Source organism: Lagenorhynchus albirostris, chromosome 14, assembly GCF_949774975.1.
Source record: "Lagenorhynchus albirostris chromosome 14, mLagAlb1.1, whole genome shotgun sequence".
Lineage (NCBI taxonomy): Eukaryota > Metazoa > Chordata > Mammalia > Artiodactyla > Delphinidae > Lagenorhynchus > Lagenorhynchus albirostris.
The window spans coordinates 21,949,014-22,021,102 of NC_083108.1; the positions used below are offsets into that span (position 1 = coordinate 21,949,014).

At 39.5% G+C, this 72,089-nt stretch overlaps 1 pseudogene; it reads left to right on the forward strand.

The window, feature by feature from the left end:
- Nucleotides 1-5,586: 5,586 nt before the first annotated feature.
- On the forward strand, nucleotides 5,587-51,287 carry LOC132504404 (phosphatidylinositide phosphatase SAC2-like; annotated as a pseudogene).
- The last annotated feature ends 20,802 nt before the right edge of the window (nucleotides 51,288-72,089 follow it).

Sequence of the window (72,089 nt, forward strand, 5' to 3'; positions counted from 1 at the left end):
GAAAAGGGAAATGTCCATAATAAGATTGGGGGCATAAAAAGTTGCAATGCAGTATCATTTCAATTTTGTTTAAACTAGTTGTGTGTGTGTTTTATACATGACTTGAGGGAATATACCAAAAACTGGACAATCTGGGAGGTAGAATTAGGGTAATTTTTATTTTATCATTTTTTTCCTTGGATTTCCTCTAATAGCATGTTACTTTTTCTGCTTAAAATATTTTAATTTAATTTTTATCTCAAAGTAATAATTAAACATAATAACGAATAAATGAAAATGACTGTCTCCTGAATTAACCCATGCTCACTCAGTCCTGCTCCCCAGAGGCAAACACTATGCCTTGTTCAGGTTTTTTCCTTCCCACAGTTACCTCTGTAATGCCAAATAATACTCATGTCATACTATTTATTGCTTACTAAATTGCAAATATTCTCTTCGTCTTATTAAAATAGATGTCTAATTTACATCTCTTATGCAATATACCTCATCTTGCCCCATCCTCGTAACGGAGATATGTCATTTTCAGTTGACATCATAAAAGGGTTTTTATTAGCATAACTATGTCATTTTTATTTACTGCAGAGTGAAATAAGATGACCATGAATATATTACCTTTCCTTTCTTATTTGATGTTTTCTTTTGTAACAGCAAGTTCCTTGTTGTCTTTTTATCTTTCTCCAATGTTTTTGAAATAATAATGTTTTGAGCTCCCTGACAGATATTGTATCAAGGTATTCTATCAGTGTCCCCATTTGTCAGTCTAATTAGACTGATTCATTATCATCCCCAGAAACCTCCACTTGCATTCTGGTCTCTGTCTCTTTAGCTCCTATTGCTGTCCGCCATTTAGAATATCCACCTCCTTCTAATCCAGTTATCATATATAAATCTCATGTAGCTTTTAAGATGCCACTAAGCACATAACCTCTGAGCTGCAGGAGGTAGGGTACACTTGGTCAGGGCATGAGGCCGAGTAGCCAGGGAGCAAAAGGTCCCAACTGGTGTGGAGGTTTTTAGCATTCTCACGGTGCTTGGGAGATAAAAAGTAGAGTTCAGAACCCATCATAAATGGAAACTCTAGGAAACCATCAGGATTCCCATATGAGTATGTGCTTGAAATAGGGACAATCCAGAAGTAGGCTGAGCTTTGAAGGGTGCAGACTGGCCTTGAGTTAAGTCAATACAGATTCAACTGAGGCCGTTGTCCTTCTACTCCAATCTGGGTGGTTCATCTCTAGGCCTGTTCACTGCTGTTATCATTGGATGCTTTTTTCTAAATCTGAGGCCATCTGTTTGTTTGGATAAGTTCCTCGTTTGTTTAGTACATACTATCTTTCAAGGCAAGGGTCTATAAGAGATAAATGTTCTGAATTCTTATGGATTAAAATGTTTTTATTATACCTTGACAATTGACAGTGTGGTTCAATTTTATTTTTTTGCTTTATGTCTTTGAGTTATTAGGAGCACACAAATTCAGGACTGTTAAGTTTTCCTGTTGGATTAAGCATTTTATTATGAAATGTCACTCTTTATATCTAATAATGCTCAAAATTTACTTTTCCCCATATAAACATAGCTATACTCAGCTTTCACTCAGATGATGTTTACATGGTATATCTTTTTTATCATCTTTTAACTATTATTTTTGGGTTCTTTTATTCAACATGTGTCTCTTTTAAGCAGCTTAGAGGGGGGGTTGCTTTTATTTTTAATCTAGTCTGTTTTTTCTTTAATAGTCTATTTACATTTAATGAAATTACTGATATATTTGGGTTTAAATCTATATATCTATTTTTAAAACTTTGTCTCATCTGTTCTTTGTTAGGTTTTCCTTTTTTGTTTTCTTTAACAAGTATTTTCATTATTAGAATTTTTCCTCTATTTTCTTCTTAGTCAAACATTTCTTAACTATTCTTTTGGTGGCTACACTGAAGATGACAACATATCTCCTTGACTTATTAGAGCCTACTATCTTGTAGGAAATTCTACTAAGAAGTTATAATAATGGTACCTAGGCCACATTGTCTGAGTTGTCACTAAACAGACAATGCAAAATCCTTTAAAAACAATTTAACCCCATTAACCACATTCTAGCCTTGTGTTTTTATTGTCCTGTATTTTAATTCTACATACACTGTAATCCTTAAGAATAATAATTATTATTGGTCATTTTCCTTCAACACTTTAAAAATTCTTTTAGGGAGTTCTCTGGCAGTCCAGTGGTTAGGACTCGGTGCTTTCACTGCCATGACCTGGGTTCAATGTCTGGTTGGGGAACTAAGATCCTGCAAGCCGTGCAGTGCCCCCCAAAACAAAAATTACTTTAAATGTGTCATTATATAGTCTTCATTTCTATTGAGAATTTAGCTGTCAAACTTGTTACTTTTCATTTAAAATTTAGGTTCTTTTTCCCCTTCTGGCTGTTTTTAGGATTTTATATTTTATTTTGGTTATTAGCAACTAGAGAGCAATGTATCTATGTGTCCTTTTAAAATTTATCTTGCTTGGTGTTCACTGAGATTCTGGAATATGTGGCTTGGTATTTTTCCTTAGATGTGGATTTTCTCAAATAGTATTCCCTCAAAGATTACTTTTTCCCATTGTTCTTCCCTCTGAAAACCTAATTCTCTGTATATTTTCAACAGATCCCTATGTCTTTTACTTCTTTGTCTATATTCCGCATTCTTTTTTTTCTCTCTGGGCATATTTTACTGACCTATCTTCCTAGTTACTAATCTCTTAACTGTACCCAACCTGCTGTCAAACCAAGCTATTGGAATCCTAATGTCCATTATTAAGCTTTTCTCTTCTAGCATTTCAGTTTTGATTCTTTTTTTATAAAGTTGGGTAAAATCAAGATCTTTCCATCTATTTTACTGAATACATTACTTATAGTAATTTTAAAGACTGTGTCTGATAACTCCAACAGCTAGGTCACTTGTCGGTCTGATTGTCTATGTCTTCTCTTGCAGTCATTTTTTTTTATGCCTCGTAATTATTGATTGAATCCTGTTTATGTACGAAAATTTATAGAAGCTCTGAATAAGTTTGTTTTCCTTCAGATAGGACTCATTCTCTCTTCTGGCAGTATTACCTCAGTTGAATCTATATTGACTTAACTCAAGGCCAATCTGCACCCTGCAAAGCTCAGCCTACTTCTGGATTGTCCCTACTTCAAGCACATACTCATATGAGAATCTTGATGGTTTCCTAGAGTTTCCATTTATGATGGGTTCCGAACTCTACTTTTTATCTCCCAAGCACCATGAGAATGCTAAAAACCGCCACATCAGTTGGGGCCTTTTGCTCCCTGGCTACTCGGCCTCATGCCCTGACCAAGTGTACCCTACCTCCTGCAGCTCAGAGGTTATGTGCTTAGTGGCATCTTAAAAGCTACATGAGATTTATATATGATAACTGGATTAGAAGGAGGTGGATATTCTAAATGGTGGACAGCAATAGGAGCTAAAGAGACAGAGACCAGAATGCAAGTGGAGGTTTCTGGGGATGATAATGAAGCAGTCTAATTAGAATGATGTGTGTGTCCTCAGAGATACTGGCAACAAAATTCTAGGAAGATGAATTGGCATCAGTCTGGAAAAGATTTTGGAATCCAGAAAGGCATATCTGGATTCTATTTGGGAGGCAACAGAAAATCCTGAGAATCTTTATAATGGGTAGATGACATTGTAGAAGCAATATTTTAGAAAGATTATTTCAATAAAACTGCAAAAGTTAATATACATTGAGCAGATTTTTTTTAAAGCAGGGAGAAAATTTATAATGTTTAGATGGGCCAAAAAAAGTGCCAAATGGAGGGGATGAATTAGGAGATTGGGATTGACATATATACACTAATATGTATAAAATAGATAACTAATAAGAACCTGCTGTATGAAAAAATAAATAAAATTCAAAAAAGTGTTAAATGGATAGTTTAGAAAATGTAACATCAACCAGAGTTAGGTAACATTTATATAGAATAAGGAAGTCATAGAACACAAATAAAGAAGTTTATGCCTAAAGTTGAGGATAGTAATTATTTCCTAGAGGTTCTCTAGAAAGGTCCATCAAAGAGGAGTCTTTGCCTAATAAGGATCTTCAGAAGTCTAGCTCTCTTTCCCCCATATGCTCTGGCACCGTATGAGCATAAAGGAATTTATTCCTGTGCTATCAAGAGGGTGCTAATGATGGTTTTTTATTCCTCCCCTGTTTAGGGAAAACTAGCCGACTATTTATAATACTCAGGTATTTTATATGAATAAATCTATAGTGAAAGAAGATATTACCATGTTATTCAATCATTTGAAAATTATCTTTTTGAAACTTATCAAAGTCCAGAGTGCTCTGAATTATATATTTCAACGCTAACACTTAGGAGCGTCTGTCCAGAATGGGGATGTATACTAATTGCCTTTGTTAACAGTTCTGTGTTTATGTGCTTCAGCAGGATGGAAGGAGGCATGAGACAGGGCCTACTGAAGAATACGGGGACCGGAAGAGCTATTCCAATCACAGCATGGGAGTGCTGACAATCATAGGGTGACTTGCAACCAAGATGTCTGATTAGGCTTCCTTGTGAGGTGAAAGACGTTTTAGTATGAAAATGAAGACCCTCTCTCTCTGATCCTCGCTGTCTCCTCCTTCCTATCCAGCCCCCCAAATCCATAAATATTCCATTTTAAATACAGAGGCACAGAAATTGAGTCTGGTATTAGCTTCAACTCCATTATCTTGCTATAATTAAAGTTATATCTAATCTATCTAGTGATGTCAATTGCTTTCTGTGATCAACAAATGGAACAGGGGGTTTCCTTTCTTGGTAGCCATCAAGCAGCCACGTATGGAGCCAGTTATGGCTTCCAGCTCATTCTCCATTGGTGAATTCTTCCCTTGCATCTGGTGATGCCATTCCCTTTCTGCCACCTGGAAATAGTGAAGAGAATGGCTCCAGCTCTCACTAGTGGATCATTAGTGCTCTCATTTTGTTGGTATAGTACTTTGGGATGCAAGATGCCTCGTTACGTACATTCAAGTTATTACTACTAATTGTCCAATTGATTTGCTATATTGTACATGGATAAAAATAATAGGTTCGCCTTGTTTGTCAAAATACCCCCGTAAGCACAGTTACACTGCAATGTCTGCACAAAGGTGGTCCACATGCATCCTCAGGTAACTGTCACCAGAGAACGCTCCATATGCTAATGAGTTCTTTCTATCACTGAGAGACAAACATCCCTGCAAGACTTCTCTAAGGCACATTTATATATCAAGCTAACAATAGGCCCAGCCTCATCACAAGATGAGCTGGAATGCTCCAAGTGCTACATCATCATTTGCAGCTCATTTGCGGCATTAACATTTTGCTGTTATCATTTGTTTCCCTGTTTCGCATGCTCCAGGGTAATAGATGTGCTGTGCCCTCAGGGTGCCTCCCACCCGCACACTCAGAGTATGTATGCCTCCAACACTGAGCCACAGATTACATGAAGGAAGGTACAGATTACAGCTGTAACTTCATTACAAGTATCTGGTGAGGTAGATGCAGTAAAGAGGTGTGAGCAGAGAGGACAGAGTGACCCCATGATGATGTGCTCTCACCTCTTTGGCTCTGGGTCCACAGCAGCGGCTAAGGTGCAGGTAAGAGGCATCTGATTCATTACATTTCAGTGGGGAACTTCTCACTGTCTGGTCACACAGGATATAGAATTTTATGTTAAACTGATAACAGTGTATTAGTCTCTCTGTATACCAGCTTATAGCACAATGACGCCAATTGAGTATGCCATTTGTGGTGGCCAGAGAAAACTAATTAGCTAAAAAGTAAAATATAAATGATGATAGTATCAGTGACAACCCCGTCTGTGTTTTGATAAAGCATTTGAACTGTGCACATCACTTGTATGAGCTGACGTCATCGGGTCTTCTGGCAATGCTGGATGACTGACCAGGCTGGCTTTGCAAATGATTGTTTACATCTGTACTGAGCTCCCTCTCTGTGTCAGACACTCCCCTAGGCACTCTGAGTATTAAAAATTCCTACCAAGAAGACTAAGCCTGGTAACTCTTCTGCTATGCCATGCTGCAGCAAAAGTTAAAGACCCCCAATCAACTTTGACTGTGATATCTAGGAAATGAATTGGTCACCTCCAGTTTAATGGTCTGTTCCTCTCTCCCTGCCCTGAAACAGACTCAGTAGCACCCAATATAGCCCCAGTAACGTATTGCTTAAGACCGTTGCTGATCACCCGATATGTCTGGATCATGTTCATTTCACCAGATTGTGGGCTTCTAGACAAAAACTAGCCTACAAGTCTTTTCAGCACTTTCAGTGCATGGCATAGTGTTGCATATGCATCTTGTGTGCGTATTTTGACCAATATTTTCCAAACATGGCTGTGAAACCAAATCACTAGGTGAACTGGTTAAAAGATACAGTTTTCCAGGACACATTCCATATACTCTGAATCAGACTCCGGGATGAGAGCCTGGAATCTCTATTGTTTGTAAACATCACAAGTGATTATTGAGACACTGGGCTATGGCTAGAGAACCACTGATACCTGGATAAACATTTCCCATCTCTCGCATTCCGTCATAAAATTCCTGACCCGTGTTCTATTTGTAGCTACTAATTTATTCATCAAAGCTTTGATAAAGTGAAAATGGATCATTATATTAGTCATAATCATAACCACCATCTTTTTACATATGGGTACAGATTTGTATTCATTGGGTTTATCCTGTTCCCTGGTCCTGGGCCCAGATGACAAGGGCTTGGCAAACTGATCTAATTAATTTCTTACAGTCCTTTTGGACTCTGCTCCAGTTGTACAAACACAGCTTTTGCAGGCAGGAACAAACACCAGTTAGTTACACCAAAATCTTGTGCGGTGCTAGTCTGCTCAGAAACTGGGGCAGCAGTTGGCATCTTAATTAACTTGCTTCATTGCTTTGGGAACACTCCTCACAAGAAATGTTGAGGCAGAAGAAATTGCATTGGCAGAGTCTTCTCAATACTTGGTTTTACTTGGCATCACTGGTGAGTAGTACTGGGTGAAAGCCCATGTCAGGTCCTCCGTGAAGCCTGGCCACTTGAGTCCCCAGTATCTGCCTCCCTCTGTATAATTCTGTAAAGCAGACTCTCAGTACCACCCATTATGGACCCAATAATGCATTGCTTCTTACTGTTGCTGTTTGTTCTATGCGTTTGGAACATGTTCCTTTGATTAGTTTGTGGATTTCTAGACACAAGGACTAGCCTACAAGTCTTTTAAATTCTCTCAGTGTACAGGCAAATTATCATGATTTAAGCATGATTTCATTGCTTATATTTACTACAGCTCATTTATTTTATTAAAAGTGAACTCTTCTTTACCAATAACTGGAAATGTCCAGAAGGCCTCATTTGAAATGTACTCTATCTTTATGTTCAATCAACAGGAATTTCTGGTTATTAAGCAAGAGTTTGGGGGTATAATTGTTAATTTTGCTACCTGATATTCAAGATTTGGGGTTTGAATATTACATATTCCATACCCCTTAGTCTATATGTAAATGTAACCCCAGTTCAAATTTCCTGCCTGAAAAATGTTGATATAATTTATATCTGTTTGATAATGTTAAGCTCAACTAAAATATAGCTTTTTCTTTTTTTTCTTTTTCTTGTTTTAAAGATCAGTGCTGCTCACAGCGTGATCTCTGAACGAGCAGCACCTGGGAACCTGTTAGAAATGCAAATTCTCCAGCCCTACCCATACCTACTGAGTCAGACGTCCAGGTGAGTCTGCTGCACTCAAAGTTTAAGGACCATTGGCTCTAGAGAATAACTATTGTATCTTTGTCCATACTGAACACTATACTAAACATTTTGAGGTCAATTCCGTTTTTAAATTGTCATATTAGTTGATGCTAAATGGTAATTTCTTTTTGGCCTGAAAATTGAATTCATCATCTAATTCCTGAGAATGGATCGGACCACCAACCTGCCAAGGGCCAATATGTCTGAACCTAGAGCCTTCATTCATAAATCATTTAAATCATGAAACAGGAAACTCAACCGGAAGTAAAATTGTTCTCTCTCACATAATGCATAGGATGGATTTTAAAAGATAATTCCAGCTGGATAATGTACCCACTGAAAAAAAGTTCAATTTACCAATATTCACACATACTTTCTCAAGAGTTCCAGAGATTTTCCAGAGCTTTGCAGTGATTCACTCATTCACTCTAAATTCACACCTTTTTTCATTTGTTCTTCTCAGAGATGTATCAACTCAATGAAAAGGTAAAATGAGGTAAGCTCAAAATTGTCAGAAAGATGAGTTTATCTGGGAATAGCAATGGAATTGCAATTCAGGACATGCCAACTGTAGCAAGCTACAGGCAGGTCCGTTGAGGGTTTGGAGTAGGCTGTATTTATGGGCAGGGCAGGTAGAGAGTAGAGAGTTTAGTCTGTTAACATCAAAACAAATAGAGACCAGCTTTGAAAATTCCCTGAGCAGACAAAAACAGTCTGCTACATACGAAGTTCAATTCAGCTTATTTTGTGGGACCAACCCAACCTGGGTCATTCCTTGTGCATGGCTCTGGAAACCATAAGCGAAATTTCCCAAGGTTGAAATGAGGCAGCCCCTGACCAGCTTCCTATTGTCTAAGAAAATTCCAATATTATCAGTTTTCTGTAAGTCAGTCTCTCAGTCCTTGAGTTTTGTTCTCCTGAGGGCACGTGCATGAAATTTTCTATTTCATATCCTCTGGTTCTATTTTAGACTAAAATTCTTTCACAGATACAATGTAAGGCATAACGATAGCATGAATGACCTCCTAACAAACATTCTAGAAATTGCACATCCAAAGGAGTGTCCGCACCTTCACCCTTTCAAATGGCTGCTTTGGAAGTCTGTTCCCACGTCCCCAGTGTTAAAATTCCAGCTGTCTGAGACCTAGTTTAGAAGAGGCCCTTCACCACCCCAAACACATTAGCTTAAATGTGTTTAAACGAATGGACCAGTGGACCAGTTCTTATATTTGAGGGGCAATTTACTTTTTAAAAAAATGACCATTTGGTTATAATAGTCCAAGCGTGTTGAATAAGGTTAATGATGAAAGCCAGGTGACAGCACTCCAGCATTAGAGATTTTCTTGTTCTAAATGTGACTAGTTCTGTCTTATATTTTGAAATCTGGATCTGAAGGTCATTCTGACATCAGTTGGGCCAGGCCTAACTGTTAATGGTGACCCTTGGGTTTCTAAGTTTGGGTACGCTGGTGAAAATACACATGTATATATTCTTTTAACAAATCTTTGCTGAGCTTCTACACTGAACTTGATGCTGAGCTACAAGAGCAATCAGGATAGACACAGTACCTCTCCTGATAGAGCTTCTGTTATTTTAAGTAACACCTTTATCATTCTAATCTTCAGGTAGCCTGAGACTGCTGACATATTTTAGTGATTAATGGTGAAACTGTAATTGTGCAATTGTTGTCATCCCTCTTTAGGTTTCAAAAAAATGGTTATACCTCAGCCCCTTTTGCATCCAGTCATTACATACAGGTAGATTCAAGCAAATTGTCATTCTCAGCCTAGATGTCAAAGTAGTGAACAAGGATAGCAAGATCCTTGCACACCCAGGTATCGTGCTAAACAATATTATGCTTAGCTTCCTAAATTGAAACATAATCAAAAGGGATAAATATAAACACCACCAATATTATCTAAATGCAGTGGATATTTTAATTAATTTAATCCTCACGATAACCCAAGGAGGTGTGTGCTATTATGATCCTACTTTACAGATGGGGAAAGGGAGACATAGAGATGGGGAAGCTTGAGCTGAGGTCACATAACTAGATGGGGCAGAGCCAGGCTTCAAAACCAAGAAGTCTGACTCCAAAGTCAGTGCTCCTACTGATTACTCTCTATTTCCTTAATGAAATGACAATTAATGTAGTATGAACATAAATAAAACATTCATAACTAAAAGAGCTTGTATTACTGTATGTGCAATTAAACTAGGAAAAATCCCTCCTCACTCAGGGGACTGGCATCAGCGCTTGATCTTCTATGGGCCAAGGAGACCTAGGTCTGTCTACACCTTTGTTTTTTTTTTTTTTTGCAGTACGCAGGCCTCTCACTGTTGTGGCCTCTCCCGTTGCGGAGCACAGGCTCCGGACGCGCAGGCTCAGCGGCCATGGCTCACGGGCCCAGCTGCTCCGCGGCACGTGGGATCTTCCCAGACCGGGGCACAAACCCGTGTCCCCTGTATCGGCAGGCGGACTCTCAACCACTGCGCCACCAGGGAAGCGCTACACCTTTGATTGTATTACCCCCTTCCCACTGATGGGTTCTCTTCAACGGCTTTACAATGTAACTCCCATGTCCCTGAATCCTTGTTTTCCTGGTAAATTAGCTGTCACACCTTGGAGCCCACTGTCTCTGTTTGAATTTGTTTTCTTGTTTGGGATCTTTAAAGCAAGTCTTCTGCTTACTCTGCTTTCCACTTGATACTACCCACCTCATACACTATCCGGGACTGTGCCGTTTTCTTTCACTCTACTACTTTTTCCATTTGAATTCAGTGTATCAGGAGCTATATTTTCACCTCTCAGATAATCTCAACCTTCTGAAAGAAAAGGCTTGCTCACTGGGAGTCGTATTAGTAAGATCAGCCTCCTAAGAAACAAATTCTCAATGTCTATTGTCTCTGAATCCTGGAAACAGGAAAAGCGGGTTTCTTCACAAATTATCTCAAATTCCTAATCAAGAGCAAACAGAGATAGCACAATAACCTCAACCTTTTCTAGCCTATTAATATTCATGAATTCAATCCAATGCAATATTTTATCATATTATATGTGCAATTGTACAATATTACCATGGGAACTATCTTGCAGAGATCTTCATGGCTCGCTCCTTTATTTTCATCAGCTCTCTGTTCAAATGTTACTTATTCAGAGAAGACTTCCTTGTATAAAAATAAGGCACACCCCTCTCCAGTGACTGTCTAGACTCCCTCATCCTGTTTCTTTTTTTTTTTTTCATAGAATCTCTCACCATTTGAATGTTTTTGTTTATTTATCACATGTCTTCAGCTCCTTGCAGACAGGGAATTTGTCCGTTTCATTTAGTTCTCCAGTGTCTAGAAAAATGCTTGGAACAATCGTTGGTCAACAGACATTTATTTTAAAATAAAGAAGATACTGCTCTAATTGTCAAGAAGGTTAAAAATCTCAACAAAATTAAGCTTTAAAACATATTTGCTGAGTGTTTATGTTCCTAACATTCATTTGCTGAGCATTTAAGAGGTAGAAATATGAAAAATTTATTTATACCTTAAGTCAATTTATACTAATTTATCAATTAAACCACTTGAGTAATATATAAGTATTACAGGTGTTCCAAAATGGGATTAACATTGGTCAAGAATCCTTTCTTGTACTTTCTATGTAGCTAGTGAGATGCCCTCTCTTATTCAGAACCATTGGATTAAAAAAAAAAGGCGACTATACTTCTAAGGTCTGTATTCTACGAAATGTGATTCCAAACTTTGTGCTGAATTTCCTGCCCTCCAGTAAAGATAGCTTTAGAGAACATGTACTCTAACATTTAAAAAGTTCTTGAGCCAAAGGGGACGCACTCTTTAAAGCAACTCTGTGATGGGAGTAGCAACTCCTACATAGGGAACATGACCCAGTAACATACACTGATGTTAAAGGTGAGAGACCTCAGATCTTATTTCAACTCTTTAGATACTCAGCCATACCAAATCCACAGCTCTTTAATAGCCCGTACCTGTGTGTGTGTGTGTCTCTGTCTGTCTGCTTCTCCCTCTCTCTTCCTCTCCCCTTTCTCATACACATACACACGATGATTATTAAAATAATTTGAGTTATATACTCAATAGCATGTGACTTACCCAGCCTATTAAAGAGTGGCTAAATTAGGCCCTCTGCAAGAGACAGAGACAATGCAATTTTGGATTAGAATTCTACATGCTGAAAATATACCATCTATTCCTTGTTTTGGTCTACCATCACTCTCTTTCAAGAACAAATTCAAGCTCCACAATTCAGTACTTTGCTATACTCAGAATTCAGCACCAAAGTATATAACATTGGCTTCTTCTTGAATTGTTTCTTTGTTAAATCAGAATACCTGTACAACAATTATGTGGATAAAGGGAGATTAAAATAGCATCATTGACCTTAGAGTAGACTGTGGACCACAGAAATCACTAGCTCAGCATCCTCATTTTACAGAGAAGTTGAGGAACAAAGAGGTCCAGTTACTTGCTCACAGATCACTAAGCTAGAAAATGACAGACAGGATCATGATCTAAGTCATTAGATATCTAAGGAAGAGGTTTTGGTTTTAACCACATAAGAATACTCAATCAAATGTGCTTAGAAATAATTTGACAAAGTAATTTCATATAAATTCACAGCATAATCATGACTCAGTTTGTTATAAACTAGATACTGTGGTCAAGCCTTAGAAGATGATTCTATGAGAATGATTCTATGAGATTCTCATTCTCAACCAATATTGTCCAAAGTGTGCAAAGCAGAACACAACCATCGTAGAAAGTAGACGTCATTCCAAAACAGATTTCTGACTAAGATATAGAAAGTCAGGAAGAACATTATTCCCACCACAACAAATAGAAAAAGCCATTTAATCTGTAAAGTTACAAAAATTTTTTGAGTACGTCAGGGAGCTTGGGTTGTAGTGCAGGCAGTTAGCCAAAATATTATAAAGTCAAGCACTGGTTTATCTGTGGCAGAGCATAAGAGGAAGATGGGGCCACCATACAAATGGACACAAAGAATTTGGCGAAAACTTTTCATGAATTGCTAGATGCTGAATGTGAAATAGCATGAGGGTACAGAAACCCCGGTTGCAGGGAGCCACAAACACAACATGAACTGTCCATCTCAGGCTTTTCTTCCCAGGCCTCCATGAAGGCTCATGCAAAAGACTGAAGGCAATTTGGAAAATCTTAGCCTCACTGTGAGCCTCAGGGAGGGGAAAGTCAGAAAAGCCCTGCTTGTATACTTTTCCCTTCAGAAAAAAAAGCTTTAAGCTGCTGGGGAAAGGGCCAAAGACTATGGCCCCAGGACACAGTTGAAGATCCCTTGCAGCTGCCTGTGAAGAATAGGAGAATGTATTGGAGGCAAGTGAGACACCATCCTGGGTTCAGATAATGGGTGGCCTACTTCTTGGGGAGAGGCAGGATCACTGAGACGAACATACTCCTAAGACTCGCACACTGGGCCTGATTGAGTCTGAGGCTGGACCAAGATTACCAGGAGGATTCTTTGCCCTAACTACCAGGCTATCAAGTACAAAGTAACAACCAACAGCACTCTACTGGCAGAGGAAGGTCAGGAGCACAGACAGAGATTTTTTTGAGGGAAAAAAGAGTATAGGGGAGGCCAAATTTGATGATCATGAGGAATGCTGAGGAAAAACCTCCAGCAAACCAAACTCTATCCTAAGTAAAAAGTATTAAGAAACTTGAAGTCAATGTGCATGGAGGGTAAGAATAACAACAACAAAAGCCAAATCCAGCTCAACTACTGACTAAATTGAGTCAATATCCTACAATAGTAGCGTAGCAGAAAAAGAGATATGCCCAATAGAGGGCATATAAAGAGATATGCCCAATAGAGGGCATGTATATTCTTACCTCCATCTCTATTCTTATACACAATATCTAACATTTGCTCAAAAAAAACAAGACATACAAAAAACAAGTGCAAACAGCCCACTATCAAAAGGAAATAAAATAAAAAGAATCAGAATCACAGATGATCATATGTTGAACTATTAAACATGGAAGTAAAAAATAATTATTACCATAGTTAAATATAATAAATACGTTAGGGGAAAAAGTGGATATCATGCATGAGGAAATGGGAAACTTTAGCGGAAACAGAAACTATAATAAAGAGTAAAATGAGGATTTTGGCGGAAGAGTAACACGCGGAGATCACCTTCCTCCCCACAGATACACCAGAAATACATCTATACGTGGAACAACTCCTACAGAACACCTACAGAACGCTGGCAGAAGACCTCAGACCTCCCAAAAAGCAAGAAAGTCCCCACGTACCTGGGTAGGGCAAAAGAAAAAAGAATAAACAGAGACAAAAGAATAGGGACGGGACCTGCAGCAGTGGGAGGGAGCCGTGAAGGAGGAAATGTTTCCACACACTAGGAAGCCCCTTCGCGGGCAGAGACTGCGGGTGGCGGAGGAGGGAAGCTTCGAAGCCGCGGAGGAGAGCGCAGCAACAGGGGTGCGGAGGGCAAAGCGGAGAGATTCCCGCACAGAGGATTGGCGCCGACGGGCACTCACCATCCCGAGAGGCTCATCTGCTCACCCGCCAGGGCGGGCGGGGCTGGGAGCTGAGGCTCGGCTTCAGTCAGAGCGCAGGGAGAGGACTGGGGTTGGCGGCGTGAACACGGCCTGAAGGGGTTAGTGCACCACAGCTAGCCGGGAGGGAGTCTGGGGGAAAGTCTGAAGCTGCCGAAGAGGCAGGAGACTTTTTCTTCCCTCTTTGTTTCCTGGTGCGCGAGGAGAGGGGGTTAAGCGCGCTGCTTAAAGGAGCTCCAGAGACGGGCACCAGCCGCGGCTAAAAGCGCGGACCCCAGAGACGGGCATGAGACGCTAAGTCCGCTGATGCCGCCACCAAGAAGCCTGTGTGCAAGCACAGGTCACCATCCACACCTCCCTTCCAGGGAGCCTGTGCAGCCAGCCACTGCCAGGGTCCCGGGATCCAGGGACAACTCCCCCGGGAGAACGCACAGCGCGCATCACGCTGGTGCAACTTCACGCTGGCCTCTGCCGCCGCAGGCCCGCCCCGCACTACGTGCCCCTCCCTTCCCGTGGCCTGAGTGAGCCAGAGTCCCCGAATCAGCGGCTCCTTTAACCCCGTCCTGTCTGAGCGAAGAACAGACGCCCTCCAGCGACCTACACGCAGAGGCGGGGCCAAATCCAAAGCTGAGGCCTTGGGAGCTGTGAGAACAAAGAAGAGAAAGGGAAATCTCCCCCAGCAGGCTCAGGAGCAGCGGCTTAAAGCTCCACAATCAACGATGTACCTGCACCTGTGGAATACCTGAATAGACAACGAATCATCCCAAATTGAGGAGCCGTGTGGATGAAAGGCTCTTGGTGCTGCAGCCAGGAGTCAGTGCTGTGCCTCTGAGGTGGGGGAGCCAACTTCAGGACACTGGTCCACAAGAGGCCTCCCAGCTCCACATAATATCAAATGGCGAAAATATCCCAGATATCTCCATCTCAACGCCAGCACCCAGCTTCACTCAACGACCAGCAAGCTACAGTGCTGGACACCCTATACCAAACAACTAGCAAGACAGGAACACAACCCCACCTATTAGCAGAGAGGCTGCCTAAAATCATAATAAGGCCACAGAAACCCCAAAACACACCACCAGACATGGACTTGCCCACCAGAAAGACAAGATCCAGCCTCATCCACCAGAACACAGGCACTAGTCCCCTCCACCAGGAAGCCTACACAACCCACTGAACCAACTTTAGCCACTGGGAACAGACACCAAAAACAACGGGAACTATGAACGTGCAGCCTGCAAAAAGAAGACCCCAAATACGGTAAGATAAGCAAAATGAGAAGACAGAAAAACACACAGCAGATAAAGGAACAAGATAAAAGCCCACCAGACCTAACAAACAAAGAGGAAATAGGCAGTCTACCTGAAAAAGTATTCAGAATAATGATAGTAAAGATGATCCAAAATCTTGGAAATAGAAGAGACAAAATGCAAGAATCAGTTAACAAGGACCTAGAAGAACTAAAGATGAAACAAGCAAAGATGAACAACACAATAAATGAAATTTAAAATACTCTAGATGGGATCAATAGCAGAATAACTGAGGCAGAAGAACGGATAAGTGACCTGGAAGATAAAATAGTGGAAATAACTACTGCAGAGCAGAATAAAGAAAAAAGAATGAAAAGAACTGAGGACAGTCTCAGAGACCGCTGGGACAACATTAAACACACAAACATTCTAATTATAGGGGTTCCAGAAGAAGAAGAGAAAAAGAAAGGGACTGAGAAAATATTTGAAGAGATTATAGTTGAAAACTTCCCTAATATGGGAAAGGATACAGCTAATGAAGTCCAGGAAGCAAAGAGAGTCCCATACAATAAATCCAAGGAGAAATATGCCAAGACACATATTAATCAAACTGTCAAAAATTAAATACAAAGAAAATATATTAAAACCAGCAAGGGAAAAACAACAAATAACATACAAGGGAATCCCCATAAGGTTAAGAGCTCATCTTTCAGCAGAAACTCTGCAACCCAGAAGGGACTGGCAGGACATATTTAAAGTGATGAAGGAGAAAACCCTGCAACCAAGATTACTCTACCCAGCAAGGATCTCATTCAGATTTGATGGAGAAATTAAAACCTTTAGAGACAAGCAAAAGCTGAGAGAGTTCAGCACCACCAAACCAGCTCTACAACAACTGCTAAAGGAACTTCTCTAGGCAAGAAACACAAGAGAAGGAAAAGACCTACAATAACGAACCCAAAACAATTAAGAAAATGGGAATAGCAATATACATATCGATAATTACCTTAAATGTAAATGGACTAAATGCTCCCACCAAAAGACACAGATTGGCTGAATGGATACAAAAACAAGACCCATATATATGCTGTCTACAAGGGACCCACTGCAGACCTAGAGACACATAGAGACTGAAAGTAAGGGGATGGAAAAAGATATTCCATGCAAATGGAAACCAAAAGAAAGCTGGAGTAGCAATTCTCATAGCAGACAAAATAGACTTTAAAATAAAGACTATTAGAAGAGACAAAGAAGGCCACTACATAATGATCAAGGGATCGACCCAAGAAGAAGATATAACAATTGTAAATATTTATGCACCCAACATAGGAGCACCTCAATACATAAGGCAAATACTAACAGCCATAAAAGGGGAAATCAACAGTAACACGTTCATAGTAGGGGACTTTAACACCCCACTTTCACCAACGGACAGATCATCCAAAATGAAAATAAATAAGGAAACACAAGCTTTAAATGATACATTAAACAAGATGGGCTTAATTGATATTTATAGGACATTCCATTCATAAACAACAGAATACACATTTTTCTCAAGTGCTCATGGAACATTCTTCAGGATAGATCATATCTTGGGTCACAAATCAAGCCTTGGTAAATTTAAGAAAATTGAAATTGTATCAAGTATCTTTTCCGACCACAATGCTATGAGACTAGATACCAATTACAGGAAAATATCTGTAAAAAATACAAACACATGGAGGCTAAACAATTCACTACTTAATAACGAAGTGATCACTGAAGAAATCAAAGAGGAAACAAAAAAATGCCTGGAAACAAATGACAATGGAGACACGATGACCCAAAACCTATGAGGTGCAGCAAAAGCACTTCTAAGAGGGAAGTTTATAGCAATACAATCCTACCTTAAGAAACAGGAAACATCTCGAATAAACAACCTAACCTTGCACCTAAAGCAATTAGAGAAAGAAGAACAAAAAACCCCCAAAGCTAGCAGAAGGAAAGAAATCATAAAAATCAGATCAGAAATAAATGAAAAAGAAATGAAGGAAACGATAGCAAAGATCAATAAAACTAAAGGCTGGTTCTTTGAGAAGATAAACAAAACTGATAAACCATTAGCCAGACTCATCAAGAAAAAAAGGCATAAGACTCAAATCAATAGAATTAGAAATGACAAAGGAGAAGTAACAAGTGACACTGCAGAAATACAAAAGATCATGAGAGATTACTACAAGCAACTCTATGCCAATAAAATGGACAACCTGGAACAAATGGAAAAATTCTTAGAAATGCACAACCTTCCCAGACTGAAGCAGGAAGAAATGGAAAATATGAACAGACCAATCACAAGCACTGAAATTGAAACTGTGATTTAAAATCTTCCAACAAACAAAAGCCCAGGACCAGATGGCTTCACAGGCGAATTCTATCAAACATTTAGAGAAGAGCTAACACCTATCCTTCTCAAACTCTTCCAAAATATAGCAGAGGGAGGAGCACTCCCAAACTCATTCTACGAGGCCACCATCACCTTGATACCAAAACCAGACAAGGATGTCACAAAGAAAGAAAGCTACCGGCCAATATCACTGATGAACATAGATGCAAAAATCCTCAACAAAATACTAGCAAACAGAATCCAACAGAACATTAAATGGGTCATACACCAAGACCTAGTGGGGTTTATCCCAGGACTGCAAGGATTCTTCAATATATGCAAATCAATCAACGTGATACACCATATTAACAAATTGAAGGAGAAATACCATATGATCCTCTCAATAGATGCAGAGAAAGCTCTCAACAAAATTCAACACCCATTTATGATAAAAAGCCCTGCAGAAAGTAGGCATAGAGGGAACTTTCCTCAACATAATAAAGGCCATATATGACAAACCCACAGCCAACATTGTCCTCAATGGTGAAAAACTGAAAGCATTTCCACTAAGATCAGGAACAAGACAAGGTTGCACACTCTCACCACTCTTATTCAACATAGTTTTGGAAGTTTTAGCCATAGCAATCAGAGAAGAAAAGGAAATAAAAGGAATCTAAATTGGAAAAGAAGAAGTAAAGCTGTCACTGTTTGTAGATGACATGATACTATACATAGAGAATCCTAAAGATGCTACCAGAAAACTCCTAGAGCTAATCAATGAATTTGGTAAAGTAGCAGGATACAAAAATAATGCATAGAAATCTCTGGCATTCCTATACACTAATGATGAAAAATCTGAAAGTGAAATCAAGAAAACACTCCCATTTACCATTGCAACAAAAAGAATAAAATATCTAGGAATAAACCTACCTAAGGAGACAAAAGACCTGTATGCAGAAAATTATAAGACACTGATGAAAGAAATTAAAGAGGATACAAATAGATGGAGAGATATACCATGTTCTTGGATTGGAAGAATCAACATTGTGAAAATGACTCTACTACCCAAAGCAATCTACAGATTCAATGCAACCCCTATCAAACTACCACTGGCATTTTTCACAGATCTAGAACAAAAATTTTCATAATTTGTATGGAAACGCAAAAGACCCCGAATAGCCAAAGCAATCTTGAGAACGAAAAACGGAGCTGTAGGAATCAGGCTCCCTGACTTCAGACTATACTACAAAGCTACAGTAATCAAGACAGTATGGTACTGGCACAAAAACAGAAAGATAGATCAATGGAACAGGATAGAAAGCCCAGAGATAAACCCACGCACATATGGTCATCTTGTCTTGATAAAGGAGGCAGGGATGTACAGTGGAGAAAGGACAGCCTCTTCAATAAGTGGTGCTGGGAAAACTGGACAGGTACATGTAAAAGTATGAGATTAGATCACTCCCTAACACCATACACAAAAATAAGCTCAAAATGGATTAAACACCTAAATGTAAGGCCAGAAACTATCAAACTCTTAGAGGAAAACATAGGCAGAACACTCTACACATAAATCACAGCAAGATCCTTTTTGACCCACTTCCTAGAGAAATGGAAATAAAAACAAAAATAAACAAATGGGACCTAATGAAACTTCAAAGCTTTTGCACAGCAAAGGAAACCATAAACAAGACCAAAAGACAACCCTCAGAATGGGAGAAAATATTTGCAAATGAAGCAACTGACAAAGGATTAATCTCCAAAATTTATAAGCAGTTCATTCAGCTCAATAAGAAAAAAACAAACAACGCAATCCAAAAATGGGCAGAAGACCTAAATAGACATTTCTCCAAAGAAAATATACAGACTGCCAAGAAATATATGAAAGAACGCTCAACATCATTAATCATTAGAGAAATGCAAATCAAAACTACAATGAGATATCATCTCACACCAGTCAGAATGGCCATCTTCAAAAAATCTGGAAACAATAAATGCTGGAGAGGGTGTGGAGAAAAGGGAACACTCTTGCACTGCTGGTGGAATGTGAATTGGTACAGCCACTATGGAGAACAGTATGGAGATTCCTTAAAAAACTATAAATAGAGCTACCATATGACCCAGCAATCCCACCACAGGGCATATACCCTGAGAAAACCATAATTCAAAAAGAGTCATGTACCAAAATGTTCATTGCAGCTCTATTTACAATAGCCCGGAGATGGAAACAACCTAAGTGTCCATCATCGGATGAATGGATAAAGAGGATGTGGCACGTATATACAATGGAATATTACTCAGCCATGAAAGGAAACAAAATTGAGCTATTTGTAATGAGGTGGATAGACCTCGAGTCTGTCATACAGAGTGAAGTAAGTCAGAAAGAGAAAGACAAATACCGTATGCTAACACATATATATGGAATTTAAGAAAAAAAAATGTCATGAAGAACCTAGGGGTAAGACAGGAATAAAGACACAGACCTACTAGAGAATGGACTTGAGGATATGGGGAGCGGGAAGGGTAAGCTCTGACAAAGCGAGAGAGAGGCATGGACATATATACACTACCAAGCGTAAGGTAGATAGCTAGTGGGAAGCAGCCGCATAGCACAGGGAGATCAGCTTGGTGCTTTGTGACCGCCTGGAGGGGTGGGACAGTGAGGGTGAGAGGGAGGGAGACGCAAGAGGGAAGAGATATGGGAACATATGTATATGTATAACTGATTCACTTTGTTATGAAGCAGAAACTAACACACCGTTGTATTGCAATTATACTCCAATAAAGATGTAAAAAAAAAAAAGAAAGAAAAGAGTAAAATGAGAATGCTAGGCATAAAAAAAATGGTAATAAATATTAAGAAGATTGCCACAGGCTCATCAGTGAACCCAAAACCAAGGAGAGTATCAGTGAACTTGATGATAGGTGAATACAAACTACAAAAGAGAAAACAGAGTAGGGGAAAAATCCAGAACACAGTATCTAAGTGCTGAGGGGCAATACCAAACACAAGTGTAATTCCAAGAGAAGAGAAAGAAAATGAAGAAATACTTGAAGGAATCATAGCTGAACATTTTCTAGAATCTCAGAGAACCACAAATGAGATAAATATCAAACAGGAAAAAGCTTAAAATGCTTCCTATTCCAAGTACTAACATTTTTGGAGGCAGCCAGAATTTCAAGCATAAAAGAAATATAAAAATTATAGCAGACTTGTCAAAAATTACACACTTTACAAGACAATGGCATAACTTCTTTATGGTGAGGAAAGAATTCCAAACTCAGTGAAAATATCTTTAAAAAATGAATAAACTCATTTTAGACAAATTTTTTTTAGAGAGTTTATTACCTGGAGATCTGCATTACAGAGACAGGGATCTGTTAAAAAATAATAAAATTATTGTAAATATCTCAAAAGCAGGTAAATATAAAGGACCCGTTTTTCTCATTTTTAATCATTCTAAAGATAATTAACTATGGCAAAAAATAATAGCAATGTATTTTGGGTATATGGAGTACATAAAAATGAAATGTATGACAAAAAAAGCAAAAATTAAGAAAGTGAGCAATTGGAAGTAAAATAACTTATAATATTATTTGAAGATAGGCTGTAAATAATAAAAACATATGCGGTATAGTTCCTTAGAAAACTAAAAATACAATTACCATATGACCCAGCAATCCCACTACTGGAAATATACCCAGAGAAAACCATAATTCAAAAAGACATATGCACCCCAGTGTTCATTGCAGCACTACTTACAATAGCCAGGTCATGGAAGCAACATAAATGCCCATTGACAGACGAATGGGTAAAGAAGATGTGGTACATATATACGATGGAATATTACTCAGCCATAAAAAGGAACGAAATTGGGTCATTTGTAGAGACATGGATGGATCTAGAGACTGTCATACAGAGAGAAGTAAGTCAGAAAGAGAAAAACAAATATCATATATTAGCACATATATGTGGAACCTAGAAAAATGGTACAGATGAACCAGTTTGCAGGGCATAAATAGAGACACTGATGTAGAGAACAAACATATGGACACCAACGGGGAAAAGTGGCGGGGGGGGGCGTGGTGGTGGGATGAGTTGGGAGATTGGGATTGACATATATACACTAATATGTATAAAATGGATAACTAATAAGAACCTGCTCTATAAAAAAATAAATTAAATTTAATTTAAAAAAACATATGCAGTATACTCCAGGAAAATCACTAAAAGTTTTCCAACAGTTTTAATTAATGGGATAGTATCAAAGATAAGAGAATTATAAAAAATAATCAGTTAATCCATAAGCAGGCAGAAAAAGAGAAAAAGGAACAGCAAAGTCAGGTGGAACAAATAGAAAAACTGCAAGATGATCTATCATCTATATCAATAAATGCTGAAATATAGTTAAAAGACAGATTTTTTTCAGAATGAATAAAAACGCTGGCCCCAACTATAGACTGTCTACAAATAACATAAAGATATAAGATATAAATACATGTATAGATTGTAAATAAAAACATAGAAATACATACACATATGTATGCACATACATCAGAGTGTACACCATATTAACTCTATGTGAAACACATACAACAAGTAAATTCTATTGTCTGTATTAATTTCAAAGTGGATTTGTGAAACATACCTATGCTTGGAAGCCCAGAACAAATGTAACTTTTGTGACTCCTTCCCTATACTCACTAATTAGATTTTCTCTCTCCCTTGTCTGTCCTCTCACAATACCCAATTTGAAACTTTGTTATAGCTCTCACGACTGCTTTGTGGGAGGATGAGGGTCCAGAACTAAGTCTAGCCAATGAACTGTGAGCTGAAATAAGGCATGTGCCCCTTCTGGCTCTGAGCACTCAATTGCTAAGGCAAGTGAAAAGCCCTTTCCTTTCCCCTGGCACAGCAATAACCAATATTCAAGATGATCACAGCTCCATCCACCTGGATTTCAGAAAGCAATGTGCGGAAGAAACCAGTGACCCAAAATGGGTAAGTGGCATGAAAAAGAAATGTTTTGTTGTTTAAACCAAAAATCAGCAAACTATAACCCATGGGCCCAGTCAGGTCAGTTGCATGCTTTTGTAAATAAAATTTTGTTGGAACACGGCCATGTCCATTTATATGTTGTGTACGAGTGCTTTCATGCTACATGGGCAGAGTTGAATAGTTTTGACGGGATTGTATGGCCTGCAAAACAGGCAATATATACTAGCTTTACAGCAGAGCAAGGATTAGGGTGAGGCACGTAGGGTGCAAAATTTAAGGAGGCGCTCACTATCAGGGTCATGCAAGTACTAACTCTGCTCTTGTACTTGGTAAATGGAATTGTCAATTTCAAAGCAATATTTAGATTCAGAAATGAATAATGAATTGTACATACCATGTTTAAATTTTGTATACATAAGAACAAATCATATGGCAAAAATATTATATTTTAATTTCAATAGACAATTCACTATGACTTATACCAGGATTTTCACTATGAATTAATGCAATAGCTAAGCCCACAGAGTAATGTAAAAATCAGCATTACGCTTCATGCACATTATATCTAAACTACCTTCAAACAACTTTAAAATAGAAATTATCCAAAACTGTAAAGTGTTCCTTTTCCCATCATGTTTAACTGTCAAGGATATTGTGTTAATCCTTGACTACTTCTAAAACTACAGATTAGAACATGAAGAGAAGTAAGAAAATGGACACTTGGGACTCCTGGAAAATGATGGTTCATTATTCAAGAATTTATTGCATTCATGCTGAAAGATTTGACAAACTAATGTCTTTTACTTACCACCTCTGCTCAAAATCCTTCCTGCATGCCAAAACAGAATCTATGACACCAGCCACATCACAACCAATAAACCTTCAACTATTCCTTCGTAGTAACCTTTTGTTTTGAAGATACTGTGCAAGAGACGAGGAGAAAATTTTCCGCTGGGCTTGAACAGTGATGGTCAATGAATAGCTGTTTAGAATTATGGGTGTTGCTAGATCTTGAATGATAGCAGTAACAAAGTATTTTTAAAATTTTTTATTTCGTGGTTATTTGTGGAGCTCTCTTAAGTACAGGGGCCTGGGCATGTGCCCCTTTTGCCTGAGTTTAAGGATGTACTGGAAGAAGGGTGTGGTGTGAGCCCAGAACACTGAGGCTCACCAGTAGGAAAGGCTGGGCACCCACCAAGTAGCCAGAAGGAGCTGGACCCCTAGACAAGGACCCAAAGTCAGACAAAAGGCCTATTTCACTGTTCAATAGACCTTGTCTCAGAAGGGTCTGGAAGTAGCCCTCGTGTAACCACATGGACAGCCTCACTCACCATTCCAGACCTAGCTCTCTCCTGGGTTCATGTGCTCACGTGCAGTGGTGTCCTTCAAGACTCCACAGTGGAATGTAAATTGGTGCAGCCACTATAGAGAACAGTATGCAGGTTCTTTAAGAAACTAAAAATAGAGCTACCATATGATCCAGCAATCCCACTCCTAGGCATATATCTGGTAAAGATGAAAACTAATTCACAAAGATACATGCACCCCAGTGTTCATAGTAGCACTATTTATAACAGCGAAGACATGGAAACAACATAAGTATCCACTGAAAGATGAATGGATAAAGATGATGTGGTATGTATACACACACACACACACACACACACACACACACACTGGGATATTACTCAGTCATTAAAAAAATGAAATGAAATAATGCCATTTGCAGCAACATGGATAGACCTAGAGATCATCATACGAAGTGACATAAGTCAAAGACAAATATCATGACATTACTTATATGTGGAATATAAAAAAATGATAAAAATTAACTTAGTTACAAAACAGAAACTGACTCATAGACATAAAAAACAAACCGAAGGGGAAAGGGGAAGAGGAATAAATTAGAAGTTTGGGATTAACAGATACACACTACTATATATAAAATAGATAAACAACAAGGTCCTGCTGTATAGCACAGGGAACTATATTTGACATCTTGTCATAACCTATAATGGCAAAGAATCTGAAAAAGTATATAATATATATATATGAATCATTTTGCTGTGTTAGTTTCAAGTGTACAGCATTGTAAATCAACTGTATTTCCATTATAAAAAAGACTGCACAATGGAAAGCCCTCTGGCTCTGCCTTCTGCCCTTGTTCCTAAGTCTGACTATGCTCCTCCTTTCGCCCTGCTTCTGAAAAGGGGAGACATAGTTTCATTCATTCATTCGTTCATTCACTCATTCAATTTACTTGTTTTAGACCACAAGGACTTTTTTACTCTGTGCCTTTCATGTGGAAGGCTTAGATGAAGGTACTGAAAGGGAAAGGACATGGACAAATGTCATTTCTCTCTCTAGGGAGGACGAAGAGGAAGGAATGGGGAACAGACATTTCCTGAGCATATATTTTGCTGCTGCGTTGTGCTGTTTTAGTTGAAGCCTCAGAGCAGCCCTGTCACCTCTACGTAAGGGAAATGAGAATCAGAGAGGTCAACACGGCTAATAAATACTAAGTCTTATGGCTGGACTTGAGATTTCTGACTCAAAGGTTATTTTTATTACATCATGTTTATCGTTTATTAAAAGATAAAAAAAGGACACATATGCAAATACTGTAATAAAAATCTACCTGTGAGTGTTGCGGGGTTTAGGAAAGAAAAAGGCATGTCTGCCTCACGGCAAATAACGGGAACAATCTGGGACCAAGCACTGGGTCTTAGTTCATCTTCTTAAGTGGGGAGCAAATCGTTATTTCACGTGTGATGTAGAAATGAATGCAATGCCAAAGGGCCAAAAGAAAAAGTAAATGGGCAGGAAGAAACACTGGAGACAGAAAGAGCTCTGGGGCTTGACATCTTGGGGCTCAGCAAACAGAATGGACGAACATACAGAAGAAAATACCCCAGCTGGGCCCCAGGAGACAGACTATGTAGGTTAATGTCTCTCTCCACTCTCGTTCTGTGGTTTCAGTGGTGGAAAATCTGCAAAAGGCCCTTATACCCCTCCTTGCTTTTGGATGGAAGAAATCTCTTCAGGGACACGTCAGTTTATAAATAAGACCTCCCGTACTGAAAGAGCATAGAGCAGGGGGGGTTATCCTGCTGAGCAACTGTTGATGACGCTGATTGCCAGGAGGGTGACCTGGGGAGCCATGGGCAGGGTTAATTACAGAACAGTCAACTGTGTGCTTCTGTCAATCACCTGAGCAAGTTTGGAGAGCAGTTGTCTGGAGGTACAGGCAGGCAATCCCACTGTGAGCCGCACTCCCAGGCCAGGCAGAATGCAGCCTTTGATCTAGAATTCTAGACAACAGAACCGGCTTCCTTGTCCAGCCACCCTTTGGGTCAGCTGGCTAGGGAAGCCACACTGCAGCTGGCTACGGCCTCAGATTTGGAATCCTGTGCTCAGTGTCATCTTTCTGCCCCTCCTTCCATTTTTCTGTCCTGTATTTTAGTTAAGTGTACACAGTTCAGGAGCCCCTACTATCTATTGAATCTGCGGGGGAGAAGAAGTACAAATTCTGTGTCCTCTTCTCTGTTTCCCTGTGTGAAGCCTAGCACGTGGCACATGGTAGACACTGAAGAATCGATTACTGAATGAATGAATGAACTGCAATGTAGCCATCCTATTTTTCATAAAACTCAAGTCTTGTGGTACTTTCAAGGGTTACATTGTGGGGACTGTTGATACCTCATTATTTCAATATGAAAAAAACAGTGGATAAAAACCCTGCTATCAATGCTGTACTCGAACATAAAGACGAATTTCCCCAAAACTCAATAGCTTCCTCCCCCCTCTTCCTTTCAGAACAGGCTCCTTTGTCTAGTCCTCTATTATATGGGACTGCATGTGCATCTCATTATCCTCCAGGCCTTATCTGCCCAGGTCCCACTCCTGAGTCCAGGGGTAGCCAGGTAAAGACAGTACCCAGTGTGGTACTCACAGTAAATGGGTTCAAGACTCCAGGTATCCATGACTGGAACAAATTAGAGGGAGACAAAGTTCCAGCTGGGAACAAAATGTTGAGTCTAATTCAAAGGCAACATGTAGACCTAGAAAAAAGAGGAGAGAGTTGGCATCTGACAGAGTCAAGTGCAGATCGAGCTGTACGCTAAGAACAAGCAGTTCTAGAATTTTGTCATGGTCAGCGAGGATGAACCAGGCTAGCCTCTGTTCAGAGCACACCTAGCAGATTTGAGGATGCTGATTAGGAATTTAGACCCAGATGGGTAGCATCTTTAAATCTGCCTGTGGTAGAGGCCTAGCTGACACTCACTCACTCTGCTCTTTTCTGCCCTGCTCCCAGACTATGCTGGAACCTCCGAATTGCCCCTTCAACTCCTGTGCTTAAAATGTTCACTGAGCACTTGCTAAATTCTGATACTCTCTTGCACTGGGAACACAGCAATGACCATGGCAGATGCAGTCTCTGATCTCTCAGATTCCATGGGATCCATGAACACTTTGTGCTCTTCTCACAGGCCTAAAGCATTGACCCAGCATGACATCACTCCATAAAGCTGTCTGTACACATTTTATTCCCAGAGTTTCCCATCCAACATTGGAGCCGGAATCTGACTCCCCGGTTCCCCCTCCATGAACTCAGCCCCTTCACTCTTTAAGATTTTCCTGCCAACCAATCCTGTAAAATGCAACAGTTATTATTCTTGGCTTATCAGTTTCAAACACCCTTCTTTAGATGATATTTTATTGGAGTTTTACCTCTATATTAGATGCCTGTTTGGGACTTTATCATATGCCCTTCACTCCTTCAGACAGCTCCATCTTCTCCATTGGAAGTATTGGAAGGTCAAATTTTGTTTTCCTTCAAGGAGTCCAAGTACAAAGCCTGGTGTCTCAGGGGGTAGTGTGTCCTCCCCTTCCCACCCTGTCCATTACTCCCTCCCCTCTCTTCTCTCTGTTGGGTAGACCAGCTGAGCTCCTTTCTTCCAGACTCCACCCAGCTCGAGTAAATGAACAAAAATCAAAGTAGGTCATCTCTCAATGGTTTATAAGCCAAGTTACTGAGAGCTTCCAAAAGACTCCACTATTTTCTACTCCTCTGGGAAACATGTAAGGTCCTTTATTTCTTGAAACACATCTGGTGTTTGCACCTTCCCTGTCACTTTCTCTGTGGGGCCTGAAGGAGGCAGCTACTCAACAAACCCATTGCTCCAGCGTAACCTCTACCCAGAATCTCCTCCTTGCTGTTCTCAGTCTCTAACCTACTGATGAATCTTTACATCAATGATAATTATTTAAATGCCCATCTCTCATGTTAGACTAAGAATTGTGTTTCCAGGTCTGTAGGGAATTGAATAGTGTCTCTCCTCTACCCCTGACAAAAAATTCCTTCCACATGGAATCTCAGAATGTATCTTTCTTTGGAAATAAAGGCTGTGCAGATATAATTAGTTAAGATGAGGCATCTGGATTAGGTAGACCCTAAATCTAAAGACTGGTGTTTTTATTAAGAGGAAGAAGAGAGTCACTCAGACACAGTAACACAGAAGACACACACACACAGGGAAGAATGCCTCATAAAGACAGAGGCAGAGACTGGAATGACAGAGCTAGAGCCCAGGACCACCAAGGATGGCCAGCAACTGCCAGAAGCTGGGAGAAAGACATCAAACAGATTCTCCCTCAGAGCCTCTAGGAGGAATCAACCCTGTCAATGCCTTGATTGTAGACCTCCAGCCTCCAAGAAATATGAGAGAATACATTTTTGTTGTTTTAAGCCACCTAGTTTGTAGTAACTTGTTACAGTAGCCCTAGGAAATGAATACAATATCTAATTCCTAGTATCTAATAATGCTGGTGGGATCCACCATTTATGAGCAGTGTGACTTTGGACAGATCACATTATCCCCAACGCTAAAACAGGGATGAGAATGATGGCTCTCTCCAGAACTTCTGTGAGCACCAAATGTGGTGAAGTTATTTTAAAAAATGCTTTATAATCTAAAATGGATACCATAAATATTAGCGGTTGGAATTATACTTATGATTCCAGTTATATTATCAGGAAAGGAGGAGGGAAGGAAGGAGGGAAGTTGAGTGAAAGCAAGGAAATGGAGGGGAATAAAGAAGCCAACTAATTTATTAATTCTAAGGTGCAACTGTTTCTGTTAATCCCTTGAATCTTTTTATTATTTTAGAAGTTTATGACTTTCTTAATTCCAGATAATTAATTTTAGTTTCAAGACATTTAGAAAGGGAGCCAACCAAACACTGGAATAGATTTGACTTTTTAGTGTCAAAGAGATAAAAATTAAGAGCCAATGTCTACTGAGTAATTTCTAGGCGCTAAAATCTTACTCAGCATTTTGCCTGCACCATCTCATTTAACTCTCACGGCTCTATAATGTATGGACCATATATTCCATTACAAATGAGGAAAACAAAGGCTCCAAGAGGCTTCACCATCTGCCCAAACTCACACAGTCAACCCATTCTGTCTGACTTCTGAACCTGTGTGCTGAACCCCAACCCAATCCTACTTTGGTCTCACAAGCAGAAAAGCCAGGAAATACACCTGCCCCCTGCCAGGATCACTCCCAGCTGTGACACTTATACAACTCATTTTATGGTCTCCCTGTGAGGATTCATGCCCTTCCCCAAACTCCCAAGTTCAATGGCAGGTGCATAACTGTCCGCTCACTAATGTGTACTTCAAGGCTGTTATTAACCCGCTGGAATCTGAACTGCCACCTCCTACTTGGGCAATTTTCCAACCATTTAGTGGCACAATCATCAGAGACAAGGATGTAAACATTTCCTCCCCGCAGCCTGGGAAGAGGGCCAGAGGACTCAACCTTAGTGAATTCCCTGTGGGAAGCTGCTCCTTGGGTAACTGTAGAATTGGGCTTATCCGGTGACAAATTTGGAGAGGCTGAAATGATTTCTTGCCCCCCGCCCAACTTCCCTATTTTATCAATAGAACCTATATTTAAAGTCGACACAGATTCAGCAATAAAGAGAAGCAAAACACGGTACACGTTATAACATGGACGACCTCAAAAACATTATGCCAAATGAAAGAAACCAGACAAAAAAGGCCATGTATTACATAAATCCATTGATATGAAATGCTCAGAAAAGCAAATCTATAGAGACAGAAAGTATATTAGTGGTTTTCTGGGGCTGGGGGTGAAAAATGTAAACCACAAACAGGTACAAGGGATCTTAATGGGCTAATGAAAATGTCCTAAAACTGGATTATGCTGATAGTAGCACAACTTAATACATTTACTAAAAATCTTTGAATCATACACTTAAAAGAAGTAAATTTTATGGTATACAAATTATATCTCAATAAATGTGTCTTTTAAAAAAGTCAACTCAGGCTTTCTAAAATTCCTAAGTTGCTTACTAACTGGAAATTCTAGAAAAAGAGCTCAGATATCAAGCAATAAATATATATTCCAATATCCCAAAGGGGGTTTCTGATTTGGGAAGCCATGCTAATATAACAGAATTTTCTTCCAACTCTGGAAATGGAAAAAGAAGTATTTTCCATTTTACCCCACTGCATGATTCATCTGCTTCCTGACAATAAGACATTGACTTTTCCTTGGAATTGCATGGGAATCTTTGTAGTTCAAACTCTATCACTAGTTAGGTAAAAACTCTGGATAAGTTATTTTATCCCTCTGGACCTCATACTGTTCATCTGTAGGAGGAGGTTGGTCTATATTGTTAATTCTAAGATTCCTTCCAGTTCAGACACTGTATTATAATATTCACTACATGCCAGACACCACGCTAGGTAACATCTATGCTCATTTATTCTTCTCAACAACCTGAAGGAGGAAGAATTATTAATCCCATCTTACTGGTGAAGAGACTGAGCCACGTGGTTGCATTTCTTACCCAAGATTTCACAACTACTAAATGGCCAAGCCAAGATTCAAGCTCTAAACCACAATGCTTCCCAATTCCCTTCCAATCTCAAAACAGAAAATGACACTATATCATTAGATTCCCCAGAGTAGGGGAGACTAAGAATGCTCTCTTTAAAATTTCATATGCCTGTCACATAGGCAAAAAATACAAATAATGCCTCTGAGAAGATACACACACTGCACTAAATACTATACAATGTTTCATAGGCAAATTAGAATGCAAGTGCAACAGCACCCTAGACCAAGAATCCAGAATCTAGCTGTAAAGTTGAAGTCCTACTAAAATGAGTTATCACCTCACACCAGTCAGAATGGCCATCATCAGAAAGTCTATAAATAATACATGCTGGAGAGGGTGTGGAGAAAAATGAACCCTCCTACACTGTTGGTGGGAATGTAAATTGGTGCGACAACTATGGAGGTTCCTTAAAAAACGAAAAATAGAGTTACCCTATGATCCAGCAATCCCACTCCTGGGCATATATCCAGAGAAAGCTCTAATTTGAAAAGATACATGCACCCCAATGTTCATAGCAGCACTATTTACAATAGCCAGGACATGGAAGCAACCTAAGTGTCCATCAACAGATGAATGGATAAAGAAGATGTCGTACATATATACAATGGAATATTGCTCAGCCATAAAAAGGAGTGAAATAATGCCATTTCCAGCAACACGGATGGACCTAGAGATGAACATACTAAGTGCAGTAAGTCAGACAGAAAAAGACAAATTTCATATGGTATTGCTTATATGTGGAATCTAAAAAAAAAATAATATGGAGCTTCCCTGGTAGTGCAGTGGTGAGGAATCCGCCTGCAAATGTAGGGGACACAGGTTCGAGCTCTGGTCTGGGAAGATCCCACATGCCGCAGAGCAACCAAGCCCGTGTACCACAACTACTGAGCCTGCGCTCTAGAGCCCATGAGCCACATTTACTGAGCCCACAAGCCACAACTACCAAAGCCCGTGCACCTAGAGCCCATGCTCTGCAACAACAGAAGCCACCGCAATGAGAATCCCTGCTCCGCAACGAAGAGTAGCCCCCACTTGCCACAACTAGAGAAAGCCCGCGCACAGAAGCAGACACATAACACAGCCAAAAATAAATAAAATAAAATAAATTCATTTTTTAAAATGATACAAATTAACTTATTTACAAAATAGAAAAAGACTCACAGACTTACTTAGAAAACAAACTTATGGTTACCCAAGGGGAAGGGGTGGGGAGGGATAAATTAGGAGTTTGGGATTAAAATATACACACTACTGTATATAAAATAGATAGCCAACAAGGACCTACTGTATAGCACAGGGAACTATATTCAATATTTTGTAATAACCTATAAGGGAAAATAATCTGAAAAAAACCTATATATGTATATGTATGTGTATGACTGAATGACTTTACACCTGAAACTAACACAACATTGTAAATCAACTATATTTCAATAAATTAAAAAAATAAAGTTGAAGTCCTATGATTAAATATGCAAGTGTAAAGACGAATATAAACCTATGCATGTATGTAGGTAATATATATTTATAGTCATGTATAGCTAAAATTCGGGAATATAAGGCAATAAAGAGTTTTACTTTATTTCCTATAAGGTACAAAAGTTTGTTTGGAAGATACAAAAGGCTGGCAAAATGTAAGAATTTTAAAGCTCTTCAGTTGATTTATTATGGACAGCCAGCAGGATTTTTTTCACCCGTAATTGTACTGGAAAGAAATGTGGCCTCATAACTGTAGCTACGAAGTCCAAAAGAGGTATTTCTACCTAGGAAATGCTGAGTCACTCTGGTGCCTTACCTAAGGAAATTTTCTCTAGGGATTTTCTAAGAGCATCACAGGTATCACACTGGTAAGACCTCTCATATGCCAGCCCTGCACCTGCCATGACCACCAATACAATGGTGACGACTCACCACCATCGTCACAACCACTCCACAGCGCTTACCCCACAAACTACTCCAATCCATCTAGTGCCACTGTCTACTTCTGACCAGAGCACCTGTGTTTCTTTGATGAGAAGTGGTTCTTGCTGCCCTCTACCAGTCCCTGGATTTTTCAGGATAAATCCCAGTGGGCTACTGGGCTTTCAGTCACATGCAGTCTCAGTCCTTGAACGAATCAACATAAGCCAGATCAATCAACCCACTAGTAAGTTGGATCTGGAAATAGTCAAGGAGGTGGTTAGTTATTATGAGCCATTCTGTGCTGGACAGGTCCCGTGGGTACCGGTGAGGACACGATCCTGTGGCTGGCTCATTTCACGAGACGATGTGTCCAAACTGCCTACCTGGTCTTTTTCCTGAGCAATGGGTTCTCTTCATCTTTTAGGAAGTTCAGTGATAAGAGGGGCAGCCAGTATTTCAGGCACAGACTCACTCTAGTCTTGACAATTTAAAGACAATCTACTCAGCTTTTCTGCCAATATCCTCTTTGAAGTTTCCACAAGTTTCCTTCCACTAAAAGTTTCCTCTTTTAGTTTCCTCTGAAGCTAAGGTCAGAATCTTTTGATTTGGGGCCAAATTCTCATATCCCACACTATTTCCTCTACACTAGATCTTCAGACTCTTGAGATCTGACCCTCAAATCGTGAGCCAGGTTTGGCATGATTTGGGTTTTACCCTTTCCTAACTGTATGACCTTGGACAAGTTAATTACATACCCTTTGAGACTCCATTTCCTATGAAGTGGAGATCCAACAGGGCTACTGAGAGGAGTAAATAAGAGAATGTCTGTAATGCCCCCCAAATTCATAATGCATGCTCAATAAAAGCCTATGTCTCTCTTTCTCTGCTCTTTGGATTATACAGAGTCTGAGAGCAAGCAGTGAGTACTCTCTGGTGTGTTTTCCCTCAGTTCCTTATGATAGTCTAAAGAAGAAACAGATAAGTAACAGCAAAAGCATATTTGTTGAAGCAATAAATAGCACAGTGCCATGAAATGCAGCAAACTTAGCCTCTGTGAACCCAAAAGGACAATCTTAATTAAACTCCCAAGACACAAAGCAGCCATGTTGAAAGCTTTTATAAAGACATGTAGCATCCTTGTCCGTTACCTGATTATCATAGTACAGCTGTCACTCATATTATATACAATGGGGCAAGTGGCATGCCAAGAGCAGTAAAATAATTTTTACACTGTTCATAACTGTGGCCTGGTTCCCCGAATCTTCTAGAGATGCTATGGATTGCCTAGTATGTTTTAGTTAATTTGGGGGGAGGGGCTTAAGTTAGCATATATTGATTTATGGTGCTTGCAGTTAAGAAACCTGATCGATACAGGAAATAAGGCCTCAGGGAAAAGGGAAAATACGGCCTCAGGGAAATGATGATTTGTAAATCAGGCAGCTCATGATACGCAGTGCAGAAATTGAAGTTATCTCCTGTGGTCACTTGGAATGATGTGTCCATTGAAGGTAAGGCTTAGGGAGAACTCTCTAGCCTCTATTTTTTTTTTTAATGAAGAACTTCAGAAATTCAGGGATTGTAGAATTGGGGGGTATGCTCCTAACAGTATTGGACAACTTAAAGAAATGGCATGACAAGTGCAAAATACTAAGTTCTTGGCTTAAGGCACAGGCCAAAAAACATCAGGAACTCTCTGTGGATGTACTAAAATAATTTCTTATGTCTTATAGCTGCAGGGTTAAGATAGCTGAAAAATCACTCAGTGTTTGATCCTGCAGGTCAGTGAAAAATGTCAGATGAATTCATCAGGTCTCTTTAGGGAAGTTAAAATAGTAAGAAAGAAGCAAATATAGAGAATTTGGGATGGGGGAATATGGGAAGATATAGATGGAAAAATACCCTGACACTCCACACCTACCATGACTCCCCTGGCAGGAGACCTTTTCCCCTGCCATTTCAGTGGTTTCTTCCTTGCTTGAAGACCCTGTAATGACCCAGGTTGTAGCATCTGTCTTACAGAAGTGATGCAATTCTCATCAGGCTCTACTCAAACGCCCCATAAGAGCTCCAAACAACTAGGATGACTCAGAGATATGACAAAAATCAGACCCTGGAGGAAAGGTTTAGCCAAAGAAACTTCTAGAATATTGATAATTTAAAATCCGGAGAACATGTATAGGAATAGGTTCTGAGGACACTAGACAAAGGAGTAGAAAGTTGATTTGAAATAGGGTGAATGCATCAATATTGGTGCAGTTATCAGACACTGGATTCAATGTGTTGGCATAAACAAACAGTAGTGCCTCTATTTGCTCAGTTGGTTGAACAAAACCTGGATTCAGTAGTAGCCCAGGGTAAATGAAGTTGAGATGCCATAAATTCCTTAACATACAATATACAAAGAGAATGCAGAATCAGAGAGATAGAAATGTTGGAGTGAATTTATTCCGTGTAAGCCACTCATCTCTTAGATTCCCTAAGAGGACTCAGAAGACATTTTTTTTTCAACAATGCATTGAAAATTACTTTATTGTGGAGATCACAAGAATCTTGGAAATTATCTCCTATATGCCAGAGATGCTGGGAAAAGTCATCACAATTAATGTTGGTGTCTTTATTTCAGAGGAGATGCTAGTACCCAACATAGGAGCACCTCAATATATAAGGCAAATGCTACCAGCCATAAAAGGGGAAATTGACAGTAACACAATAATAATGGGGGACTTTAACACCCCACTTACACCAATAGGCAGGTCATCCAGACAGAAAATTAATAAGGAAACACGAGCCTTAAATGAGGCAGTAGACCAAATAGACTTAATTGACATTTTTAGGACATTCCATCCGAAAGCAGCAGAATACATTTTCTTCTCAAGTGCACATGGAACATTCTCCGGGATAGATGACATCTTGGGTTACAAATTAAGCCTCGGTAGATTTAAGAAAATTGAAATCATATCAAGTATCTTTTCCAACTACCACATTATGAGATTAGAAATCAATTACGGGGAAAAATAAAACCTAAGAAAACACAGAGGAAATGCTAGGATCCCTGTGTGGCGATGGCCAAGTACCATCACTTTTCTTCTAAAGGCAAGACAGGTTGGATAATGTAATGGGTGGCAGACCTGAGAAGTAACCATAGGTTCCATAGGTGATTTCCCACGGAAAAGACAGAATGTGTACCACGCTTCACTATTTTTCAGGGTTATGTCAGCTATCTGGTTCTGGCCACACTTTAGTTTATGGGGGTCCTGGTCATCTTTCCATCCCTACAGGATATCAGTTTTGTCCAATAAAATGATAAGTTCATGCTGAGACATGCTAAGTAAACTGGAGTTAACAGTTCCTAAGTGACTTGGTACAATACCTACATGCCAGCAGGTAGGAGAGGATTCAATAAAAATACAGTGGCCTGACATTTCAGCAGACTCTGGGGGAACGATCTGGTTGATGTCAAGAAATACACCCTAAAGAGAAAGACAAGTAACTCCCTGCCCACTCTACCATTGTAATATGTCTATTTGTATTATGATGGCAAAATTTAACACATCTGGACGTGTTTTTCTGACCCATGTACCAGATGATAAAAAAGTTGACAACTTTGTGCTCTAGAACAGTGATTTTCAAACTTTAGCGCACATCAGAATCACCTGGAGAGTTTGCTTAAACAGATTTCTGGTTTAAAATTTTCTGATGCTCCCTGCTCATAGGGTTTCTGTTTCAGTAGGTCTGGAGTGTGGCTCAAAACTGTGCACGTCTGAAAGTTTTCATGTGATATTGACACTGCTGGTCCAGGGATCAGAGTTTGGGAACCAATGTCATAAAACAACAAAAAGTTCTTCAGTTTGTTCAGTCTCTAATGTAAGTATCTTTGCTACTTCTGATCTAACACAGGGGTCCCCAACCCCTGGGTCACGGATATGTACTGGTCCATGGCCTGTTAGAAACCAGGCCGCACAGCAGGAGGTGAGTGGCAGGCGAGCGAGCAAAGCTTCACCTGTATTTACAGCCACTCCTCATGGCTCACATTACCACCTGAGCTCCACCTCCGGTTAGATCAGCGGGGCAGTAGATTGTCATAAGAGCGCGAACCCTACTGTGAACTGCATATGCGAGAGATCTAGGTTGCGCACGCCCTATGAGAATCTAATGCCTGATGATATGAGATGGAGCTGAGGCAGTGAGGCTAGCGCTGGGGAGCAGCTGCAAATACAGATTATCATTAGCAGAGAGATCTGGCTGCACAGAGACCATAATAAATCAGTTGCTTGCCGACTCATATCAAAACCCTATCAGTGAGTGGCTAGTGAAAACAAGCTCAGGGCTCCCACTGATTCTGCATTATGGTGAGTTGTATAATTATTTCATTATATATCACAATGTAATAATAATAGAAATAAAGTGCACAATAAATGCAATGCACTTGAGTCATCCTGAAATCATCCCCCACCCTGTCCGTGGAGAAATTGTCTTCCATGAAACTGGTCCCTGGTGCCAGAAAGGTTAGGGACTGCTGATCTAACAGATCCAGTGATATTAAAAAAAGAAAACTGTGACAAGTTATAATTCTGTATATAACCTGTTGCAAGCCACAACTGGAGAATCAAAAAGGTGGTTCCTAGAGTTTGGAGGTAAAACCACGTCTTCTTCAGCATTTACCATAGTTCTGCCAGTGAAAGACAGCTCTTGGACCATGGTAATAACTGTGTACTTGACCAAAATAAACAAGGCCAGACAAGTTAAGTAACTTCATTTAAGTTAATAAGGAATAGAGTCAGGGCTTGATACCAAGCCTATGCCCTCATCAGTACCATCCCCTGCCCCCGCTAGGATTTTGCTAGGGCAAAATGCTGGGGTTGGCTTATACTCATGGCTGTAGTAAGATAACTGGTTCATATAGATATATTTGCCCGTAAAATCTTTTAAACTTTGAATAATTGCAAAGGGTTTATATCCTTGAAGCCAGATAAGAATTTTAGCTCAGGCTCATGTTTGGGCTTTACTTTCCTTACCTGTAAAATAAAAAAGTCAAATTTAATAATTGCACATGTCCTAGCTCTAAATTTTTGTGAGTATACTTCTCAGGTCTTTCATATATACTATACCCTCACCCAATCAAAAAAATCTTATATTCCCTATCAATATTGCCAATATTTCTAAATGCTATAAAAGCACTTTACATTTCATTCTTGCTGAGTCATATTCAATAAGAGTGACAAACTATAAAATGAGAAAACAAAAGGAGGCTATTTTTCCTGTAGTTTTCAATTGCATTAATTACCTTTCTCTAAAAGCTCCAGTGAGATTTTTCTGTATTTGAATTTAAGATAATTTATACTTCTTTTCCCATAGACTTCATATTTTAGTGCACTAAATCCATTCCATTCTCTAAACTGCCACAAAAGACCTTCCCCACAAAATGAGCTAAACTTAATGCAACAATGACACATTCTACTGAATGGGCTGTAAATAGTTCCGAAGTATTAACAAGAGCCTCAGATGTCTTGACTCAACAAGACTCAAGACAAATTCAGATGGTGACATTTTCCTCTGTAATTCTTTTATTTCTGTACCCATTTAAGTGATTTCCAGAGCCTGCTAAATGTCATCTAAGTAGGCTTGAGAGACTATTTTGAAGGGATTTTAAAAAATGCAATTATACCTCTATTTGACAACACCATCTGCTGCCAGCATCTCACTTTGTTGGCTTCTGGTGCTGTTAACTCCTTCGTCACTGCAGTTATCTGAGTACTGACACCTCTTTTCAACACAAACCAATGCAAATGTCAAATAGTTAGGGACATATATGCCCTCAGAGGGGTCAACATTATCATGGAGTTCCATAATACCAACTAATAGAAAGCCTAATATTTCTGCATCTAGTATAAGAAGATGCTAAATTAGATACCTGTTACTTAGTAATTGTAACATGATTTTACTTCTGCATTATCTCAGGAGGTTGACATATTAGTTGAAGCAGGCCTAAGGGAAATACTATTCATCTCTGCAAGAGAACTACTAATAAAAATTTCTCTCGCTTGTGTCTCTGATATTAAGTATAGCAGACTACCAGTGTCACCATCATGATGAAGAGAGTAAATTCTCACTTCACAAAGGAGAAACAGGACCCAAAGTTCTGCTAGCCCCAAATATCTCTCCAGGACAAGGGATTTCTGAGTCTTCATCCAATCATAGGGGAGGTGCTAGGGCTTAGAAATCAGAATGTTAAATAGCACAGACCTGTGCTGGAGGCATTGTCTCTTACGTAGTCCTTGTTAACAACTTCACATTCTTTAAGTAAAAATATTTGTGAAATACCATAATTCCTCATGGACAGTTTCAGGAATGAAGATTATCTTTTAGAGAAAGTTTGAGATTATATACTGCGAGATGAATATTGAGACAACATGACTTTGGGACTTAGTAGCAGGCTTAATTCCACAAGAAACTAACTCACATGCTTTGAAAAGCTGGAGATAGAAGTATGGCTTCACCAAGGGAGTTTAAGCTGCTCTAAAATGGATCTCAGACCCTAAGGCACCTTAAATTGTTGTATATAACCAAGTAACTGCCTTGGCACAAATGATGGGCCAAGTCTACATCACTGAGAAGATCACATATCACCTATTTAAACAAAAGAAGCACAATAGAAGTATCCTAAGAGATGAGAGAACTCTGAAAAGTAGCTTAATTATTGGAAATTTGGAAAGTACTACTAAGGGCTCTCAAATTATGGAGAAAGAAACATCAACAACTAGGACTCTGTAATATTAGAAAAATTCATCATCACAAAGCTGGTGAAAGCTCCAAATTATCCAGTGGGACCTCACTGGTGAGTCAGACACAAACAGGGGCCCCCTCAGATAGAAAACACTGACGTTTCTTCTTCAGGATTACACAGCAATGACTTACACTGGCCATTTAAGGTCTAAGAAGGAGCAGCGAGAACTGAAAAAGTCCTGAAGTGCCCAAAGCAAACGTTTACATTTTCTTCAGGTCTCCAAAAGACTTCAGCTAACTGGGTATTCTCACTCATGCTGTTTTTAAAAAACACAAACAGAAACAAAACTCTCTTCTTGTCTTCTTTCAACATGGCTAAACCTCTAGCCTATATTGTGTCTGAACCAATAGAGGATCACGGCCACCTAATTTTCTCTCACCGAAAGCTTACGTAAAAGTATAACCCAATAAGATGTGACCTCGAGGTATAGTCAGCCTGTCTCTCTCTGTGTCTCTGTCTCCCTCATAGTCCCTGGGAGTCTCCTCCAACAGCATGAAGTGAATAAGGGTCTTGGAGCCAGTCAGTTTAAATCCAACTCACAGCATATGATTGATTGCATGACCTTAATTTTTTTAGCCTATTTTCTCAACTGTAATATTCAACAGGGGCACCACTATGAGCCTTGATTAGATTTTGTTTTCTAAAAAAAAATCTGAAACTTTTTTGGGAGGGGACAATCGGAGAATTTGAATATGGACTGGATGTTAGATGGTGCTGAGACATTATTGTTAATTTCCTTAAGGTACGATAATGGTACTGTAACTAGTTCGGGTAATGTCCCTATATTTAGGACATGTATCAGACATATTTAGGGATAAAGTATCATGATGTCTATAATATATTTTTAAATGATTCAGCAAAAGAATAAATGGTAGGTGGGTGGGGAAGAGGGAGAGATGGAGGAAATGGAGGAGAAGAGAGAGAAAAACAAAATGTTAATTATTGATGTTAACAATTGTTAAAACTACTCTAGTGGGGTACACAAGGTAACAATTATGAAAACTGCACTAATCCTCCCCAAGAAGTATCATGTCTTCAAGATTATGTTCTACGCCATAGGCTAGGAAACCTACCACCCACATTCTGCACACCACACACTACTGACATTGTACTCCAAATGTGTAACCTATAGAAAGATATGTACTTACTGCTACGAGTCCAGACCAGGGCATGCTGAGACTTCATAGGCAAAAATGTTATATGTGGACTTGATCTCCTTATAGAGATCTAAATTTATTTGTTAAAATAGTGCAGAACTTCTTCTTTTCTAACAACTTCTGGATGTTCAGTCTATTCAACATAGTCTAATACATAACTTATTAAAAAAATTTTAATAGCTATAATTTATACCTAAATAGATTCCTTTAAAATGTATAATCTGTTTCAGAAAAGGGAGGGAACTTAGAGGATGACAGGGATTTGTATACAGTATACCCCCCTTAGATATATCACAATATGTTCAGTTCCAATAATACAATATAGGTATTTCAGCATTTCATGAATAATGCATTCTTTGACCTTTTAGACTACTTCATAATTGCATATCTAGAAGATATTTTGATGTATCCTGAGACCCTGAACAAAATATTGCTCATCTTTGCTTGGTATTGGCCTGTCCCCAAGAATGACGACTCTACAGCTAGCTTGAGAGATGTGTATTTGATCTAATGCAGATAGAATACTGAGACACTTCATCTTCTTTCAAGATTTCTAGATGAATTCACAAAATGTCAACACCATCTTCAGTTGACATCCCTCTCTTCCCCTCTTAGGGACATTCAATCCTTCCTGAGACTTTTCAGGACATAACTATTGCTTTACTGTATATTTTTCCAACTTCACCACAATTGTAACTAACTTGTTTAAAACCAAGCACATCATTGATCTAAAGAATAAGGTCTTCAAACACCTTAAATGCCAATTTATGACAGCCACACTTGTAATTTTCTATATATACAGTTATACTTTATCATGTATATTTATACTACACTGTCTATACTGCTATAGAGTGGGAATCATGTCACCCCAATGAGGCAAAGAGTCTTAAGCACCATGGTCCAGTGGTATTCTGGTAAACTAGTACCACTCAAAAGAAAACAAAAAGTAAGCTTATATTTATAGATAGTATTTGTCAATTTTGTGGTGCACGTACTTTCCGTTACCAACTGTTTAATCACCAGAAGGCAACATTCCTGAATATTTAACAATTGCCTTTCCCAAGGTGATACAAGATAGGTCTAGTAACCAACTAATCCTGACCTTATTGCTCATATGATTTTCATCAATACACAATCAAACCATAAAATTTAGAATGTTGTCATTAAATATCAAAACCATATTTTATATATGTCTACAACACCCAGGAAGACTCAGGCACCTCAATCTACATTCATTCAATCCTTTGTTCATTCTGTCACTTAACAAATATTTTCTGAGTCTTTGGATCCCAATATAATTAGCATTAGTAACCAAAACAGGATCTCTGTGTAGCATAAGAAAATCTGTGATAGATACAGGATTTTTTTTACTTTTCCCTGAGAAGTTCCATATGTGAAAGTTAAATACTTAAGTAGCCTCAGACTCAGTTTTACCATATGTAAAATTAAATATATTAGGACTAATTACAGAAAGATAAAATGAACTAGAAGAGTACATATCTTCGAAATATGGCCACAGTATACCCCATGCCACATGCTGTTGTATAGTGTGATCATTCCACTCAAGATCACATCATCAATATGTAAAGCCTTTGTCCCCTCCTCTTGTTTCTGAGCAGAGCTGAGAGCTGCATAAGCCAACAGAATATAGTGGAAGTGACACCGTACAGTAGCCTCTGCTTGGGTTTTTATTACTTCACTTTTCTTCATATTCATCATCATAGCTTTTTGACCATAAAAGAGACTTAATGGTTACACTGATAAGTAGCCAAAAGATATAAAAATCCTTTCTATGAGACTTCAAGTAAGTAGCTGTTAAGTATTGAAATGACTCCACTTTTAAGGGACTGTTTGCCACCTGACCCTAAAAGATTACAGGCTAGTTTGAGAGTGCTTGTCCTTTGAGGTCTAGAGCATCATGGGACAAGATGGCACATGCCATGTTAACCATCATATCCCTCGGGTTTAGCATTATTCCTGGCACTTAGTAAGCACTTAGGAAATATTTTTGGTGAATAAACAAGTGAGAACAACATAGACCCAGGAAGTAGATTCCAATAGTATAGACCTACACTGCCCAAGATAAGAATAATGCTTTTTTTCATTATAACTCACTTTGTAGGAGCTCTCCTTGGTGCTGAAAACTACATCTTGCCGGCAGTACTGATAATTATCATTATCAGTAGGGGCTTAGGGGTACATGGAAGAGATCCCTGCCTCCAAACACGAGTGGAAGTGTAGAATTCTTATTGTAGGGAGGTTTTGCGCCGTTGTCAATCCAACCACCTAATGCAACTGTGGATGCGTAAGGGAGGGAGACTGACTAAACAATGAGACCTTTCTCCTCACCCAGAGACAAAGAGAGGCTAGAAACTGGGTAAAAGCAGTATAATCTTCAAGCAAGAAAGACCAACATCCAGAAACAGAATATTTCGTTTCTAGTGTGCACACCATTGACTAGAAGACCATTATGTGTGCCTAAATTTGAATGTTATGGTTACCCTTTCCTTTCTTCAACAAAAGTACTATGGTGCCATACTCAGGACCTTGAATAACATGCATCTAGCATTAAGGTATTTTCCTTATGTTCTTTGGTAATATGTCTTCAATCATAAAAGGAGAAAAATCTCTGATCGCTCACAAAAGAGTCGTGACCATATTTAGCCAACACAATTCTTCTGCCTGAAATATAAAAAAGTTCCTGCTGTTCTTGTTTAATACAAAATAATTCAAGGAAAAAAGAAATAATAACATATCTTTTATGGGGACCTGATTTTTTTTACTTATATAATTTAAATCACCCTAAGCTACAATCATATCCTAGGACTTACACCTCCATCCCCAAGCTTATGACTCCACCCACTTTACCACAAGTCTTCCAAAGTTGAAAATTATGTGCTGAGTTTTTCATACTCTGAAAGTATCTTAGAACTTCAAGCACTGAGATCGTAAGGACTGTATGAAACACTAGAAACACTGGTAAAGGAGGAGAACTGATATCAAAGGAAAAACAACACAGACTCTAAGAAATAAAGGGATTGAGGACCCCAACAAGAATAGAACAAGCAACCACTCAATGAACACACGCTATGTGCAGGCTTTTGCCCAGGAGTCTGTATACATTACTGCATGTATCCTCAGAACAGATCTACAAAGTAATCTTATCATACCTATCTACAAATAAAGAAACTGAGCAATAGAGAAATCAAATAATGTGGCCCTTTTCCACTTATCTAGTGAAAAGGGGAATAAGTTTTAGAACCAGGCACTCTGATTCTAAATTCTGTGCCTTTCACCAGTAAGCCTTGCCATAATGAATCAATATGAAATTCAAATTTCCAAGACAGACAGCCAACAGTTTTCTATCACTTTTTCCTTTTTGATTTATCCAAGTAGAATTTAATTCCAAAACGAATGGTTCTTGTTTCACACATCTGATCTATTTCTCTAGGAACACTAATTGGTTTGAAAGCAGGTCAGGACTGTTCTGTACCCACATTAGTGTCTAGAACCACACACATACGGCCCCTGAGGCGTGCTCAAATATTGATCCAATTAAATTCTTAACCAGGTTTGTGTCTAAGCATTTTTTCACTCTAATTTTTAGAACAAGGATTCACTCGGAATTTTAAATTTAACATTTCAGATCTGGGGAAGACCTGAGAGAATAGCCAGTTACAGAAAGAAGACATGACTTGTTCAAGGTCACAGAGCCAGTTACTGTCAGAGCTAGGAAAATCAGTGGGGGAATCAGGCCACTTTGGTAGGAGATGAACAATTTCTCCCCCTGCAGATAGTGAGAGGAGGGTTGGGAGAGCATCGGGGCAAAGAAGTAAGCAAGAAAATAAGTGGTCACACCTGGGAGCAATTGAGGAGAGACGAAATGGGGACCCGGAGGGAATGTCTGATAGTTGGTGCGTCCCTGTCATGGGAGCAGTCAAGTGGCACAAGGAGCCCTGGTGGGAGGCAGCTGGCACACGTTTTTCCTGAGCTGTAGCTTCAATGATCATTGCCGTCCTTGTCAGAATGGTCTAGTGTATTCAGAAAGCAGCAGTCCTCAGATTTCTAGGGGGGGAAGAGGTATGTCCTGAGTTGAACTGATACAGATGGCTGAGAGAGAAACCCTGGAGGGTCAGACTAGAAGATTTCCACATGGATTCAGCAGCAGGGACTGGGGGGAAGGGAACTACTGTGTGGATGTCACAGATGAGCAGATACCAACTTACCACAGATAAGAATGCTCTGGCAACTGCAATATCCATCACCAGAAAGGATTGCCTTAAAGAAGAGCGGAGTAACCCCCAGCCACTTGCAGCATTCAAGCAGAGGCTAGATGTCGGGGATGGGCTGAAACAAATTTAAATATCAAATTTAAATTTAGGCTTATGTTAACTTTTATATTCCTTACAAATCCACAGATTCTAATATTTTAAATTAGCTTATAATTCACAGTGTATCCCAAAGTTATCCAGGGGAATGCCACCCCACTCTCTTGAATTCAAGGCAAAGTTCTGCTCTAGAATCACCTGAGACCATAGCCTAGAAATAATAACTTATCTCACATTTGTGTATAGCACTTTAACAGTTTATGAAGCTCTTTCATTTCTAGGACTTTATATGACCCCACACATACACACAGAGAGAACCCTAAGGAAAGTAAAGCAAAGGCAGTACTGTCGTTTCCCATTAGGTCCAAGGAAATGGGGGTCATTCAATTACCTAATGGGTTATTAAATTTCCACTACATGGTAGGCACCTTTCTAGGCACTGGGGATACAGAGGTGGAAAAACAGTCCTAGACTCTATCTCATGAAGCTCACATTTTTAAGAGAGGTACAGGCAATGAAAAGTAAATCATTATATTCTGAAGTGACAAATGCTATAGATAGCAATGATTTAGGGTAAGTGTAGGTGAAGATTAAGGGTATGAGAGGTGCTACTTTATAAAGTGCTGTGAGGGAAGACCCGAGACTTTTAGGAGACGATGGAGCAAGACTAGAGGCTGCCTTTAAAAAAAAGACATTATAGGTCCTGAAATAAGGGCATTTGGGGCATTTTCAAAGAATAGAAAAGAAGTGAGTATGGCTGGACTGAAGTGAACAAAGCAGGGAAAGGTAGGAGACTAGATCAGGTCGTGCAAGGCACTGCAGATCATTTAATAAACTTTGGCTTTTGCTCTCGCTAAGGCGAAAAGCCATTGAATGTTCTGAGCATAGAAGCACATAACCTAACAGCTTAAAGGGATAACTCAGATTTCTATGCAGATTAGAGGCTGGGGGATGAACAAGGATAGGAAGAGTGTGAACTGCTAAAGGCTATTGCAAAAACTCTGGCAAGAAGAATGATGTTTTGGAAAAGGCCAGTAGTGGTACAGATGGTAGGAAGTGATTGGATTTAGGATTTATTTTGAAGGTAGAATAATGGAATGAATGCTGGATGAATGAACATTATAATACAAGCCGTTCCATTTTAATCTAAATGGCATAATGCAATCATTGACCTTGGGCAAGTCATTTAACTCGGCATCATCTTCATCAGTTTAAAATCCAGACGCTCTTAACGCTTGCAAACTCAGTACAGTACTCCTTCCAGTTTAACACGTTTAAGTGCTAGCTCGGGAGCCTCTTCTTGTACAGTACAAGGATGAGGGCACTGGCGATATCTTACTACACAAGACCTGCTTCCTAGACGTGTACAAACCCCTGCCTGTTTAGAAAGATGGTAACACTTCCCACCGTGGCACATATATGCAGTTAGTCACACAACTACACAGAGCTCCCTACACGTCCTTGGCATTGAGGTTGCCTGCTTTTGTCTAAATGTGTATCTGTAATACTCACAGGATCCCTGGGAGGTAAACTGGCTCATGGAGAGACCGAGGCAATGAGACGTAAAAGGCTGGCCTTCAGTCACTGAGATCTCAGTGGGATATGGTTTTGGTCTCATGTTCAGTACAATCCTTTCTTAGTCATTGAGCAGTGCTCTTCCTAAAATGCTCCAAAAAATATTCATGGAGAGAGCCAGATGCAAAGTGACGTTTTGGAGGTTTAAGAGTAAGAGAGACAATTTACATGTTCCATAAAATGAGGGGGCAGTGGACTCGCCTTGCTGGCGGCAATTTGCTTTCTATGCAATTAGAAATTGTTTTTGTTGCTGCAAGTGAGATTTACAGTCTGTACTTCTGAACATAGTTTCAAAAAAGTATGCAGGCCCCAGTGCAAGTTAGAACTCATGTTAGAAAACTGGTAGACGGAGGTTTTCACTGGGTGGTTGACTGCCTCTTCTATCCCCTTCTGTGAAGGCAACTCAGGAGAATATACTCTCAGCAAAACCTTTATCCAAACTACAAAATAAACTGAAATGTGTGTTCAATTCCTTCCCTCTCATCTGCCCTTTTCTGTGTCTCATCTTCACTTCCTGTCTTCTTTCAAGACTCCTGGTTTGCTGTAGCCCCAGAATAAATGACCCCAAAACACATCCATTCACAAAAAGTCTTTCCTACTTTTTGATTGTTAAAATTGGACTCTGGACAGAGTGATTCTAAATCTAAAAGAATATATCTTAAGTGGTGCGTGTAATGTCCTGTGACCTTATTTGGAAATAAGGTCTTTGCAGATGTAAATAGTTAAGGATTTTGAGACAAAACCATCCTAGATTTAGGGTGGGCCCTGAATCCAGTGACTGGTGCCTTAGAGGAAGAGAAGAAGACAGAGAAGAAGGTCATGTGAAGATGGAGGCAGAGATTGAGTGACGCTGTTGTAAGTCACAGAACACCAAAGGCCATCAGAAGGTAAAAAAGACAAGAAAGTCCCCTGGAGCCTCCAGAGGAAGTATGCCCCGAATGACATCTGATTTCCAAATTCTATCCTCCAGAACTAGGAAAGAACAAATGTGTTTTAAGCTACCAAGATTGTGGTAATTTGTTATGCGAGCCCTAGGAAACCAATATGGTGGATTTGAACCATCATGACACTTGCACAGGGAGAAAGTTATGGGCAGGTGGCCTTCACTCAGCCCATCAAGCTACGTCATGGTATACAGAGCTACCCATATGCCTACATTCAGGGACTCCCAGAAATCTCTAGTTAATAGTATAGTTTCTGTTGGCTGACTGCCTGGATTGAACCCCAGCCCATCACTCCCTAAAGGTGGGGCTCTGGGCAAATAACATCTGTACTCCTTCGTTTTCCATCTGTAAAATGGAGCTTAAGACTATACCTTCCTCAAAAAGCCCTTGTGAAGATGAAGTGAGATTGCATGTTAAACTCTCAGAACAGTGACTAACACATACTAAGGGCTCAAAAATATCAGCTAATTTTTATTAAAAGAGGCTAGGTATGAGCCACTATGGAGAACAGTATGGAGGTTCCTTAAAAGAACTAAAAATAGAGTTACCATATGATCCAGCAAGCCTACCCCTGGGCATATACCCAGAGAAAACTCTAAATCAAAAAGATACATGCACCCTAATGTATACAGCAGCACTATTTACAATAGCCAAGACATGGAAACAACCTAAATGTCCATCGACAGATAAATGGATAAAAAGATGTGGTACATATATACAATGGAATATTACTCAGCCATAAAAAGAATGAAATAATGCCATGTGCAGCAACATGGATGGATCTAGAGACTATCATATTAAGTGAAGTAAGTCAGACAGAAAAAGACAAATTTCATATGATATTGCTTATATGTGGAGTCTAAACAAAATGATACAAGTGAACTTATTTACAAAACAGAAACAGACTCACAGACATAGAAAACAAATTTGTGGTTACCAACAGGGAAATGGGGGAAGGATAAATTAGGAGTTTGGGATTAATGGATACACACACACCACCACAAATAAAATACATGAACTAAATGTATGTATAAAATAAATGAAATAAATATATAGCACAGAGAACTATATTCAATATCTTTTAATAACCTACAATGGAAAAGAACCTGAAAAAGAATGTGTATATATGTATATATATATATATATATATATATATGTGTGTGTGTGTGTGTGTGTGTGTGTGTACATATTTGTGTGTGTGTGTAACTAAATCACTACGTTGTACACCTGAAACACAACGTTGTAAATCAACTATCCTTCAATTAAAAAAAAGAGAGAGAGAGGCAGTTGCCCCAGTCTCCACAGTCGCTTTAGGCGTCAGCTCTGTTGCAGGCGCCTCTGACTGAGCTTCGCCTGGTGTACTGACTGACGGACGGACGGACGGACTGACGCGAGGCCGCGCTCCCACCGGCCTCCTCCGACCGCCCAGCGGCCGGCGAACACCACAGGCAACGCTGCCGAGCCCCGAAGGCAGGCAGCCTGGCGAAGACTTTCAAGATTTTTCTCCCTGTTGCAGGACTTATGGTTAAAGTTCCTGTGAGGTTGTATTTGTCCTGTAAATTACTGCTTTTCCAAAGCCTCCTGTTAATGTCCCCTGATGACGGTGGCTTTTACGCGACCATTGTCGCGGGGGCGAGGCTGCGTGCGGTGCTGGCGGTGTTCGTGTTCATCGCGCGGAAGGAGGGGATGCCTGACTGGCGGGAAGAGAAAAACGAGGAGCGCAGCCCTTGCTTCCAAGCTACAGGCGTGGCTGGGAAGCCCTGAAAGAGGTTTTCTTTTTTTTCTTGTCCGTGTTTAAAAAAAAAAAAAGGGTGGGTTTTTTGTTTTGGGGGATTTTTTCTGTTTAAGTGGGGTGGACGGTGGCGGGGAGGGAAATTAACTACTTACTGTAGCTTATACTTCGGTAAAAATGCGGGGCAGGGTGGAGGGCTGACATTTTTCTCGACTGCCTGTTACGTGCCAAGTGCTTTTCGTTCTGGACAAAATGCTTTTGACTGAGATCATGTTTGACCCATGCAAATATTAGTGTCAAAAAAGAAGCTAGGATAAAATAACACTTATTAGTAGGTTTAGAATTTATTTCACATTAAAATACGTGCCCTAAGGTAATTTTTATGGCTTGGCTCAAGCAACAGTTTTAAGAGTGCACCTTCACTGATGCTATTCACAGAGATGTGGACGCGCTGTCGCTGCTTTCTACCTCCGCCTACTATGTAGCCTATTATGATGATGAAGTCGACAAAGTAAACCAGTATCAACGACTAGGTCCAGAAGACCTGGAAAAAACTGAAATAGGTCCTGAACCCACTCTTTTTGGTAAGGCAAAGTCCTCCTGCATGCGACTGCACTACAGATAGAAAGAAGCAAGTGGCTATTTCCACACCCTGAGAGCTGTAGTGCGCAATCCAGTAGAGGATGGAAAAGACACCCTTCAATATCTTTTCTGCAGATACTGCAGAGATGCTGCAGATCGCCAAGCAAGTCATGGGATTAGATGTACCTATAACAGAGAGAAAGCTTGAGAGGAGGAGCAGTAAACCTCATGAAAACATCATTGGCATCAGATCTCAAAACCAAGGCTCTTTGGCCCAGGGGAAAAAAAATTTAATGAGCAAATTTTCATCTCTAAATCAAAAAGTGAAACAGACCAAATCCAATATAAATATTGGCAATCTACGAAAGCTAGGGAACTTTACAAAACCTGAAATGAAAGTTAACTCTCTAAAGCCAAACTTAAAGTAAATCTTTGGGAGTCTTGAAATCATGGAAAACACTAGTATGATGGATAAGAAAGCCCAGGCAGTCAGATGGGGAAATGTCTTCAGAGAATGACTCACACCACTCTGATGAATTCCTTACTCTGATGGATTCCAAGTCTGATGAAGACAGGCAGCTAGCTAACTCTCTAGAGAATGCAGGGCCAGTAGACTACGTGCTTCCTAGCTGTGGTAGTATTGCTTCAATACCTCGATTAGGCAGTCGATCCCAGTCTATGAGCGACACTAATATTAGCATTCATGTTCCTTCAGAGGTTATTATTGCTCATGAAAGTGGGCCTGGAAAAGGCTATGAGTCTTCTCTGAAGAAAAGTCCTTCGTCTGACAACATAAACAACACTGACTGGCTTTGCCAAGCCCATGGATATTTATTGCCACAGATTTGTTCAAGATGCACAAAACAAAATGAGCCAGCTGTCAGAAACCAGGTCTGTTTCTCAGGCTAGTGAGGGAGGAAATCACATGACCCATCAAGTTTCTAACGAAGACGCTCAATTTGAATCAATGGAACAGATACCTTCTCGACCATCTCAGTTAGATGTGTCTTTGTCTGCAGCAGGCCCACAGCTTCTGTCAGTTGAACCAGTGCATTCGGTTGTATCTCAAAAGACCCCCGGCTCCGAATCTGGCACACCTGAACTTGAGAGAGGGCTGCACGTAACTCCTTCTCCTTCAGACAGCTGTAGCAGCAGAGCAGTCTCTCCCTTTGCAAAGATTCGAAGTTCCATCGTCCAGGCCGCTAATATCACCTAAGCTGGATTAACCCAGGGGATAAGCTTTGCCATGGCAAGGGTTCAGAAGAGCCCTGCAGAACCTGAAGTAGTTAATGAAGTCCAGCAGAAAGAACTTAAAAATGTTTACTCGATGCAGACACACATAATTCAGATTTAGTTTTTAGCCACTCAGAATCCTGTGGCTTTTATCTAATCCAAAAAAAAAAAGGAGGTGTCATATAACCTGTACTGTCTTTGAATCTAGGGATCACAAATTCTAATTATGTTTATTTGGAAAGATTTTAAAAGGAGACTGAACCTGAGAGCTAGGACAATGGAAGTGCATCATTCTAGAATGTGTAGACCTGAGTAGCTTATATACTACAGAGCAGTTTTCTCTTTAAAAGTAATTCAGGAATAGATTACTTTGGGACATAATAACCTGAACCTTTTTTGGAGTGGTGTGGGTGGGTAGAATGTATGGACGTGGATCCATTTAGGTGATTAGCATTTTTCATAATTTGTTTTTGTTCTGTTTGTCAGTTCATTTCAAGGTAAATACTTAGTTTTTAGTGACTTCAAAGTGTTACTAGTATGGAGAAGCATTTTCATATAAAAACTATTGGCTTAGTTTTTGATGGCTTAACCATTCCCTATGAAGAGCTAATTGAGGGCTAATGGCGCTACAGTCAAGAAATGAATGCCCATTTGATCCTAATTTTCCCCACATTCTACTTAAATTTAAAATACTGCTACCTTGTACACCTCAAAGTCTAGGAGCATTAAGACTTGTCAGTCATAAAACCTGAGATGTCAGATGTGAATACCAGCACCTATCAATTTTGCTCTCTTTTCAGAAATGTTAAGAATGTATACATATTGGATACTGGTAATGCTTGAAAGAAGTCTTTCAAGTTGTAATTTTTTGCAGGGGGCAGTCCATGACATCCTGTGTAGACAAGCACAACTGTTGAAAATTTAGTCTGAAGCACAACTGTGCTAAAACTTTAGGTTTTATGACTGTAACCTTGATCACGTGGAACCAGGGCCTTGTCTGTAAGCCTATACAGTAAGAAAGTTGCACACCTTATTCCAAACAAGTATTGGTTTGTCTGATATCTTTAGAGTCTTACTCTGTTGAAGTGATTCTCAGCTAAACATTGTCTGTTGTAACTTCGATATTTCCACTTTTGTTATTTATTAGTGGTATCTTTTTTCGAAGTGTCAGATGTTGTGACTATTTAAAATAAAATATCATTGTAATTTAAAAAGAAAAAAAAACAGAAAGAAACTAGGCAGTAATATTTCAACTACTAGTTTCCTTTCTGCATTCACCTTATTTGGAGTGAAACATTATTATAAAAATGTATTCTTTTTTTTCTTTAATAGATCTTTATTGGAGTATAATTGGTTCACAGTGCTGTGTTAGTTTCTGTTGTACAACAAAGTGAATCAGCCACATGCATACATATGTCCCCATATGCCCTCCCTCTTGCATCTCCCTCCCACCCTCCCTATCCCACCCTTTTAGATCATCATAAAACACCAAACTGATCTCCCTGTGCTATGCGGCTGCTTCCCACCAGCCAACTATTTTACATTCGGTAGTGTATATATGTCGATGCTACTCTCACTTCGCCCCAGCTTCCCCCTCCCACTCATGTCCTCAAGTACATTCTCAATGTCTACGTCTTTATTCCTGCCCTGCAACTAGGTTCATCAGTACCTTTTTTTTTTTTTTTTAGATTCCATATATATGCATTAGCATACAGTATTTGTTTTTCTCTTTCTGACTTCACTCTGTATGACAGACTCTAGGTCCATCCACCTCACTACAAATAACTCAACTTCGTTTCTTTTTATGGCTGAGTAATATTCCATTGTACATATGTGCCACATCTTCTTTATCCATTCATCTGTCACTGGACACTTAGGTTGCTTCCATGTCCTGGCTATTGTAAATAATGCTGCTATGAACACTGGGGTCCATGTATCTTTTCAAATTAGTGTTTTTCTCTCTTTTCAGATAAACACCCAGGAGTGGAATTGGCGGTCATATGGTAGTTCTTTTAGTTTCTTAGAAACCTCCATACTGTTTTCCATAGTGGTTGCACTAATCTACATTTCCACCGTGAGTGCAGGAGGGTTCCTTTCCTCCCAGGTGTGATATTCTTTATAGTCAGTGCCTTCACATACATTATTTCATTACACTCCCTTAACAACCTTATAGGTCACACAGAGAAGAAAAATTGTCTCCTTTTAAAGATGAAGAAACTGGGAATCAGAGATATAAGTTCTCACCAAGATCACACAGCTGTGGCAGAGGGAAGAATAAAATCCAGGTTTCCCGGCTCCATTCTACACCTGTTTGCATAATGTTTCTATATAGACAAGGGGACTCACTGAATCAATGCAGGAATCCTTAAAGGATTGTCAGAGTTCTCAAGACATAGTCCTCGGTTACTATCATTTGTCTCATTTTTTTGGCTTAGACCACAAAGGTACCCACTAAATCACCTGTCACCTTGCAAAGGGGAAGACAAGGAAGAGTAGCCACTTCCTCTCTGACCCTCACCTTCTAACACCGATCACTCTGTTAGACTAGTTATGTTGTCATCTTGTGTGCTTCAAAGAGTGAGAGAAACACACTCCTTCACCAAGGTCTTGGGTAAAGGCAGTATGGGGGTCTATCACAAAGGAATACATCAGAGGTAAGGTAAGACCCCAAAGACAGATGGTCAGAGAAGGACCCTGTTTTGAGGGAGGGCCAGGAGAGGGTAAATGCCACAGTAGAACCTCAGTGTTCTCTCTGATCTGTGAACAGCCCTGTTGGGGAAAGTTCCAAAGTAAATTATAGACCTTCTCTCCCCATCCCCAGGGCCATGAACATAAGTTCTCTAAATATTAAATTTTTATATTTAATTCTATTAGTTACTACCTATATTTGTGTGTATGTAAATATTTAATATCTTCTTACAGAGGTAGCACCCAAGAAACAGAGAAGTTAAGTACATTGTTCAGGTGCATTCAGCATATTCAGTGGTATAGCGATAAGGACTTCTGTGCCTAGCAACATTATTTATTATAAGTTGTTTATATTATTATACTGTCTCCCCAGGGATCTTGCAGGGTCTTTAATGCCAGGGTCTGGATCGTATGCATCTGTCCCATACTGCCTTGCGAGTTATTAGACAAAGAAGAGATCTCAGTGGAGTTAGAATAACTAGGCTCCAATTGTGTCCATGGGCCAAGCAGGTCCCCCTGTGGACCTTCACTTCATCATCTCCAAAATGATTAGACTCAGTTCATGGGACCTCTTCCAGCTCTAACATTCAATGATCCTATTATGCCCTGTCCCTCCATTCCTCCCCAACTGCAGAGCACAGCAAGAAATAAGCTTCCTTCCAAATAACGACTTGGGGCACCTCCACCCCTGTCCGCGGGCAGCCCCAGCACGGTGCTCCGGTAGACCAGGAGAAGGTTTAGGCCCCTGCTTCCCCCTCGCTGCTCCCTCTTCCCCCCCTGCCGCACTTTCCCCCTACACACCTGTCTCCAGACCTTGGCTTCCTGGGTCACAGTGGGAAACTCCCACCTACCAGCTGCGTTGGTTTTATTCTTGAGAAAAGAGAACAGCTGGGTGATTTAAAGATGGAACTTACGACCCACTTAACTAGTCAACTCTAGTTGTCAAGCCCCGAAGCTGCATTTAAGGACTGGAGCTGTGGATGTGACTTGAAAGCCAAGAGGCCCAGATGCTTTGTTCCCAACCCTCCCCTGCCAGCAGGAGGGACTGCATACTTTATGAGATTTTTTCCAAAGAGCTTCTGCTGGGTTGCTTTGGTCTTTTTCTTTTCTTTATAAAAGGTATTTACTAGTGTATGGTCTTTAAAGCCTTTTGGCTTAGGGAAGAAAGAAGGTCAGCACGTTAACAAATTAGACATGTTCCCCCTGGCCAGGCCATCGAAAGCTAATTTTTACTTGGACTCAGCCTAACCCATCTTTAGCTCCTGACAGTATCTAAATGATGGAAAGCTTTGTTCAAATTCATAAAATATTTTACAGAGGAGTAAAACAGATCTTACAGACCCGTTTCTCATTAAAAAGTCAATGCCGGGAACATCTGATGCTATAGAACTGTCTGATTCAACTTGGCAGGTCAAGCCTGACTAATCCTATCTTCTGACGGGTGAATTTATTTCGCCTGAAAATGATTTCCTCACAAGCTGACAGATTATGTACTCTAAACTTATACTTTTATAAGACATTACTAGAATGTGGGTCAAACCTAATTCATCCATTAAACAAAATGCAGGGAAAATATCTACACTGCAAATTAATACTTAGAAGCCATAAGCAAGGGATTCTAAGTCCTATTAGAAATTGGATGGTGTCCACAGCCAAAGAGCAGAGGCAGAAAGAACACTTGGAAGAAAACCTTTTTCAAGTTTACATAGTCTGAGTCCATAGCTGTTATAGTTGGAAAATATGAGAACCTACTTTTTCAAACTTTCCTTAGAATCAGTAAATTAAGACAAATACTACTATATGACATAAAGACCACTGGACCCAGAATCAGAACTGGGTTCTATGTTTAGGTCTGCCTCTTACTCATTTTGGAATACTAGGGGGAAAAACACTTCCCCTGTCTGGACCCCAATTACTTCATCTATTAGTGTAGGTTTCAAACTTGTCCTTTTATTGCATCCAGCAGTTTTATTCTTTGGCTCTCAATTTAAGTGTTAATTACAGAGACAAACTTCTAATGTGGGCCCTAAATATTTAGGCCTCTTTTCCAAGGTCAAATCCACACTCACCTTGTTAACCCTCACTTCATCTTTAGAAATGCCTGATACGGTCTCTCATTTTCAGAAATGTGCTGCTTTCAGAAATGTGTGCTGCTTTCAGAAATGTGTCTTTAGCTAATGTGTCTTTTTAGCTATTTTTATGTGTAATTCTTAGTGTTTTTTCTGGGTAAACTGTTATCCTAATACCCAAAACACGATTTCCCATGTGTTCTCCAAATGTCCCCATTTTTCTTTCTGGGCAGAGCTAAGATTACATGTCTCTGCCACCTTTTTTTTTTTTTTTTTTTTTTTAACATTTTTATTGGAGTATAATTGTTTTACAATGGTGTATTAGTTTCTGCTATATAACAGAGTGAATCAGCTATATATATACATATATCACCATTTCTCCTCCCTCTTGCATCTCCTTCCCACACTCCCTATCCCACCCCTCTAGGTGGTCACAAAGCACCGAGCTGATCTCCCTGTGCCATGTGGCTGCTTCCCACTAGCTATCTATTCTACATTTGGTAGTGTATATATATCCATGCCACTCTCTCACTTTGTCCCAGCTTACATTCCCCCCTCCCTGTGTCCTGAAGTCCATTCTCTATATCTGCGTCTTTATTCCTTACCTGCCCCTAGGTTCATCATAACCATTTTTTTTTCTTTTAGATTCCATATATATGTGTTAGCATATGGTATTTGTTTTTCTCTTTCTGACTTACTTCACTCTGTATGACAGACTCTAGGTCCATCCACGTCACTACAAATAACTCAATTTCGTTTCTTTTTATGGCTGAGTAACATTCCATTGTATATAGGTGCCACATCTTCTTTATCCATTCATCTCTTGTTGGACACTAGGGTTGCTTCCATGTCCTGGCTATTGTAAATAGAGCTGAAATGAATATTGTGGCACATGACTCTTTTTGAATTATGGTTTTCTCAGGGTATATGTCCAGTAGTGGGATTGCTAGGTCGTATGGTAGTTCTATTTTTAGAACTTTAAGGACCTCATACTGCTCTCCATAGTGGCTGTATCAATTTACATTCCCACCAACAGTGCAAGAGGGGTCCTTTTTCTCCACACCCTCTCCAGCATTTATTGTTTGTACATATTTTGATGATGGCCATTCTGTCATGAGGTGATATCTCATTGTAGTTTTGATTTGCATTTCTCTAATGATGAGTGATGTTAAGCATCCTTTCATGTGTTTGTTGGCAATCTGTATATCTTGTTTGGAGAAATGTCTATTTAGGTTTTCTGCCCATTTTTGGATTGGGTTGCTTGTTTTTTTGATTTTGAGCTGCATGAGCTGCTTGTATGTTTTGGAGATTAATCCTTTGTCAGCTGCTTCATTTGCAAATATTTTCTCCCATTCTGAGGGTTCTCTTTCATCTTGTTTATGGTTTCCTTTGCTGTGCAAAACTTTTAAGTTTCATTAGGTCCCATTTGTTTATTTTTGTTCTTATTTCCATTTCTCTAGGAAATGGGTCATATAGGATCTTGCTGTAATTTATGTCATAGAGTGTTCTGCCTATGTTTTCCTCTAAAAGTTTGATAGTGTCTGGCCTTATATTTAGGTCTTTAATCCATTTTGAGTTTATTTTTCTGTACAGTATTAGGGAGTGTTCTAATTTCATTCTTTTACATGGACCTGTCCAGTTTTCCCAGCACGACTTATTGAAGAGACTGTCTTTTCTCCATTGCATATTCTTGCCTCCTTTATCAAAGATAAGGTGACCATACGTGTGTGGGTTTATCTCTGGGCTTTCTATCCTGTTCCATTGATCTATATGTCTGTCTTTGTGCCAGTACCATACTGTTTTGATTACTCTAGGTTTGTAATATAGTCTGAAATCCAGGAGCCTGATTCCTCCAGCTCCGTTTTTCTTTCTCAAGATTGCTTTGGCTATTCAGGGTCTTTTGTGTTTCCATACAAATTGTGAAATTTTTTGTTCTAGTTCTGTGAAAAATGCCAGTGGTAGTTTGATAGGGATTGCATGGAATCTGTAGATTGCTTTGGGTAGTTTAGTCATTTTCACAATGTTGATTCTTCCAATCCAAGAACATGGTATATCTCTCTATCTTTTGGATCACCTTTAATTTCTTTCATCACTGTCTTATAATTTTCTGCATACAGGTCTTTTGTCTTCTTAGGTAGGTTTTTTCCTAGATATTCTCTTTGTTGCAGTTGTAAATGGGAGTGTTTTCTTAATTTCACTTTCAGATTTTTCATCATTAGTGTATAGGAATGCAAGAGATTTCTGTGCATTAATTTTGTATCCTGCTACTCTACCAAATTCATTGATTAGTTCTAGTAGTTTTCTGGTAGCATCTTTAGGATTTTCTCTGTAAAGTATCATGTCATCTGCAAACAGTGACAGTTTTAATTCTTCTTTACTGATTTGGATTCCTTTTATTTCTTTTTCTTCTCTGATTGCTGTGGCTAAAACTTCCAAAACTATATTGAATAATAGTGGTGAGAGTGGGCAACCTTGTCTTGTTCCAGATCTTAGTGGAAATGGTTTCAGTTTTTCACCATTGAGAATGATGCTCGCTGTGGGTTTTTCATATATGGCCTTTATCATGTTGAGGTAAGTTCCCTCTAGGCCTACTTTCTGGATGGTTTTTATCATAAATGGGTGTTGAATTTTATGAAAAGATTTTTCTGCATCTACTGAGATGATCATATAGTTTTTTATCCATCAGTTTGTTAATATGATGTATCACATAGATTGATTTGAATATATTGAAGAATCCTTGCATTCCTGGGATAAACCCCACTTGATCATGGTGTATGATCCTTTTAATGTGCTGTTGGATTCTGTTTGCTAGTATTTTGTTGAGGATTTTTGCATCTATGTTCATCAGTAATATTAGCCTGTAGTTTTCTTTCTTTGTGACATCTTTGTCTGGTTTTGGTATCAGGGTCATGGTGACCTCATAGAATGAGTCTGGGAGTGTTCCTCACTCTGCTGTATTTTGGAAGTTTGAGGATAGGTGTTAGCTCTTCTCTAAATGTTTGATAGAATTCACCTGTGAGGCCACCTGGTCCTGGAGTTTTGTTTGTTGGAAGATTTTTAATAACAGTTTCAATTTCAGTGCTTTCAAATTTCAGTGCTTATGATTGCTCTGTTTATATTTTCTATTTCTTCCTGGTCCAGTCTCAGAAGATTCTGCTTTTCTATGAATGTGTCCATTTCTTCCAGGTTGTCCATTTTATTGGCATAGAGTTGCTTGTAGTAATCTCTCATGATCCTTTGTATTTCTGCAGTGTGAGTTGTTACTCCCTTTTTTCATTTCGAATTCTATTGATCTGAGTCTTCTTCCTTTTTTTCTTGATGATTCTGGCTAACGGTTTATCAATTCTGTTTATCTTCTCAAAGAACCAGCTTTTAGTTTTATTTATCTTTGCTAAAATTTCCTTCATTTCTTTTTAATTTATTTCTGATCTGATCTTTATGATTTCTTTCCTCTGCTAACTTTGGGTTTTCTTGTTCATCTTTCTCTAATTGCTTTAGGTGTAAGATTAGGTTGTTTATTTGAGATTTTTCTTGTTTCTTGAGGTAGGATTGTATTGCTATAAACTTCCCTCTTACAACTGCTTTTGCTTCATCCCATAGGTTTTGGGTCATCGTGTTTTCATTGTCATTTGTTTCTAGGAACTTTTTGATTTCCTCTTTGATTTCTTCAGTCATCTTTTGGTTATTTAGTAGTGTATTGTTTAACCTCCATGTGTTTGTAGTTTTTACAGATATTTTCCTATAATTGATATCTAGTCTCATAGCATTGTGGTCGGAAAAGATACTTAATACAATTTCAATTTTCTTAAATTTACCAAGGCTTGATTTGTGACCCAAGACATAGTCTATCCTGGAGAATGTTACATGAGCACTTGTGAAGAAAGTTTATTGTTGTTGTTGGATGGAATGCCATACAAATATCAATTAAGTCCATCTTGTTTAATGTATCATTTAAAGCTTGTGTTTCCTTATTTATTTTCATTTTGGATGATCTGTCCATTGGTGAAATGGGGTGTTAAAGTCCTCTGCTATGATTGTGTTACTGTCAATTTCCCTTCTTATGGTTGTTAGTATTTGTATTATCTATTGAGGTGCTCCTATGTTGGGTGCATAAATACTTACAATTGTCATATCTTCTTCTTGGATTGATCCCTTGATCATTATGCAGTGTCCTTCTATGTCTCTTGAAATAGTCTTTATTTTAAAGTCTATTTTGTCTGATATGTGAATTGCTACTCCAGCTTTCTTTTGATTTCCATTTGCATGGAATATCTTTATCCATCCCCTCACTTTCAGTCTGTATGTGTCCCTCGGTCTGAAATGGGTCCCTTTTAGACAGCATATATATGGGTCTTGTTTTTGTATCCATTCAGCCAGTCTATGTCTTTTGGTTGGAGCATTTAATCCATTTACCTTTAAGGTAGTTATTGATGTGTATGTCCCTGTTACCAATTTCTTAATTGTTCGGGGGTTTTATTGTAGGTCTTTTCCTTCTCTTGTGTTTCCTGCCTAGAGAAGTTCCTTTAGCATTTGTTGTAAAGCTGGTTTGGTGGTGCTGAATTCTCTTAGCTTTTGCTTGTCTGTAATGGTTTTAATATCTCTGTCAAATCTGAATGAGCTTCTTGCTGTGTAGAGTAATCTTGGTTGTAGGTTTTTCCCTTTCATCACTTTAAATATGTCCTGCCACTCCCTTCTGGCTTACAGAGTTTCTGCTGAAAGATCAGCCATTAACATTATGGGGATTCCCTTTTATGTTATTTGTTTCTTTTCCCTTGCTGCTTTTAATATTTTTTCTTTGTATTTAATTTTTGATAGTTTGATTAATATGTGCCTTGGCATGTTTCTCCTTGGATTTATCCTGTATGGGACTCTCTGTGCTTACTGGACTTGATTGACTATTTCCATTCCTATATTAGGGAAGTTTGCAACTAAAATCTCTTCAAATATTTTCTCAGTCCCTTTTTTTTTCTCTTTTTCTTCTGGGACCCCCGTAATTCGAATGTTGGTGCATTTAATGCTGTCCCAGAGGTCTCTGAGACTGTCCTCAGTTCTCTTCATTCTTTTTTCTTTATTCTGCTCTGTGGTAGTTATTTCCACTATTTTATCTTCCAGGTCACTTATCCGTTCTTCTGCCTCTGTTATTCTGTTATTGATTCCTTCTAGAGAATTTTTAATTTCATTTATTATGTTGTTCATCATTATTTGTTTCCTCTTTAGTTCTTCTAGGTCCTTGTTAAACGTTTCTTGCATTTTCGCCATTCTATTTCCAAGATTTTGGATCATCTTTCCTATCATTACTCTGAATTCTTTTTCAGATAGGCAGCCTATTTCGTCTTCATTTGTTTAGTCTGGTGAGTTTTTAACTTTGCTCCTTCATCTTCTGTGTATTTCTCTGTCTTCTCACTTTGCTTAACTTACTATGTTTGGGATCTTTTCACAGGCTGCAGGTGTGTAGTTTCCATTGTTTTTGGTGTCTGCCTCCAGGGGTAAGGTGGGTTCAGTGGGTTGTGCAGGCTTCCTGGTGCAGATGACTGGTGCCTGTGTTCTGGTGGATGAGGCTGGATATTGCCTTTCTGGTGGGCAGGACTGCATTCGGTGGTGTGTTTTTGGGTGCCTGTGAACATATTATGATTTTAGGCAGCCTCTCTGCTAATGGATGGTGTTGTGTCCTGTCTTGCTAGTTGTTTGGCATAGGGTGGTCCAGCGCTGTAGCTTGCTGGTCATTGAGTGGAGCTGGGTCTTAGCGTGGAAATGGAGATCTCTGAGCGAGCTTTCGCTGTTTGGTATTACATGGGGCCGGGAGGTCTCTGGTGGACCAATGTCCTGAACTCAGTTCTTGCACCTCAGAGGCTTAGGCCTGACACCCGGTTGGAGCACCAAGACCCTGTCAACCACTCGGCTCAGAAGAATAGGGATTGGAAGGAAGGAAGGAAGGAAGAAAGAAACTAAACTAAACTAAACTAATTAAAATAAAAGATAAAAAGTATTAAAAATAAAAAAATTATAAAGTATTAAAAAGAAAAGAAAGAGGGGAGCAACCAAACCTAAAAACAAATCCACCAATGGTAACAAGCGCTAAAAGCTATAAAAAAAAAAAAACAAAAAAGGGACAGAGAGAACCCTAGGTCAAATGGTAAAAGCAAAGCTATACAGACAAAATCACAGAAAGAAGCATACACATACACACTCACACAAGAGAAAAAGGAAAAAATACATATATTAAAAAAAACAGAAGAGAGCAACCAAATCAATAAACAAATCTACCAATGATAATAAGGTCTAAATACTAAACTAAAATAAACATAAAACCAGAAACAAATTAGATGCAGAAAGCAAACCCCAAGTCTACAGTTGCTCCCAAAGTGCACTGTCTCAATATTGGGATTATTCGTTGTCTATTCAGGTATTCCACAGATGCAGGGTACATCAAGTTGATTGTGGAGATTTAATCAGCTGCTCCTGAGGCTGTTGGGAGAGATTTCCCTTTCTCTTCTTTGTTCGCACAGCTCCTGGTGTTCAGTTTTGTATTTGGCCCCGCCTCTGCGTGCAGGTCACCTGAGGGCGTCTGTTCTTCGCTCAGACAGGACGGGGTTAAAGGAGCAGCTGCTTCGGGGGCTCTGGCTCACTCAGGCCTGGGGGAGGGAGGGGTATGGAGTGCGAGGCGAGCCTGCGGCGGCAGAGGCCAGGGTGATGTTGCACCAGCCTGAGGCATGCCGTGTGTTCTCCCAGGGAAGTTGCTCCTGGATCGTAGGACCCTGGCAGTGGCAGGCTGCACAGGCTCCCGGGAGGGGAGGTGTGGATAGTGACCTGTGCTCGCACACAGGCTTCTTGGTGGCCGCAGCAGCAGCCTTAGCATTTTATGCCCGTCTCTAGTGTCTGCGCTGATAGCTGCAGCTCGTGCCCATCTCTGGAGCTCATGTAGGCGGTACTCTGAATCCCTTCTCCTCACGCATCCCGAAACAATGGTCCCTTGCCTCTTAGGTAGTTCCAGACTTTTTCCTGGACTCCCTCCCGGCTAGCTGTGGTGCACTAGGACCTTCAGGCTGTGTTCACACAGCCAACCCCAGTCCTTTCCCTGGGATCTGACCTCCAAAGCCCAAGCCTCAGCTCCCAGCCCCCACCCGCCCCAGAGGGTGAGCAGACAAGCCTCGCGGGCTGGTGAGTGCTGGTCGGCACCGATCCTCCGTGCAGGAATCTCTCTGCTTTGCCCCCCGTACCCCTGTTGCTGCGCTCTCCTCCATGGCTCTGAAGCTCTCCCCTCCCATCACCCCCGTCTCCGCCAGTGAAGGGGCTTCTAGTGTGTGGAAACCTTTCCTCCTTCACAGCTCCCTGCCACTGGTGCAGGTCCCATCCCTATTCTTTTGTCTCTGTTTTTCCTTTTGCCCTACCCAGGTACATGGGGAGTTTCTTGTCTTTGGGGAAGTCTGAGGTCTTCTGCCAGCATTCAGTAGGCGTTCTGTAGGAGTTGTTCCACATGTAGATGTATTTCTGATGTATTTGTGGAGAGGAAGGTGATCTCAACGTCTTACTCCTCTGTCACCTTGAAGGTCCCTCTCTGTCTCCTTGAAATAGGCATGATCTTAAAACATGCTTTAGCCAGTGAAATGTGACCAGTGATGACAGAGCTAGTCTATAACTTTCTACATTATTTTCCCCTCTGCCACAGATACTGACAATATTGTTGACAGTGGCTGCTCTAATACCTTGAGTTTGGGAGTAGACAAATCAGAACCGAACCTAGTCAACCAACAATCAACATAGTCCATGAGTATGAAGTAAACATTTGGCTGGTTAAACCACTGAGACGTGACTAACAGAACTCCACTATGATAAAGACTATCATTACGGCGGGCTGGTTAGAAGGAGTAAAGGACAAGGCAAGAAATGTATATTCTAACTATCTGAAACAGAGTACTGTGTTATTAAGGGATTATGTTATGATATTGCTTTGTAAGTGTTTGCCCAACAGCAACAAGGATGAAGGCTTTGGGTTTTGCAAAATCAAGTACCTGAGAGAGATCAGGCTTGAGTCCAGAAAGGATGACAATTAGGGAGACATCAAACAGTAAAACCATAGTAGCTGAGTAACAAGAAAAAATTTAGGTACAAAAAGAACTGATTCTAAGATGCTCAAAAGGCAAATTACAAAGGGAGGCCCAGAATGAATGCTGAGAACAAAGAAATCCCACCGTGGGTTTGTTTCACTGTTCCATTCCACCCGTGTGCAGCTTTGCCATGCCTCAGTAAAGTGATCATAATTTTTGGTTCCTTTCTGTCATCTGTAACCCACTGGGCAGTCTTAGGAAGCAGTCATGCATAAAACTAGCTAAAAGGGGGCAAGTCAAACTCATCAGAAGATATGTTCTTGATTACTAACCTAACTATTTCTTATCCTTACTTTGTGTTTCATAACAATGCAATAGCATTAATTTTCCCTCACCAGTGTAAACATCATTAATTTCTAAGTTAAGCAAAGAAACACCATTAATTCCTAAAGTCAAAACAGAGAAATCAACAAGATGTAGAGGCACTGCTTTCCTTACCAAAGTCAGCACCAAGGACAGTGCAATGAAGGCTATGGGCTGCTTCTGTCAGCAGCTTCCAAGTCACCACCCTTCAGCATCTGTGGCCTACTTTGTATTTACCAAGCTATGGATCCTTGTGAACTATAACCAGGGTTATGATTCAGTTTGTGAGAGGGAAAAACTTGGGGCAGGTGTGTAAGTGATATTCCTGCATCAGACACATGAAATTAGTACCAAGTTCCCCGGCCTGCAAAATGAGGCCATATGATCTAAATTTTAGATTTCCCCACCTGCTTCCCATGCACCACTGAAGGTGTAACTTTCCATTACTGCCATGCATTTTCAGTTCCTAAAGAACTGTTCTATGAACCAGAGAATAAGGACACTGCTAGGACTGTGGGTCTCAAAGTTGGCTCCATATTAGAATTATCTGGGGAGCCTTTAAAACCCCTGCCTTCTAGTCCACACCCAAGGTCAATTACTTCAGCATTTATGGGAGTGTGATCTAGGCATCAGTATTGCCTTGCTTATATTATATAAGCCTCACCTTCCAAGTGATTAAGGTTTTAAAAATCTAGTTCTGGGTCTTTTCCCTAGAGATTTTGCTTTAATCAGTGTAGGGAGCAGCCTAAGTATCAAGATTTTCTAAAAGCTCCACCAGATGATTCTAATACACAACCATTTTTGAGAACCACTGCTATGGAAGACAGAGACAAAGAAAAGTTGAAAGTGTTACCTCTCTAACGCTTGCTTCTGAAGGTGAGGGATAAAAGGCCCTTGAAGTGGTTACAAAAGCAGAGTGTTTGAATTAACTCGCTGGATAAATTTATTAATTCCAAGCATTTATCAGGATATAAGTATGGGCCAAACACTAGTCCCAGGAGATACAAAATACTTTTAAAAACCAAATTCCTGGAGCTCAGAATCTAGCTCAAGTATTATAATAATGTTTAATAAGTGTGATAGAAGGGGTAAATGATAGGTATCATAATGAAACACTGCCTCTACCTGAGAGGAGAGTCAGGATAAGTTTAACCCAAGCATAAGATGCTTAAATCTCTAGAAGAATCAGGAGCAAAGCAGTTAGAGTATGGCACTCTAAGCTGTAGGAACAGAATGTGCAAAGTCATTGAAGTATAACTTGGCCAAGACAGTTTTATTTCCAAGTAGAAAACCTGATTCAAAAGTAGCTTGAGAAAGAAAGGAAATATATGGGGAAGGAGGAATATAGGATTGAATCATGAAACCCAAAGAAAAGAAGAACTTCAATCGTCTCCTGTCTCTGTTTGTCCAAACCAAAGTATTTTCTCTATTATTCTTGCATTGGCTTAACTTGGCTATCCCAGAATGGTAGTTTGCTCCTGACTTGACATGTTCTCACTTCTAGCAATCAGCTCAAACCAGCTGGTATCTTTGAATCTCAGGTCCAAGTTCCTGGGAAAGAGGAAATGACTGGTCCAACTTAGGTCAGGGGCCTGCTGTTGGTCCAATCAGCTATAGCCAGGGTCATATAGTACAAACATGGCTGTCAAGGCTTCAACCCTCTTGGGAGAAATGAGGATACAATTCTTAATGAGTTGGGCATTTGGTGGGCTAAGGAAACACCCCAAAATTTGTCTGACAAGATGTGAGGCAGTAAGTCCAGGTTAGGAAACTAAAAGCACTGCAGAAAGACCAGAGGATGGATTGCACAGTGGAAGACAAAATTAAAGAGGAGTTGACCGCAACCAAGTATTGCTAAATTAAAGCTGGGAACATCAAGGATAACACATCATGACCAAGTGGGTTTTATCCTGGTAATGTAAGACTGATTCAAAATTCTTTTTAAAAAAATCAGTAAATGTAATTCATCATATTATCACACTAAAGAAGAAAACCATGTGATCATTTCAGTAGATGGAGACAAATCTTCTGACAAAATTCAATAAACATACATGATTTAAAAAAAATAATCTCTAACTAGGGATTAAAGGAAACAATCAACTTTATACAAGTAATATACAAAAAAATCTACAGCTAACATCATATTTAATAGTGAAAGCCTGAATGCTTTTCCCCTGAAATGGGAAACAAAGCAAGGATGCCTTCCTTCCACTCCTATTCAGCATCACATTGGAGGTTGCAGTCAGTGCAATAAGAGGTGAGAAAAAGAAATTAAAAACATACATATTAGAAAAGAAATAAAACCATCTCTAATAATAGACAACACAATTATCAATACGGAAAAATCTCAAGAAATCTGCTAAAAACTATAAAACTGAATTTGCAAAGTTGCAGGATTTCAGTACATAAAATTCAATTGTATTTCTATCTGTTGGCAATAACTAATTAGAAATTGAAAATTTAAGAATACAATACCATTTACTAAAGCATAAAAAATACACAATTCTTAGGGATAAATGTAACAGAAATATGTGTAATGTTTGTATTCTGAAAACTCCAAAACATTGTTGAGCGAAATCAAAGAAGATCTAAATACCATGTTCATAGATTAGAATACCTACTATTGTTAACATGAGAATTCTTCTCTATTGGTCTCTACATTAAAATTGGTCTCTACATTAAAAACAATACCAATCAAAATTCTAGTAGGCAGAGTTGTAGAAATTGACAGATTCCAAAATTTATATGAAGGAGAACTAGAATAGCCAAAACTATTTCCAAAAAAAAAAAAAAAACGAAAGTTGAAAAACATCAACTGCTGATTATGAAGACTTTTTTCAAACTACCATAATCAAGAGAGTGTATTATTGGTGAAAGGACAAATACCCGAATGCATGGAACAGGATAGGGAGTCTAGAAATAGAACTGTGTGTGTGTGTGTGTGTGTGTGTGTGTGTGTGTGAGAAACTGATTTTTGCAATGGCGTAGTCTCTTCAATGAATTTTGCTGAAATAATTGAAATTTGTAGACAAAAAGGAAAACAACACATGCATTGTACCTTGTACAATTGTTAACTCAAAATGGATCAGAGATCTAAAAGTAAAACGTAAAACTATAAAACTGCTAGAGTAAAATATAGGAGAAAGTATTTGTACCCTTGGATTGGGCAAAGACTTCCTAGATATAACATCAAAAGCATTATCCATAAAACAAAAATATTAACTTTGATTTCATCAAAGCTAAAAATTACTGATATTTGAGAGACGCTGTTAGGAAAATGAAAAGTCAACCTACAGACTGGGAGACAATATTTGTAAAACACATATCTGTTAAAAGATTATATCCAATATCCATAAAGAACTCGCACAACTCAAGGACAAAACTTATTATTTTTTAAAATGGGTGAACAATTTGAATAGATACTTCAAAGAAGAGATGATGGATAGAAAAATAACCACATAAAAATGCTCAATGTCACTACTCATTAGAGAAATGCAAATTAAAACCACAATGAGATACCATTATTTACCTACTAGAATGGCTAAACGTTTAAATATCAGATAATTCCAACTGCTGCTGTCGATATGGAGCAACTAGAACTTCATACACTGCTGGTGGGGATGTAAAATAGCACAGCCACTTTGGAACAGTTTGTCAGTTACTTGGAAAGTTAAACTACCCATATGACTCAGCAACCCCATTCTTAGATATTTATCCAGAAGAAATAAAAATACAGGTCAATACCCACACTTTATTTGTAATCACCCAAAACTGGAAACAAACAGCCCATATTAGTTTTCTATTGCTGTTACAACAAATATGACAAGTTGACACAAATTCAATGGCTTTTAAAAATGCACATCTGTTATCTCAGTTTCTGTGGGTCTGGAGTCCATGCATGGCTTAGCTGCTTAGGTTCTTGCAAGGCTGCAATCTCACTTCAATGCTTGACTGGGGAAAAATTTGCTTCCAAGCTCACTTACACTGTGGCACCCCAGCTTTTTGCTGCCTGTTAGCTGGAGGCTGTCTGTAGCTCCTAGAGGCCACCCTCAGCTCTTTGTCATGTGGACTTCCTTAGTATGACTGCTTACTTTCTCAAGCCAGCAAAGGGACTTTCTAAAGTGGCTTTTCTAAGATAATCTTATGTAAGGTAACATAATCAGTACAGTGACATTGCACTACCTTTGCCATATTCTATTGGTTAAAAAGAAGTCACGGGTCCCACCTGCACTTATGGGTAGGAGATTAACCAAAGGCATGAACACAGGAGGCAGGGACCGTGGGGACCACCTCAGAGTCTATCCAACACACCATGTGTCCATCAGCTAGAGAACGGATCAGCACACTGTGGCATGTGCACACATGTACTCATGAAGTGTGAAATGCAAATAGTGAAATATACCACTCAGCAAGAAAAAGGAATAAAGTAACGCGTGCATGACGTGGGCAGCTCTAAAATGCGTCACACCAAATGACAGTAGCTGAAGTCAAAAGACTACCCACTGAATTATCCCATTTATGTGATGTTATAGAAAAGGCAGTATAAGAGCAGACAAAAAGATCAGGGGCTCGAGGTGTGGGGAGGGGATTGACTACAAAGAGGCATGGGGGAACTTTTCTGAGTAATGGGAATGTTCTCTACCTTGATTATGGTGGGTAGTTAAACAGATGTACACATCTTTCAAAACACATGGAACTATGCAACTAAAGGGTGAATTTTACTGCATATAAATTATACCACAATAAACCTGACTTTAAAAAAATAAAGGGACAGAGTGATAGAGAAGCTGGCAACAGATAGAAAACGTCCCTTTGATCTGGTTCCCAGTGCATACTGCCCTGGGAGAAATTTCCGGAAGGCCAATAATATAAATTATGTATTAGTACTATTTTAAAAAGTTTACTAATAGGAGAACTGCTTGTTTTAGGTAAGATTCAAATGCTTTCATTATTAAAAGCACATTATATAACCCACATGTATATGATCGATATGATTTTGACACAGAGGGAGAAAGGATAGTCTTTTTGTTGAAAGGTGATGGAAGAATTGGACGTCTAGGGACTTCCCTGGTGGTCCAGTGGTTAAGACTCCATGCTTCCAATGCAGGGGGCATGGGTTTGATCCCTGCTTGGGGAACTAAGATCCCACATGCCGTGGTGCAGACAAAAAAAAAAAAGAAAGAAAGAAAAAAAAGAAAACTTGGATGTCTCTATGCAAAAAATAAACCTTGAACCACATATAAAAATTAAGATGGACCAGAGACCTAAATATAAAACCTAAAACCATAAAACTTCTAGAAGAAAATCTTTGTGACCTTGAGTTAAACAAAGATTTCTTAGACATGACACCAAAAGCATGATCCATGAAAGAAAAAAAATGATAATTTGGACTATATCAAAATTAAGGATTTCTGCTCTTTGATAGATAATGTTAAGGGAATGAAAAGATAAGTCATAGACTAGGAGCAAATATTTACAGATCATATAGATAGAAAGGATTTGTATCCAGAATATATACAGCCCTCAAACTCAACAATAAGGAAACAAACAATCCAATTTAAAAATGGGCATAAAATTTGGACATCTCACCAAAGATTTACAGATGGCAGGTGGTAGAAAAGATAATCAGTATCATAGCCATTAGGAAAATTCAAATAAAAAACGAGATACCAGAATATACTTAAATGTTTGGCTAAGAAAAAATAAAGTAAGAATGGAAGAAAAAAAAAGCACATTATATATGGACAGTATGACGTTGCCTAAAATGAAAGGGTTGAATGCTCTGATGAGCCCAACTATTAAAATGAAAGGCAATTAGTCTACCAAGAAACAAAAGTATTTATGGAGAATTAACTCCATCACACAAGTTACAACAGAGGCAGACACAAAAGAGCCTCAACTCAAGTCATCTGCATGGCATCCTATCCCTGTATGCAGGGTTGAAAACCCTAACTCTGCCTGGTACATTTCTCTACCAGGAGGGACAGGAAAAAACTGGGGTGGAGGCGTTATGTTCCTGGACTCACATCATCCCTCTGATCAAATGTCTGTTAATAACGCCCTGAATTTGGAAGCAATGTTGAGAATTTACCTATTCTATCAGCTACAAAACAAACTGTGACACATCAGAGAGAGGAATTTTGACTTACTCCGGAAAAGCAATGATGGCCATCAAAGGCGTATGAACATGGGGACAGCAGAAAAAAGATTTGTGTTTTAGGAAAGATGACACTTCAAACAGGATGGATGCTGGCCTTCAGGGGGCAGCACTAGAAGCAAGGAGGGCAGTTACATGACTCCAGAAAAGATAAACAAAGGTTGTTGCAATAGGAAGAGAAAGGAAGGGATTTTTGCAGCATTACTTGGGAAGTAGAGTTAAGAGACGATAGTGAAAGAGAGATGATGCAAGCTTATGCACATGGCTTGAGTAACTTCATAGATTCTAGAGGAATAAAAGGGAATGAGGGAGTGAGAAATTCATGTTGGAGGCTCTGAGTGTGAGGTGCATTCGATGAAAGTTTCTGGTAGGCAGGCGGATATGGTCTGGAGTCCAGGTAAAAAGACTGGGTTAAAGAAAGGCTTGGTGCTAATGTACAAGGGCAAGTGGAGACTATGGGAGACCACCTATCATAAAGGGCAAAAGCTATACTGAATAGATTAGGTAGTGAATGTAGAATAAGGAAATGGAAGTAATTGTGAACAAAGGAAAAGGGCTCTGCTAAAAGCATTCTTCATCATTTCACTGAACATTGGCAGATTTTTTTTCCCTCTTGATTTTTTTGATTCAAGAAAACACAGAAGCACTGAGGAAAAGAGGAGAACGTATGATAAGAAAGTGCTGTTCATATCCAAGTGGAGACAGAAATTACTCCAACTGGGAGAAGGTAGAAGAACGATCCAATAAGAAGAGATCAAAGGTCCTCATTCAGAGAGCCACAGCACAGGGCCAAGAGGACCTCCGTTAACAGGTCAGAGTCACACCTTTGCCTGGTGGCTGGAAGAATGCTAACGTAACACTCAAGTTAACTAAAACCTGGAAGTCATCTAAATGTCTCTAAGTTGACTAAAGTTTGCTGTTGGTTCTCTTTCTTTTATAACCTTGTGGTACTTGCTTGCAAGTGAGGGCACTGCTCATTTACTGGTGAGGAAAATGACAGGCTTTGCAGAAATTTTCCAGCTGGCCTCAGCCCCCTGTGCCAGAAGGGGACCTGACCAACCATCCAGTTCAGCCCTTTGTCTCCAAGGGAAAACAGCATGGCTACCAAGGCACGTGCAGCACCAGTCAATGGTCAGAAAAACTGCTGTGAAATGTTGCGTGGTGGGTAAAGCACTAATCTGATAACCTTGAGGAGGTCCTGGGTGGTCAGCACAAGTCTGCCACTGGCTGGGCGAGCTTCAACAGGTCACTGACCTTCTCTGGCCTCAGATTCCACATCCACTAGGAAGAGGCTTGGCTGGTTTTGATAATAACTAGTTTTTTTCTGGATCTAAAATTTAATTACTTGAATTATTTTTAGTTGCTTGCCTTATGGGTTTTAATATCTCCACCCTTAAGATGACGGAAGCAGAGGAGATCTAAATTCCCAGCCTCTCTCTCTCTCTCTCTCTCTCTCTCTCTCTCTCTAGCTATCTATATGCCAAAATAGCTTAACGGTGTCGTTTGGGAAACTTTCATGTATCTAAGCTAATAAACCAGGGTGGAATCAAAAAGTAGGAAGTAGTGACCCACGCATATTTTACAATGAGAACAGCCAAGAG